Source organism: Lissotriton helveticus, chromosome 5_1, assembly GCF_964261635.1.
Source record: "Lissotriton helveticus chromosome 5_1, aLisHel1.1, whole genome shotgun sequence".
Taxonomy (NCBI): domain Eukaryota; kingdom Metazoa; phylum Chordata; class Amphibia; order Caudata; family Salamandridae; genus Lissotriton; species Lissotriton helveticus.
This window is the reverse complement of record NC_136065.1, coordinates 487,562,018-487,634,106: the sequence shown is the minus strand read 5'-3', so window position 1 is coordinate 487,634,106 and position 72,089 is coordinate 487,562,018.

Sequence of the window (72,089 nt, the reverse complement as noted above, 5' to 3'; positions counted from 1 at the left end):
ATAGACTTAAAGGCATTCACTGATCAGCAGACTGTAATCTGATGCCCTGATATATATCAAGCCTCCGGTAATTGGACCTGCAGGCACGCTTACTAAGATAGTGACAATTGTGGGGTGCAAAAGCGGGATTCTAAAGTCACCATTGCAGGATGTCATATATTCAGTTCCGAACAAGTGCAGCCTGTCCTCACAACTGCTGGTTTCAAACATTGGGTTTGGGTCATCCTTTTTCCTGGACCTTTAATATAAAAGCAAACATTATACCACCAGGCTCGTTAGCTAGGCATCAGCGAGCAAACTGAAGACTGTCCTCCCTGGCCACGTGGCGCTTTAAAATATGTAAAAAGGCTCAATAAACCCCTGCTTCCAAATGCTTCCTAATTTTTCCTGGGAATGTCTTAGCTACATAATTAGGCTTTTCTGCATGCATAATTTAGTCAACCCTGGTACATTATTTCGCCTTGCTGTACTGAGCCCGTCAGCAGCCCCTGATATGATACTGCCCTATCGGCCTTAATGACCCAGGGTTCAGCGCCTCCCACAACTGCAGACTTCATCACATTCAGAGAACCGTGGGAACCCAAAGAGAGACCCTCTTTCCCTGCCATAAGCTATTCACTCTCCTTATCACCATCCAGCGCCGTAATAAATGTCAACACGGATGTGCAAGTGTTAAAACGTAGATGATCCCTGGGCTGAACAAAGCATGATGCTTCCAGCCAACTGGAAGTCCACGAAAGTAACAAAGGTTGCCATAAGTGGATTATTGCCCAGGAGTTTGTCCCTGTGCGGAGAAATTGTGGCTTGTAATTAGCCACAGTCCGTGCAGGTAACAGTGGTGGGGCCGGGTAAGGGGGATTTCAAGGGACGACGCAGAGGGAAAATTAATTATTTATTTATTTTCCCTCAGCATCGTCCCTTAAAATCCCCCTTACCTGGCCCCACTGCCCCACCGCTGTTACCTGCACAGATCGTGGCTGGTTGCAATATTACCCAAATCTTCAGCAGCATTATATGGCTTCAGGTGATGGAGTCAAGTTGTGTCAGAAAGAGAGCTCAGTGCCAATGTAGCTGCACCAAAATCAATTGATATGATGCCATACCGTAATTGACGGCCAATCATGGAAAACATGCAAATTGGTAGAAGGGGTACCCCACAAGATCTCCCATAGACATAGCCAACAAATGGGAAACTGGCCACACCTCCCCTATTAGGAGTGGTTGGGGTGGCGCCTGGCCAATAGAAATGATCGTAGGCTCTGTGTAGACCTCTTAACTCTGTTTCTACCTGCTTGCTTCCAGATCCTGACCACAGGGAACCATTCCCATGAGCACTCCATGTCTGCGCATATCCCCCTGCGATGGCAATTGCGTGTACCAACGCAGCCAGATACAATTTAATAACAATCAACAGTTCAAAAGGCCGCTTAGGCTTCAAAGGTGTGGGGCCCCCATGTTTTTGCATTATGTTGCCGACAAATGTATCCTTGAGTGCGGGGACCTGCTAAATACATTCCTGCTAACATAAGCATTCTGGTTGCCTTACCCAAACCAACCAAAAGATAATGCATGAACCGGTAGCGTTTCATCAACAGCCGCGGACGGTAGTGGGAGTACCGGCCGGGCGGTGACGCGGGGAGGGGGAGGGGCAGGGTGGGGGGTAGTAATGTATGAATTACGGACTTTAAAAGGTAAGTAAGCATAAAAATAAATAAAATGAATTTCGTTGCACACACTGCATCACATTTGGTGATACAGTGTATGCATCGAAATTCGTTTTATTTATTTTTATGTTTACTTACCTTTTAAAGTCCGTAAACCATACATTACTACCCCCCACCCTGCCCCTCCCCATGTCACCGCCCGGCCGGTACTCCCACTACCGGCTGCAGCTGTTCATCAATATATGTTGGCACCTCAGTGTTCTTCCTAGAGCTCTCACCCTAGTTGGCGCTGCCGCCGGCCATACCTCATCTGGATCTTCCGGTCCATCTTTCTGCGACCATGTTACCGTCATCATAGCGCGGCTCACCTCCCAGTTATTGCAGTCATAGATACCACGCAATAAATAAATAAAGGTACTGATGATCAATGCCGTTCCCAATTGCCAAAAAGATCAATCTCACATGCCAGTCTAATGGTTTGCATCAGGAAACTGTTCTCCTGCATATAGCCCGGCACCCACATCAAATCAAGTCCCATCTTACAAAGAAGGCTAACTAACAGTTAAGGAAGGGTACTCTTATCTTGTGATGCAGCACCTAGAGGAGGCAGCAGTGTGTGAAATAGATGTGCAGGTATATAGAAGGTAACTAGACCTTGTGAGTTATTCTGCAGGTCTTGTGCTATGTCATGTCTTCATTATACATGCATTCGATTCGAGTGCTGATTACAGTAGTGAGCCCTGCCCACGTAACTGCCCACCAATTTTGAGAGCCGAGCAGGAAAAGACATGTGACAGGCCCAGTTATCTGTGACCTAACAGAGGCCCAACAGCCCTTTTGGTGATAAATGATCTCACCTCATAATGTAGAGTCCACAGACATTTGTGAGCACTTAGCCTATGCTGCCACCTAAGGGGTTATGTAGGATTTTCAGCACCCTTTAGTGTTAAACCTTAACACACCATACTACAACTGAATTTCTGAATAATAGTTATGGGCGCCATTTACTGGAGCCATTCATCAGTCGTCCCCCATTCGGAATGCGTAACCTGTCTGCATTGCTGTGAGACCTTTACCTTGCAATTGCATGGTATGCCCAACAGGTGCTTTCACTTGGAAATGTGCTCCTCAATATCATCATTGTTAAGCATTCCTGAAATCTACCTTCCTGCTTTCTCCCCATCATCTGGCCCTTCGTCAGCAGCGGCACAGCTCTTCACGTAGCTTTGGAGCAGATAACATTTAATGTAATGGGTAACTCTTTCAAGAAGTATTACAAACCTAGAATGCTCGAGGGTTTTTTGTGACAAAACCAGGACTGGACAGAGGGGTCCTAGTTGACCAGTGGCAATCGCTTTCCTGCACTGTGCCATCATGTGTCAAGAGTGTTGTTGTCAATGTCATCCATGACTGGGGGGCGTAGTATGGCCATACACCCACAGCAGAATAGCAGTGGGTCACCCTGTCAGATGCTGGCCCAAAGAAAACAGAACAAGGGAAAGAGACAGATCTTGAACCTGTGCCCGACAAGCTTAAAACATGATAGCCAACACTAATAAATATTCACAAAGTTGTCTGCTTGGCATGTTCACTTCCACTCTGACAAGTGCAAAGTACCATTTCTTGTCTCTTAGCAGATCTATATAGCACGTGACCTGAAAGTATCGGAGCGCGTTACATGAGCACCCGTTGCGTTATACAAGGACTCACGCAACTTTACAGGCACCGGGAGATTACACAGCAGTGAGCCCATGACGTTGCAAAAAAATCACAGCGTTTCGAGCCGGCGCTGGGACGCGATCCCGGTTCCTCGGCTCCACAGTCTGCAACTTTCACTGTTACACCGATGCTTGCCTCAAGTTTAAAAGGGGCTGCCCTGAGTGGGTCATAGTATTGGTTTTTTGCCAATAAGATCGATGCAATCTACCATAATATTGCTCAATCCATCACTTCGGTTGGCATTAATGATCCCTCTCCCTGCCTTCAGCCTGGAACTGTCGGTCCCTGCCCTTCCTTACTGTCCTCTATTCCTGAGATTAGTCTTGACCAAGTCAACTCCCTGATTGGGACAATTAAATCAGGCAGCCCGGTGGACCCTGTACCCGCCCGTATCATGCACCTTATAGGGAATGCCCTTAGTCCCACCATCCAGACGGTCATCAATCGTTCTCTTTCTGAAGGATCGGTCCCTCTGGAGTGGAAGAAGGCCATGGTCAAGCCCATTAGGAAAAATACCTCCATCCCTTGGTCGGACATGACCAATTTGAGGCCAATTTCCCTTTTGCCGTTTGTCGGCAAATTGATGGAGAAACACGTCAACCACCACCTCTCCAGCTTCATTGAGCAGACCGGCTGTCTTGACCACTCTCAGTCAGGGTTCAGACCTAGGTATAGTACCGAGACTGCTCTTCTTTCTGTCACGGATGCTATACGCATGTCTCTGGACAGGGGTTTGTCTGTGGTGTTGGTGCTGTTGGACTTGTCCGCAGCATTCGACACCATATCCCACACCATTCTCCTAACCAGACTAAAGGAGATTGGCATAGACAAATCCGCCCTAGCTTGGTTCACCAGCTTTCTTGCAGAGCGCACGCAGAAGGTTAATATGGGCTCCTTTAGTTCCACTTCTACCAACATTACCAGAGGAGTCCCGCAGGGCTCTTGTCTCAGCCCTACGCTGTTTAATGTGTATGTCTCCTCTCTGGCCAACATCATGAGGTCCTTTGGGTTTCTGCCAATCTCTTACGCTGACGACACGCAGCTGCTGTTTACCTTTAAAACCTTTACCCCGGAGATAAGGCAAGCTTTCTCCAACGGCATGACTGCGATTGCCAGCTGGATGGCTAGGAACTTTCTCCAGTGTAATGTGGGAAAGTCTGAAGTCATGTTGTTTGGAGAGGCAAAAATCCTGTGGACCCCTGATTGGTGGCCCACAAGTCTGGGGAAGGCCCCGTCCCCCAAACAGGTGGTGAAAAATCTGGGGGTCCGTCTTGACCATGACCTCTCGCTTGCTCATCATGCCAACATCACGGCGGGATCCTGCTACCATGTCATCAGCCTCCTTCGGAAAGTATTTCCTCTTCTCCCTGACTGCACAAGGAAGACTTTGGTCCAGGCCCTCGTTCTGAGCCGCCTGGACTACTGCAATGGCCTACTTTTAGCAGCCAATGAAGGAGTGCTCAACAAATTACAGGTGGTACAGAACACCGCTGCTCGCCTGGTGAGCAATGCCCCCCCCAGAACACCATCCTTGCCCCTTCTTAAAGCGCTCCACTGGCTCCCCATCCGGAAGCGGGTGGAATTTAAGATCTGTTGTGTGATACATAAGAGCCTTCTCAACCTAGGGCCTCACTATCTGGCCGAAAAATTTGTCCACCACCGCCCTTCTCGTAACCTAAGGTCTAGCAATCAGTTGCTACTTCAGATTCCCCGACACAATAAGACCAGACAGGGAGGCCGCGCTCTCTCCGTTATGGGTCCCCGTTTGTGGAATAACCTTCCCCTCTCACTTAGACAGTGTTCGAGCCATCAAGCATTCAGGAAATGTCTCAAGACAACTCTATTTTAGAGCTAGCGCAAGTCTTGACCTGTTCACTCTACAGCACCGCGCGGAGATACACCTTCGGGTGTGATTCAGGCGCGTTACAAGCCCATAAATAAAATAAATAAATAAACCTGGTGATGCGTCAACAGCCCTTTCCTTACAGATTTTGATAAAAGGTTTCTGGTTGGTTTCACAGTCTAGTGAGAACCATACCGAATATTTTAAATCTGGGGGCCTCATTATGATGTCGGGCGGAAAGTTTCAGTCCAACACCGTCTCGGAATCGGGAACCGACTGACTCGCGGTTGGCGGTACAGCCCGACCGATTACGATGCAATCGAACACTGGGCCTCATTACGAAAGCAAAGGGCCCGCCGCCCTTCTACCATCGCGATGCGATTTTCGAAGCATGGCGGTTGGAAAGACCAACCGCCATGGTTCAGACAGGCGGATCAAATCCGACTGCCTATCGGACCAAATGCACTGCCCTGAATTGTGGCAGAGCCTGCCAGGCACCGCCGTAGAGATTATGATATCCCTTTCCTCTGGTCGTACTGCGACGGTCAATTTGCTGCAAAATTGCAGGTGGAAATGGATTTGGGGGAAAGTAGTAGGACCCCCTTAATCCCAGGTGCAGGGACGTGTACCCTGGTGCCCCCCTACATATCCTTGCACCATGTGGCAGGCACCACAGTGTGCCTGCCACGTAGTGCAGGGATGTGTCTGCAGCCTATAGTTTGTATTGTGGTGGGGGCTCCTTACTGCATCCCTGCCACAATGCAAAATATAGGTGATGCGACCGCAGTCGCACGGTAATTCGGATTGTGGAGAGGCCGCCTCATGGGAGACCGGTCCCAAATCCAAAACAATGGCAGATGGACTGAAGACCGTCCACCATCGTAATGAGGCCCACTGTTCGGTCAGAGTCCCATTGTTCTCTATGGGAGTCCATTGTGCTTACCACAGTGTGCAGGGTTTTACAGAGGGGTCTTTAGGTACCCCTTCCGCCCCCAACCGGAGGCTGCAGGATGAAGGGGGGCCCGCTAGGGTTCCCCAAAGTCACTTTCTGACAGCCTTTTCATGTCAGACAGGCCGACTCTGAAAGGCTGTTGGAAATCGACATTGTAATCGGTCGGTTGGAAACCCTGTTCGTAGAGGTGTACAATGCGGTTCCGACCAACACAAATATTCTGAGAGCCATTCCAAAGCGATTGGGAATAACAGCGCGGTTTCCTTTCTGACCGCGAACATTGTAATAGGTCGGGCTGGTTGTAAAATGACAGAGACGGTCGTAAGGGTTCAGACACAGTCAAGGAAATTCCAACTGTCGAGCGGAGGCTTTCTGCCCGACATCGTAATGTAGCCCTGAGTGTGTCGGGCGATATGGAGACTTCATTAAAATACAATAAATATATCCCAACCTTGGTGTGACATTTGTGATCTCACCCCTCTGGATTCGAGCTTGTGCCCATGGGGTTAACCACAGCATGTTGCCTGAATTAAAAGGCCTTTAATACACATTTACCTCCTCTGCTGGGATTTGAAAACACACGAAGTTATAGTTTCAAAAGCAACACACAACCCACTGAGCTTTAGATGTAGCAGCTTGTAACCCATGGCTACAGTCAGCAGCACAATTGTAATGCACCAGATCTGGGTAGATACCTTACCATGTCAAAAACTAGCCCCCTGGATATTTAAGGACGGAAGCGTTGTAAAATGTATGTGTTCCAGAAAGCAGCAGTACATGGAACATGCATTTAAAACTCAGTATGGGTGGAATCACTTCATAAACAAAGAGAAAATGAAGTCCTCATGCTATTATAAAGTGAATATTTTCACTTGCACAATTGCATAACTCAGTAATTTCATATTGAGTCGGTAAGGTTTCCTTCCCATTACTGAGCTATGATCACTTGGCTGTGTGCAATACGGACTTTTAAAAACGTTGTGAGTACCGTTACAATATTTCAGGATTTTGGGTTGTAAGCTGTAATAGCAAAAGATGGCTCTGTCCCCTGAAGAGATTCCCAGATCTTTTTAAATGTTCACAAGAAACCCCAGACAAGGTGCTCCATGAGACAATGGGGAAATCAATACAGAATGTAGAGCAAGGTCTGAGTAAGAGGATGTGTCCTGCCTAATGGGATTCTACCAGGATGGGCCTCCTGCTAAACTACAGCCAATCTACATAACTTATACTAACCATGTCTGCTTGTGCAGTGAGGATAATTTGAAGGTTCTTGACATTATTCTTCCCCCATGCGCATCATGCCGCTGCCGCAGGCTGGTTGACCCTCCCAATGTGCCACTCGACATGCAGACATATAAGGAAGAGAAACACTATGCAATAAAAGTTTGGTACACTTGTATTACTACAAAGTATCTGCAGCTACGTTCCTGGTGGTCCCCTCCCTTGTGCCCCTCCATTACTGCGCTCACCCTGTAGCATCTCCCCCCAAGATAATGTGAGCCAATGCCGGGACTCAAACTTGGTTTCTGGTTCCATAGTAGGCTGCTCTGGCCATTAGCACCTCGTGCCTGGTCCGACACTGGTTGCTGCAGCATGATGGCAGGGTGCGCAGTGGAGAGAAAAGAGGCCGATCCTTAGCCTTGCAATGCATTGTATAGTGCAGCACTGAGGTGCCCCCAGATGATGTGACAAGTGCCGCCCCTCTTCAAGGTTAAACAGATGAAGGACCCCCGCCTTGGCTCCTACCCATAGAGTGACAAAGGGTGCCCCACTACTATTTGTAGCTGGCACCAGGTCAGGATACCGAGGCCCAAATTAAAAACGCTTTGCTTTGGGTTTGAGTTAATTTTTAAATGCAAACTAGAAGGAACGTTTTGTGGTGGGACTTACAAACCAACTCAAATAGGTGGATTGTAACCCAAGTAAAGTAAAGCTGTACAGTGCACTGCCTTGCATTACTTTGTGTCAAGAGGGCATTCCATGGAAGGTGCATAGGCACTCCCATGCAACCAACGATGGGTTGTGACGCAGATCCCCAGCTAAAAAGAATTTTAGGCAGGGATTTGCATAAAAACTCCTTACATATCCCGGTGTGACAAGAAGAAATGTTTTAATTTCTCTTAGTGTTTCCCACTTTGATTGTGTGCTTTATTGTGCTGCCTACTAACAAAGTGGGAAATGCCTTTAAGCAGAGTATTTGACCTGGAACAGTCCCCTTCCAGCTCAAACCCTATGCTTCTTACAATGCAGACACCCTTGCACTATGGCACAGTTATTTGTACAACATTGTTGATTACTCTTTGACAATGTTTTCACCCTGATGAAGCGACATTACGGTCGAGAAACACGTGTTGGGCCATTTAATTTCTTTGACCAAATTATTTCATAATAAATTATTATTATTGGGCTCTTCTATAGTGCGTAGTTACTCGCAGGGGTTTCCTAGCAGCTTTGTCAAGAGAACTAAAATGGCCAAGTTTTCAGTACAAGTCAGTTTTTAAAAAACGTTGTAGCTCAGAAGGTGTAAAAACATGCAGCGATCCTAGCTTTCCCATAATGATCTAAAGCATGCAAAGAGTAAACACATTGCCATAACTATCTTATTTCTTCTGATAACTGTCCAGCTAGAAAAACAGAGGAGAAGAAGGAAAATCCAACTTTTGTTTTTGGTGCATAAATAATAGCTTTCATTATGCTACATGAGCTGTCTTTTACTCAATCTGGCTGCTGTCTCTGGTAGCAGGTATTGTTGGGTCAGAATTCAACTGTGATAACGTATTACAGTAGAGTAGCTATACCATTTCTTTATTACAGGCTACCAGAGACATCACAAGTTACCTGTAACAAGTTACCTGTAAGTCCCATATATTGTACCATAATTATCACATTTACAATAAAGCATTAGTGCCCAGCTAAGGTCTTGTGTGTCATAACACTTTTAATAGGATCTGGATATCAAAATTATTTAGAGTGTAAACAGTAATTAGAAATGTGGGTCACACTCACAAAATTGACGAATATAACATGGCAATGATACACTGAACCTCATAATGACAGTGGTGATTTGATATGGACCCTGTAATCATAGACAATAGTAATAGCATTTATACAGTAATGAGCCAGAGGCGTACCAGCAACAGATACTCCAATACCATATACTCACCTGGGCCCATAAACACTCACAACTTTGTGTAAACCGCTGGAGTCACCTATTATTATTTATTGTTATTTTTCATACCTCAAGATTGATTATTTCTTATTCCTAACCAACCTTTCACTGATCCAAAAAGTTCCTTCCTCTGGTTGATGGACCATTAGTTGAACTCATTGATGGTGAAAATTCTAACTTAATTCTAACCTTTATACTTCAAGCAAAATAACCACGAACTCTGAAAGTTTTAAATCTTTATCTAATTTTTTTGCGTGAGAACCACCCCAAAGTACAGTACATTCACCATCACTCATAGGAGAGAAAATTAAATTAATCAGATCATTAACACTAACTTCAAACTTGCAATGACTTATGCTCAGAAAGGAGAGGACAGAAAAAAAAGAACATCTGCAACCTTGCGAAATTGATAATTACCTAGGATGGTGTGAAGACCAACCCCCTGGCCAAAGGGCTGGTAGGGGTCCCCCAGGACAGATCAGGAGACAAAGACTTTAGGACAGGATTCAGGACAGGATAGATGACCTCTCTAGCACCAATGCTCACGTTGCACCCCTCTCTAACACTCTTTTCCTCCTCGAGATTCTTCCGCAATCTTCTTTCTAAGCCTAATAATTAGGATAGTAGCCTCTGCATTCAGTTCTTCATCAGTATCTCACAGCATCTCTCCGACAGCACCCACGGCTCACAGCATTAACATCTCTCTAATTAACTAAAAACAACCTCACTTATACCTTTTCTTTCCTTATGTACCACCCATTAATGTTTCAATATCGTAAAATACTAACTCTGATTGGTCAGGCAAGGGGGGAAGATCATCACACCATGCTTACATATCACTCTTTTTAGTTACCCTTTATTAAATAACCCACCCCCTTAATTTTTATCCAAACTTTATTTTCCCACCCGCATTCACATTCCATTCGATGCAATTGTTAGTTTTTATATGTGGTTTTATTCATTCAGGTTGTGGACTGCTGGTTTCTCAGGCTTCAGGAAGGCTGTGGCCTTACACTTTTCTTGAACTGCACGTCATCCTTCCGGGCTACCTTCTATTTGTCATGCGCGGAAACCCATGTGACATGCCTCACTTCAGTCATACCCAAGAGGCCCAAATGTGCACCAATAATAAAGTCAGAAAAACAAACGTTACTTTCAAGAATAAATGGTTTCACTGTATACCACCCATCTCTACTCTAATTCCCTTTATTCATTAATACTTTTCCTGCATTAGCATTAGTAAAATAGCTCCAATTAGTTTAATACAAGCAGATGCGGAGCATGTGAGTCTTCAAATAGCCATGTTAGTACCCTTTGCTCATGCGCAGGAGTTTCCCTCCAAGCGACAGCTCGTCATACTGCGTAGATGCAGTTGACGCATGCACAATAAAGATTTCCCTTTAGCAGCCATTTTAGAACTTTGCTTGAGATACTTACGTTAGTAAACACATAGGCAAGCTTCTCTGACCCTTATGTTGATGTGGTGCTAATTAGTTTTCACAAAATACGTAATTTAAAACATGTTAGGAAGTAAAATGAGAGGATTGCTTCCGAGCAAGTCTCTTTTCTACCAGTCCTTGCTCCATCAGTAACAAAAGCAGGGCCCTTGAATATACATTCAATGTAATGTTTTCAGACATTAAGGGGTCGATTCCGATTCGGGAAAAAAACCGTCCGTACTATTTGTATCCGGAGCCCTCTCCGTACAAATCGTACCCGTCCGTCCGAGTCGCGAAGTACGATCCGTATTCCGTTAATCCGTCTGAATCGTCGCGATCCGTACGTATTGCAAGGCTGAAACTGTGAACCGTACGACTCGTACACATACCGTACGACTCGTACACATGCCGTATGACCCGACGAGTACGATCCGGACCGTGGTATGAGGACGCGATTCGTACGGTCCACGTCAGGTAGGGGCGAGTCGTATGGAAAAGCACACAAACACATACACACCGTACGGTTCGTACCCCCCATAATTGCAGGGGTACGCACCGTACCCCTGCGATCATGGGGTGTACGAGCCGTACACCGATCGTACAATGGGGGTACGGCTCGTACACCAACCGTACAATGGGGGTACGGCTCGTACACCGATCGTACAATGGGGGTGTGGCTCGTACACCGACCGTACAATGGGGGTACGGCTCATACACCGATTGTACAATGGGGGTACGGCTCGTACACCGAATGTACAATGGGGGTACGGCTCGTACACCCCATGATCGCAGGGGTACGTTGCGTACCCCTGCGATCATGGGGGGTAAGCACCGTACCCGGGGGGGCCGTTCCGGACCTGTTTGGCGCGAACTCTGCTTTTACGGCTGTTTTCAGCTCCTGTAGAAAAACGGTCATACGGTGCGTACCCAACACGTATCGTACTTGCTGGGTCGTAAAAACCAGCCGCAAACCGTACAGATGTCACGTACAGCGGGTTCCGAGGGAGAATCGTACGGAGATTAGAGTCGTACGGTGTCTTGTACGACTCGTACCGAGTATGGCTCCTGGTACGAATCGTACTTCGTCGTACGTACGGGACGTTTACAGGTACAATTCGTACGGGGAAAAAACGCTCCGTACGACGATTCGGAGCGCTTTTTACCAGATCGGAATCGACCCCCTAATGTTCACAAAGCTCTAATGTTTGTGAAGCTATGTTGTGGATCTTCTGTAATGAAATGCATGTTGAAGTATCTAAGTGAGATTGAGAAACACAAAATATTCTCTTGCACTACAAAAGAACGATGAAATAATAGTCACTATGAACGGTTTCAAGGGTACTACAGTGAGAATACATGAATTTTATGGCATTTCCTGAATTTCACAGATTGGTGTTCTTTCTGTAAGTATAGCTTTGCATGATGCCAACATTTTTGCTAAGGACACAGACATCACTGTGCTGCCTACTCTAGCCAATCTCACTTTAGGAATGGTCAGCTTGGATTGGTTTTCTGATCTAAGGGCACATCCAGACTTGCACCATTTAAAATGTGTGGCAAGAAAGCTCGGTGACGTTTCGTGGATTGTTCTATAAATGGTCACTGTAGCTTCAAATATAATCCCTTTCTTCACTGGCTTCCAATGTAATGCTGTCAGCGTGGACAAGATGAACATTTCCGTAGGCCAGTAATAGAAAGCTTGGTTATAACATTTTGCTGCTAGATAGATATTAATGCTATAATCTAAAATGTGTTTGACTAAAGGCCTTTACCATAATAAGACAAAGGCTGGGGTCCAGGAAAACAATGAATCTCAAAAAGTTAATTAATTTAAGCTTCTGCCTCTAAAAGGTTCTGATGGTGAATGGCTTTGGCCAGAGTGAAGCGTATATTCTTTGAAGTTAGCCATAATCCGAGGTCCCCAATAATCAATTACTGCACTACCACTTCGTTAGTATTCAACTGCCAGAAGTGTCTTAACATTCAGCATATTATTGGGGAAAGACAGAAATGTATTGTTGAAGCAACAGTACAATATTAGATGGTACGTTGTCTGAATTCTTCAGCGTGAAGATGTATCGAATGCCAAACCATTAGATTTGATTTGACTTCTTTTGGTTACGTTCTAAGCCTGATGAAAAAAAATAAAACAAAATGCATCAAGGGCATACCTGATGTGTCTGGGAACACTATGTCTGACTTGGGCTTGATTGGGGCTGGATGGGGAAGCTAGTTATTACCATAACTATCAAAAGATGTAAACTTTTTTTAAAGTATCCCATGCAGTGCTATGTCTAACATTAGTATTAACATCCGTTACTGATCGTGAAGATTAACATTTTCAAACATTTTAATTTTACGTGTGCTCGCCGAGAGTGAAGAAAATGAGCACGCGCCATCTTTTTTGATGGATGGGGCCTTCATCTTGCCCTGCTGCTGTGTTATTAAAGCACCTCTGTAAATGCTTTCTCTCGCCTCCTTCCTGCTGAGGAAAACAGTGAGGGAAAGCTGTGATATTTTTCACAGGCTGACACATTAATCGAGGGGGAAATCATTTTTCCACACTAAATCACTCCTGCGTGTAAATGTTTTATAGTTTGCCTGCTGAGGTGTGAATGAAGTAATGGGCCCTCTCCTGCACTTCATTTGTCTCTGCAGTTGACATCTTTGCTTAGACACATTGTGGTGTGCTGTATAAACCCTGTCAGTCTGCCGTCTAGAAACAGGCAACTTCCTCAGGGAAACTGTAATCAACTCTTCTTGGGCACTCATCATGTATTGTCTGTGGATTTAAGTCAAAGATGCCACCCCTCACACTTATAAGTAGCCCCTAAAAAGTTACATTCCTACAAATCCTTACACCATGAAAACGATAAAGCAAACTCGACAGATTAATACAGTAGGTGGCAATGTTTTGTAAGATATCCCACACTGACCAGCAGTGATTATTTTTTATCGAGTTGCTATGTCCTTTCCGTGGGTAGAGTGAATTTAAACAGATATCAAGGACATGAATTGACAAACTGATTCTTTACTGCGCTGGTGGGGGAGACCGTTTAAGGTCTGTGTTCCCATCTTTAAAAACAATTCAAAAGTAAATATCCTATTGAAACCTTTTTCTATTATTTGAGTCCTTATTTCAAGAAGGTTGCCTCTTTGCACGTTATCACAGATCACATCAGCATTGATCATGGTTTGGTCTCCAAAGAATACACCCTGCGCCACAACGTGCACATTAGGTTTTGTGGAGTCACAACTTTAGGGAATTATGGGGAAACAATTGACATATGCACATGGCAAGAGGCTGTGGGCCAGATGTGGGTAAAATCAAATTTGTGAATCCTTAATGGTGAATTTTACAGATTCGCTATTAAGGACTCGTAAAATTGAATGTAGGGAGGAATCGCTAAAATATTATCGAATCCTTAATATTCCTTAATAACGAATCGTAAATTGAGATTCGCTAATAAGGAATACCTACCCATTCATTCCTATGGGCTTGGAGGCCCATAGGAATTTATGGGAAGATAGTCTCCATTTGCGTTTCGCTATTAGTGAATCGCAAATAGCGTGCGCTATTTCAAGGGTGTCAAAAGGACACCCTGTTGCACCCCTGAAATGTGCATGTGTGCACATATGGCGCACATACATGCCCTAAGGGCATGAATGAGTGCCACATGGCACTTTAAAAAAGCAAAAAAGTGCTTTTTCAAAGGAAATCGCTAATTGCCACCAACTTGAAGTTGGTGGTAATTAGCGATTCCTTAAGGCTAAAGTGCACTTTCTTTTGTGCTACTTACATTGCATTTAAGGAATCGCAATTTGCGATTCCTTAAATGCAAGAGCAAAATAAGGAATCTTAATTTTGTGATTCCTTATTTTGCTAGTAGGTTTAAACTCACCTACATTGCTCGCAGCCAAATTGCGATCGCAAACACTGAAATTCTGTGAATTTCAGCATTAGCGCTTGCTATTTGGCCACCTACACCTGGCCCTATATGTAGTAGGCTATGTACACATGGGAACTAGTCTTGGGGTCTGGCTTACCCCTTGAATGTGCACAATGGTTGTGTCCACATGAGGTTCAGGTCCTGAAGCCTCAAGCACAGTGGTGGTCAGAGTGCCTCGATGAAGGGCACACCATGCACCTAAAACCAAGGGGCCCATGGGGCTTTGTGCAGTGGCTTATGTTCTTACTGGGAACTGGTGCAAAGCATGGGCCAATGTCCTGTCCTTCACTGAAACTCTGCTGTGCACATCCAAAGGCTGTGCTTAATGGGTTATGTGTAACAGATATAAGCAGCAACTATGTAATACGAATGGCCCTGTATTGTAATCAAGGGCGTCTGATGGCATCATAAATGATGAGGCTGCAGGATGAGTAATTTGTAAATGCCTCCAGAACCCTTACAATGCAATATAGACTGTACATGCTACCACGTATGTTTGTTTTTTTAGATGTGTGTGTTGTTTTTTAGGGGGGTGTGACATTTTCATAATTTGCTTTCATGTAACTGTGCAAAATTCCAGAAAAATTTCACAAAATTATGCTAATAATAATCCATTATTTAGCGCTATATTTTAATTCGAAATGTGTCCTCATGTCAATTTGTGATACAAGGACACATTCTGTGTAATTATAGCACAAACAACAAAGTATCGTACCGTTCACTTAACTCCAGCGCTCACACATTCAAATTTGGAAATGACTGGCATGTAATTACAGAACATGGCATAATGGCATAACTTTAGTATCAAGTATAAAGTGACATTCCTACAATTACCTAAATTACGCCTGCATAATGTAAATTTGGCTTAGTCCTAATTTTTTTTACATTACACGCTCAGTTAATCCTGCTTATTATACATTTGGCCTACTCCTAACATTTTTACATTACACGCTCATTTTGGTGCGAATATCGCGAATACAACGTTTGTTCAAAGTGGGAAAGGTTTTTAGAAAACAATAAGTGAAATACTGGGCAATACGTTTTGATTTTCTTAGTAAAAAGAAATGTAAATTATGAAACCTTGTAAATAGAAATGCAGGGTTTTTAGACAAGGCAGGCTTTTCTTTTTCAAAAAGCGCACACTGTCTGTAAAAAGTAAGAGATATTTAAAGAAAGGTAGAGCCAACAATAGGCCCGGGTTGCAAATAAAATTAGCTTTCACGAATCGAATGCTAATTAAACAATAGGCAATTGTTACACTGAAAGATATTTTAACCTACTCCTGCTATGTTTAGTTAGGCTTGGACCCTGGTTACAATTTTGAATGTTAGCTTCTACAAGGACATAACTTATTAAACATGGGCAGTGTTGAATCTCTGTAGAGTGGTTTAAGACTGGCATTATCTAAAAGCATTGCATACTTTGAGAGTACTTAGTTGTGTGGAAAAAAATCAGACTGAGTATATGCCTGTTACTGAATGTAAATATATTGCATATGCACTTTTATGGTCTATTATGATCGAAATAAAGTATATGAATGGAATGGTGGAATCTATCTTTCACATGCATCTGAGAAATAACATCCTTTACTTGTAAAGCCTTCTTTTTATTGCGCTGCATTTTGTGCTACAAAAATAGCCAACTGTGTTCTGAATATATTTGCTTGTTTACTTATAACTGTGGTACATTTTGATAAATCTGTATGGAACTTTAGCGTGACTTCATGCTTCAGCATGTAAAGTTTCATGCCCGTCCACTCCTCAGTATAATGTTAAAGGTTTAGGTAATAACATGTTGTTAAAGGTGTTAACTTGCATAGGCATGTTTGATTTCGGCTACATCAAAAAACGCTGAACATAATTACACCACACTTAGCATGAAACCAGAACTCTACGTAGACTAATACCTTTTTGGATTTGGTGTAGAACTAGTTAATCAGACAGGGACTTCTGTAGGTCATGCCAATCTATACTTGGACTATTCACAAATCTGGAATGTCAAATCCTCTAAGGATAATTAATTTGAAGCATAAACAAGTCCCATTGAAGATGGAGCATGTTTTCCTTGTCCAATAGGAGTATACCATAGGGCCCTAGACGCCATTGTGGTTCAGGGTTGCCCCCAACCTTTCAGACAGGCCCTATTTAGCCCAAGGCTAATGAATATTTGTGCGATATGGGAAACTCAGGGACCCCTAATCACATTCTGCATGTGGGACGCACCATTTTGCGTTACACAGAGGGGATCACTGGATTCTCTGAGGTTTAGAGGGTCCAGGAAATAAATCTGACAGGCTAACACCAACTGAATATTTTTGTTTTGCAACCATTGTGAGATGCCAAGCACTAAACTTTATGGGGCATATTATCAAGGAAGGGCGTTAAAATTATTGCCGCTTTAGCGGCAGGAAACTGCCGCTAAAACTGAGATAATGGGCTGGATAATATGCCATAGAGAATTCCAATAGAAGCCCATGTTAACACCAGAACATAGGCTTCTATTGGAATTCTCTATGGCATATTATCCAACCCATTATCTCTGTTTTAGCGGCAGTTTCCTGATGCTAAATCGGCAATAATTTAACGCCGTTCCTTGATAATATGGCCCTATGTTCTCAGGAAAAGCGAGAGGGAGAAATACGTGGGTGGGGAAATATTTCCCAACTCAATTCAATTCAATTAATATTTATTATGATTTGGAATTCCGAAGAATTCCACATAAAGTACATGGATAAAACATCATTCTGTACATACAAGAATGCAAAATAAAATTACAAGTACAATTTTATACTAAGATACAAAAAATTGAGAGAAAACACTTTTTTACTTCAGTGGACTAAACTCTACACTGGCCAACGTCCCTTCAATGCAGAAATGCTTACAACTCAAACAAACTTCTTTCAGTTAAAACACACTATGGACTGTCAGGGAAACCTGATTAAAAAGAGGTACACAGAAGAATTAATAACAGTTGTAATCCGGATTTAGGGAAAAGAGGAAGGCACTACCTTATCATAGAAAAGTGCAAGTGCTCTGTGCAATTTTTGGAGGAGTTTTTATCAGAACTCCCCTAGCAGCTATGTAGACAATCTAAGCAAAAGATATAAAAAAATAAAATAAAAAAAAGACAATTTACATGTCATACAAAAAGTGCAAGTGCTCTGTGCAATTTTGTAGGGCAAATAATTTGCCACCCTCCCCTAACAGCAGTATAGATAATTTGACATCGAGATATTGCAAGCTCTCAGGTCACTTTAAAAAGTTACAATCCTACTAAACGTTTAGGAACTCTTTGAAGAGATTTACACTGGACAATAACATTTCAATGCAGATAGTTACAACTCGACCAAACTTTTTTCAGTAAAAACACACTATGGGCTGTCCAGAAAACCGGATTAAAAAGAGGTACACAGAGGAATTAAAAACAGTTGTAATCCGGATTAAGGGAAAAGAGGAAGGCACTACCTTATCATACAAAAGTGCAAGTGCTCTGTGCAATTTTTGGAGGAATATTTATCAAAACTCCCCTAGCAGCTTAAAATATTACAATCCTAATAAACATTTAAAAACTCTGAAGAACCGAAAATTTTTAAAACACATCAGTTCGGATGGAGGGGACAGAAGACAATTACGGGCCTGTTCAGCTGTTGAGATATTATACTTTAAAAAAAACAGACCTTAAATATCTACGTCGGATTGAATGGAGTGCAGGGCACACAATCAAAACATGATTCAGATCTTGTATACCGCAGTTACACAGATGACAGTATCTTTCATTTTTGGGTATTCCATCCCAGGAACCTGTTACAACTCTTAGGGGTAATAAATTCATTCTTAACAGAATCACCCTAAGTACTCCGTGTTCCAGGTTCCATAGGACATACGGCTGGGGGTTTTTAACAATAGAGCTCCCAGCAATGCAGTCCATCCTTCCATTCGATAAACATAGTATCAAATCTCTTTAGCGAGAAACCACATAAATTGTCTTCTTAATTATCTGCTTTAACGAGGTTTTACAAGAAGCTGCTGCCCCTTCCTTATCTAGACCAAACATATTTAATGCCTTTATATCAAAGCATTACACCACCTTAAACAGGCGGCCATTGATAACACGTATGTCGAGAGAAGACCAAATTGGAGCCTAAGTGCCGCGATCGGCGCAGCATCATTCAAATTACATATTTGGCGCCAGATCTTTCCTTCCACTTTCTCAAATTTGGCCCATTCACACTCATCAACTGTTTCGCTAGCATAATTCAGTCGGTGGGATTTTTATTTTGTAAACCGAAATAATGTGGGAAAAATGTCTTTTGCCACATTGTATATACAGGCGGTTAATTGCCAAGGCTTGTGAGATTGCTTTCCCTTCGCAATGGTCCATATGTCTGGTAGCAGAACACCTGCTTGAAAATATTTTTCCTAAATATGGATACAATTTCATTAATTCCAGTTTAATCTTTTCAAGATACCAACTCAAATTTGTTCTAACCTTACACCCTTGATAGCTAAAAATCATAACTTTACTCTTTAAAATGTTTATTTTTAAAAAGTACTCTTCTGTGTACCTAACCAACTCTGTCAATCTTCTTTGCAACCCAATTGGTGTTAAGTCCATAATTATTGCATCATCTGCATACAACAGGCAACTTAATTTAAGGTTAGCTATTTTTGGAGGGTCCCCTTTACTCCATCATACCCGACTCGGCAGATCATTAATATAGATAGAAAATAGTAAAGGGCCCAAAGGGCACACCTGCTTCAGCCCGTTGTGTGTACTTATTTTCCTTGATAGGCCTTGAGATCCCACCAACAAAACTTTTGTCCACGTCAAAGAATGGAGTGCAATTACTAATCTTAATAGGTTCCCTGGCATCCCCATTGTGACCAATTTCCTCCACAGCGTCCCCCGATCTACCCTATCGAACGCTGTGGAGAAATCTATAAAGGCTAGGTACAACGGGATCCCTCGGCCCACAGGATATTTTTCAATTAACGTTTGTAAGACGGAAATGTTATCCAGAGTGTCACTATTCCTACGGAATCCTGTTTGTTCCAGAGGTATGTAATTGTTTCCGAATGCCCACAATTGCAAGTGGCCAAGGATACTCTTTGCAAACAGTATTTCCCAACTCAAATTTGGATGTTTGGGGAGCTACCGCCCCCAAACAAAATAAAAAATCCCTGTGTATCATGTGGGATTGCGGGATCCAAATTAAAGTTTACATATATGGAAATTTGACAGTAGATACACAATTTAAAGTTTTTGTATTTTTCGCAAGTAAAAAAATGTATTACATTCAGTACACCTGTGCATTGGGAAGATCATACACATTGATAAATGTGTTCCTGTGGGTTGGTTCAGGGCATTGCCATAGGCCAGGCCATTTGCTTAGAGTCTGCTGTGCTTGGCCAAAAGCTGTGCATAGCTGGTTAAGTGTCATAGGGTGCAGCACAGGGTGTGGCTGCAGGCCAAGCCTTGTGCTCTGAGTCCACGGCTGGTGGGTAAAGGTGTGTTTTGTATGGTTGTCTTGTATATTTATCTGTTTTGCTGTGGAGGTCAATTAATCACAATATACCTCTTGATGGTTAACAGCAGAACAGAAACCAGTTTTTATCAGTTCGATTGGAAGTTAAGAGCTGTGAAAAATCTTTGAAATTGGCCTAAATAAAATAAATCTCTAATTATGTATGTTGAGATGGAATTGCATCTCCTAAAGAGGTCAATAAGCATGCAAAGGTTGTCACGTCCTGAATTGAGATTCTCATATTACCATGACAAGAGAATCTGGATTTCATTAAAGACACGGAGGCTGACATTATGCATTATTCCTTTAATGCAGTCCATGCAGCCGTATACATCACAATATTAAAAGGTTCCAGAATAGAACAATAGCAACACATAAAAGGCATGAGACATCAACAATCTACTTCTTTTAAATGTGGAGGAAAATAAGTTCATGAAACTGAAACTTCAAAACGATCTTCTGATGAACAGGATGAAGGAGAATGAAGAATGAAGTTAAATCCAAGGGACGGATGACACACAGTTAAGGAGCGTTACCTGAAAGAGAAAAAAGTAAATATCTCTCGAGTGTAAAAAATAGTGTAAAGCTTATCAAGCTCATAGAAGAAGTAAGTGATGAAACAAGTACTGTTAAAAAAAGTACATTAATAAACTGTAATAAAAGAGCATTAAATCATTATAAGACCATGAGGGGTGGGATGGGAGGGATAATGTCTGCCTCCGTGACTTTTATGAAATCCAGATTCTCTAGTCATGGTAATATGAGAATTGAAATTTCATTACAAGAACGGAGGCTACATTATGCATGTTGGTGGCTTTGTAAAAGAACATCAGACATATGTTCGATAGGCTTGCAATAATGACGTGCAAAGGTGCTAGCATTTGACCAGTCAGCAGCTTTCAGAATGTCGTCCAACTTACCTCCAGACCGAGAGATTTACTGGCCATAGCACCTCTAAGGGAGAGAGCTTGACATTTCTTCAAATCTATACCTGCTACACTCATATTATTTTCTTAACCCATCTAGCAAAAGAGGTCGAGGTTATGCCTTTATGGGGTTTAACAAAGGATATAAGTAATTGGTTTACACCCTGAGGGTGAAGTGTGAACATTCTGTGATCATACTCTCTAATGCAGTCCACAATGCAAAGTTTTGGAGATAAATCAAAACGTGGGTACAAGATTGAATCAGACATAGTCTTAGTTCTTCTATGAATGCCAAACTTAACTCTGAACATGTTATAAGATCTATTGGTAATCTCCAGGGCTATGACATCAGAGACCCTTCGGCATGAAATTCGGCATAGTAGAGTAGCCAGATTAATGGAAATGTTTTTTCTATTTAGGAGAGTATTAACAGGCCAGTTATTGAAAAGGTCAAGGATTAGTTTCACATCCCAGAGACTTTCATATTTAGGTTTAGGAGGTCTTCTTAAACTAATGCTTTTCATCACTCTACAAACAATAACATTTTTACCTACAGTTTTACCGCTGACGAGGACATGACCAGCAGAAATAGCTGATTTATAGCAATTGATAGTTCTATAGCTGAGACCTTTATCAAATTGTTCAACAAGGAAGTTAACTATGTCAACAATAGCTGCTTCCAAGGAATCCAGGTTCCTTTCCATGCAACAACGTGCCCAGATTCTCCATATGTTGTTATATCTGTAGTGAGTGCCTGGGGCCCAAGACACTCGGAGGAGAGATGTAGCCGTAGCCGAAAGTCCTGAGATTTCATTCGATCTCCTGACACTATCCAGGCAAGAAGGGTTAAACTCCGTTCTGAATTAGGGGGGGTGAACTCCTCCGTCTACGTCTGTAAGAAGATTCTCTAGGGAAGGAATTAGGAAGGGGGGGTTGCAAGCTAGTTCTAGAGTTGTGGGCAACCATGCTTGGGACGGCCAAAAGGGAGTTATTAGGACAAGGAAGCACTGATCCTGTCTCACTTTCTGAAGAACTCTCGGAATCATGGCAAAGGGAGGAAATGCGTACATCTTGGGACCTTTACAATTGTAGGAAAGCGTGGAGCGTTACAATTGTAGGAAAGCGTGGACTACCAGAGCACCAGGGTCGGGCATCCAGCTGAAGTAGAACTCCAGTTGAAAGGTTAGTCTGCTCACAAATAAATCTATCTCTAGAGGGCCCCCGATCGTGTTTAGGGTACAGAACATGGAAACATTCAGTTTCCAATTGTTGTGGTCTAACAGGAATCTTGAGTTCCAGTCTGCAGAGAGGTTCGATTTCCCCGGAAGGTATTCTGCTTTGAGAGTGATCTTGTGTTCTAGACAGAACATCCAAGGTTTTTTTGCTGGTTTAGTGCCTCCCAGATGATTTATATAGGCTACCGCTGACATGTTGTCCATCTTTAGAATGACTGACCTCCCCTGAAGCTCATAAGGATGTAAAGCCCAGCTGTTAGTTCTAAATAATTTATGTGGTGAGATGATTCCTCTTTTGACCAGATACCAACAGCGTTCTGATTGAGAAGGCAAGCTCCCCAGCCATGAAGGCTTGCAACCGATTCTAAAACAAACTCTGGTTTTGAACCAAAGATTGCTTTTCCGTTCCAAGCGTCTAAGTTCTCGAGCCACCAGGCTAGTTCCAATTTGGCTTCTTGATCCAGACCGATCCGATCTCCGTACCAGAGGATAGATCTTAAGGCTCTCGCCTTTACCCTTGGGGGGCCGGATAGTTGAGGGGACCGAGAAAGTTGGCTTAGATGGAGGAGGAGAGGAGACCCAGAAGTCTGGCTAGCTCTCTCAGAGATAAGTCTTGTTGTTGTTTCAACACGTGTCTTATTTCCTTCCTGATTTTGGTAATTTTTTTGGAAGGTAGTAAAAGGAGACATTTCAATGTGTCTACTGAGAAGCCTAGGAACTCCAGAGATCTGGAAGGGGTCAGAATAGACCTTTCTTTGTTTATGATGAATCCTAAACTTTCTAGGAGAACCATCACAGTTTTCAGGTCTTTGGCTAGTTGTGAAGGATCTGGAGACAATATAAGAATGTCGTCTAAGTAAACAATTAAACAAATTAATCTTATCCTTAGAAATAAGGCGACAGCTCTCATGACCTTGGTGAAGCACCAAGGGGCAGAGGAGAGCCAGAAGGGGAGAGCCTGAAATTGGTAAAGATGATTTTTCCAGACAAATTGAACAAAGGGTTGGTGGGATTCGGCCATAGGAGTGGTGAAGTAAGTATCCTTTAGGTCCAGTTTGACTAGCCAGTCTCCCTCGAGAAGTAAGTCCCTCAAGAGATGGATGCCCTCCATCTTGAAGTGTCTGTAAACCAAATATTTGTTTAGTTCTCTTAAGTTTATGACAGGTCTCCAACGTTTGTCTTTCTTTTTTACAAGAAAGAGCGTGCTTATAAATCTAAAAGTTTCTAATGGGACCTCTATTATGGCTCCTTTCTGAAGCATAGAGGAGATCTCCTCCTCTGTTATTTTTTGTTGCTCGGGTGAGAGAGGTATGTCTCTCGGGAAAGAAGTTTGTAAAGATATGTGAGTAAAGTCTATCATAAACCCATTGACAGTGTTTAAGACCCAAGGACCTTGAGTGATCAATCTCCAATTATGAATGAAGAATTTTAGTCTGCCACCCACTTTTTGGGGGAAAGAAGGAGAAGGAAGAGGGGAGAAAATACTCACTTGCAGTGTTGTTTGAGATGGAGTTTCCACGGGATCTAAAACCTCTGTTGCATGCATTGTCCTCTACCTCTCTGGGGGTAGAATTGAGGCACGTTGTACTGCTGTTACCCTCTTCCGAAACCATGTGATCTTGGAAATGGCCTTTGATTGAAGCGGCCGGAAGAGAGGCCCTGTCTTCCGGCCCGTCCAAAAAGGTTATGATTGAATACCATGCGCAGATTTTGTTGTGCCTTGTCCAGGGCAGTGAAAGTGGAGACCTATTTCCCCAAGGATTCAATGAGGTCTTCTCCAAAGAGTAAACCTTTTATGTTTTGCGAGGGTTCATTATCCACCATGTCACTTAGTTTGGGTCCATTTTAGTCAAAACGACTCTACGTCTTTCTGCATTAATGCTAGCGTTGGCATTACCCAGTACAATTAATGCTCGCTGGCTCTATCCCCTGGTGAGATTGGTGTTGAGAGGGGTGCCATTGATGTGGTTGTCTTCTGCTGAACCTAGGATTCTGGCTAATGGTCCCAGAATATCAAGAACACAGTCTTAGCACCCTTTCAGGGATCTTTCCATCCCTTTTCTTTGATCACATCCAAGTTTGACAAGAAATTTATTGAGTTCAGGGTCCAAATTGGGGATATTGCAGGTTTTATCCTTAACAGAAGGTCTATAGCATTCAGTTCCAAGGATGTTACGAGTATCCCTTTGTAAGAGGTTTCTTAGCCATTTTTTAATGAATTGTGGTCCTGGGAAAACCAGTCAGAACTTCCTGGGTGTTTGAGATTTAAAGGAGAAAACATTTCTCCCCCTAAGGGGTCAAGGATAATGTCCTTAGAGGATGATGGGTGTTTCTCTTCTGGGTTGCAAAATTCTTGATCATCTTCATCAAGATCAAGGATACACTCATTAGGTGTGTCGGATTCTACATCATTAGATTCGTTATCTCCCATATTGTAAAGAGCGTTATGATATTTTTTGCCACGAGGGACACCCAGATGTTTTGTGCTGCTAATGACACCCAGATAAGTTGTTCTGCTAGGGACTCCTTGGGAGTTCGAGGTGCGAGGACCTCCATTAGAAGTTGAGGTGCTAAGACCTCCCTGAATTGATGAGGTGCTAGGACCTCCTATATTGCTCTTGTCTGTGCAGTAATTGCTAGGAGCAGCTTGTATACAAAAATAGATGAGTTAAGGAAAAAGCACTGTACTACATTAATTGATATGTAACCTGTATCACTTGTTCTAATTTGTGCTCGTGAAGAAATGAACGGCACAAAGTGACAAGTGAAACCAGCAAGAGTCGGTGCAAGCGAACAGTTATAATAATATTTACAAGAAAACATTAATAGTGGTCCAACTGCATTTCAGAACAGCTTAGGAATGGATACATTGATTATTAAAACAGAACAAAAATGCACAAAATATTTGCACAATTACCTTACTTAGATGAATACCTAGAAAATAGATTAATCCAACACTCCAAGTCTACTGTTTCTTCCCCCCTCTTTTCGTAACTGAAAAGGAGGGAAATCTCCGTCTGTGTATAGACTACCATGCAGTGATCGAGATCACAATCAAGAATCATTACCCTCAACCATTGATCCCTAGCCTTCTTGACCAAGTAAAGTCTGCAAACATCTATACAAAATTGGATTTGTGCCGGGCATACCGTCTTGTAAGAGTCCGAGAGGGTGATGAATGGGAAACATCATTCTGGACCAAAATTTTGCCTCTTTGAATACCAAGTAATGCCTTTCAGACTCTGCAATGCCCCCGCTGCTTTTCAATTCATCATTAATGAAGTTTTATGGGAGTACATTGATATCTGTTGTATTGTTTATATCGATTACATATTGATTTATTCGTCTACCATGTCGTAACACATACAACATGTCTGAGCTATCCTATTACAATTGTAAAACCATAGCTTACATGTTAAGCTAGAAAAAAACATTTTTTACACCACCCAAGTGGAATTCATTCCTTGGTTACATCTTAATCCCAAATGGAGATAGAATGGACAAGAAAAAAGTACAAGCCATCATACAATGGCCATCACCCACCACAGTCAAACAAATCCAGAGTTTTTGGGGATTTGCCAATTTTTTATAGGTGTTTTATAGACAATTTTCAAAGACTACAACTCCCATCACTCGTTTACTGTGAACAAACACACAGTTCCTGTGGGATGCAGAAGCAGAACAAGGTTTTCAGGCATTAAAAGATAAGTTCACCTCAGCTCCTATCCTAGCCCACCCCAATCCGGATCAACGATACATCGTTGAAGTCGATCCATCCCAAAATACCATTGGAGGCATTCTATCCAAGTGTAACACAAATGCCCATCAGTTAAATCCCGTAGCCTACTTTTCACATAAATTACTCCCAGCCGAATTCAATGACACTGTGGCAGATCGAGAACTATTGGCCATATATTAGGATGGACAGTTGGTCTCAGGATGGCAGACCGGGAAGTGGGTGGAGGGAGGGGGGAGGAGTTGGTTCACTTTGCAAAATTAGCACGTGTTTATATATCAAAAGGCCGAACAGACCCTATTGATTTGCTTGCTGCGCAGCAACTACAAGGGACACATAGAGGCAATAGTCACAATAACATATTGTATACCCTCAAACATTGTGAAATTAAACATATCAGAAATGTGCGCTTTTATTTATTTCACAAAATACCTAAAACATGGTTGCCTCAGATGTGCATGCATCTGCGGTGGCCACCTTTGTATTTTATGTGTATTTTGTGAAAGCATTATCATAATACAATAATTATTCACTGATTAACACACACTCTGCACTCCCACAGAAGCAGGGAAAACATGCAAACATCTAACCAGATGTCAGACCAGTTAACCATCTCCCCTCTTACCACTGTAACACAACTGCTATGCATTATTATGACATTCCATCATCCACCATACCAGTCACCCATTCATGACCACAAATTAAAGAACTTGCTTGAAATTTCCTTTTGCATTTTTTACACCTAGAGCCTGATTCACCAAGGGCCTCCACACTCGTGGTGGAAGCCCCGCAGTCGTGGGGGAGTCTCCGCACTCAGGATGGATTCTCCACAAGGTGATTTTCATTGCTGAAATTACGCCCTGAGTGCGGAGACTCCCCCATGACTATGGTGCCTCCACCATGAGTCTGGAGGCCCTTTGTGAATAAGGTCTCAAGACTACAAACTCCTTGCACAATATCACACCTGCTGCCCCTCATAGATCGCACATTTACTCAGGTGCTCTTTCAGAATTCAATAAACAATAAAGTCCACTGTTCCGTGCAATAGTGTTGGATAGTATATGAGGTGTCTTCACCCAAATTGATCAATAAAAGCACTGACGTTTTGGAGTACCAGCCCTCACACACTCAAGAGTGCCATGCTTCATCATTGGGCTTTGCTCTTCATTGGCCCGGAGCTGCAATACCCAACGTGCCCATCAAGAGGGTGCTTTGCTGAAGATCTTTTATGGATTATGGCCTTAGGATTTGCAGTAGAGCAACCCGGTTGCTTCCACTGTGAAAGTCAGAGGTTGAGTAATCAAAGTGAAGGAAGATTAGTGAAGGATGTGATGTTAAAAATTAACTACATTTGCTACCTTTATTTTTAGAGGCATTGTTAAAGGATAAATATCAAAGGAAAATAACTAGAACAACAATGATCAACATGTTTCTTGCCCAGCCAGTCCCTAAGGATCTATTGCAATTAGTTAAAACCTTGTATGATAGCTAATCTTCTCCCATGTGGGTATTCATTGAGTAATTCTTATCAATATCTTCTCAATACCCATAATCTTATGGCCCAGTGATCACACAACCACAACACTAAATGTCACACGTGACTTACATCCCTATATTAAGAAGTGAAGTCACATCAAACTCTAATGACCTAGAAATAAAGAAAAGAACGAAAATAACAAGTGGAATATACCAATAAAATAGAGACATTATTATGTAAATCATAATTCCATTCTTTTTGTCTATATATGATTGGCTGACTATTCATCACACCTTTGACAGAAAGACACATGCGTAATATCCTTGCCAAAAGAGTCTTGGTGAATCATGCAGGCACCATCTTTGTGATCAGCATCTCACCCATACACCTATGTGGCAAGTATCACTTTTCTATTGCACCCAAGTCCCTTGATAAACGGGCCACTTGGGAAACATTGGAACCGGACTAGTGTGGGGGGGGGGGGGTTCATCTAAAGAGAATAAAAAAGATAAATGCCACATCAGTAGCTGCTGTTGTCCAACCTGATGTCAGGGATTCCCTGTCAGGAAACTATACTCACTGTCCCCCGTAGTATGGCCTGTGCATCTCCACCTACACTATTTCCACAATTGCAAAAATCGGGAGCATAAGCTACAGCTTCCCCATTTGAAGCCATATGGTGAGGGCTGGCTTCTGTCATGTGTTGCTTGATGACATCATGTCATCTCCTAGTTCTCAGGAAGCCATAATGTGGCTCTAGTAGAATTGTCTTCTTCAGTGTTACGTTGTAGTGCTAAGAAATGTGCGGTCATTTTCTTGGTGACCCAATGACACCTCAAGTGGTCCTGTGTTCATTAGTCTGTGTTTTGACAGGTCTGGTTCTCATCCAAGTGTATTTTAGGTTGCAAGGGCAGCAAATTAGGTATTTGCAATTCTTTGTGTTGCTGTTAATATGTTTTAATAAGCTCCATTTCCAATCTGGTCCCACATTCAATTCTTTCATTAGGGTAGTAAATTGGCAGAAATTGCATCTGCCACAGGGGTAGTGTCCTACTACAGGAGGGAAATGCCAACTTGTTGTTCTACTCTACAGTGGTACAGATCCTTTCGGTCTTCTATGTACTTAAAGATCTTTCAATTTGCTGGTGCGTTTGAATGCAACACTGATTTCTGTAGCCTCAGACCACTGCTGGTGAGTATCTTACACTGTTTATTAATTACCTTTGTCATGTCATTACAAGTTAATTTAGCTTGATCTTGGGCTCGAGTAGGCCTACTCTGTTGTTATTTTTCACTCACTTCCAGGCCAACCGAACCCTATGTTCAGGATAATCTTGACTCCTCAGTTTTTTTGCCAGGTCCTCAGATTGCACCTCATAGTCTGAGGTCTCCATACAATTGCTTCTAATTTTTAGGAATTGTCCGAAAGGCAGATATTTTGTTAGTCCGCTTGGGTAGTGGCTCCGGAAAAGCAGTATATTGTTGTGATCTGGAGTCTTATAAAAAAGTTCTTGACTGTAGTCGGCCTCTTTCAATCGATATCAGTAGACACGGGAAAGAAAGATTCTTGTCTGCTATAAATGCATACATTCCACATCAGCTCTAGCTTTGATAAATGTAACAGCCTACCCAACTCTCCCAGATTTATTCCTGGCCGGAGCCCCAGCAGCTGCCTTGTGTCAGGTGCTGGTTCCATCAATCCCTCTCTCTACCCCACATAGCTTGGCACCACTTCACTCCTAGATTGTCCCTGCTACCTGGTTGGCACCTGTTGGTATTCCATGGGAAGAAGCAACCTGTTTCCACCCTTTCATCCATCACTGGTGGCCTGCCAAGGGTTATTTTCTGGAGCACGAAGTATTGTCCCACCTCTCCAGTCACCATTCCCTGCTCCAGGATTGCTGTGCTCAAAGATAAAGATTGGGCAACCCTGCATTTGATGAGGGAACTTAAGTGTATACCATCAACTAATAACATGTTCCCTTCAAAATGATTTAAGAGTAAGCAATTGTCACAACTGATGATCCATTCAAATCAGCAGGTTTACCGCCAGATTAGGAATTGAGCAGTGTATTACATTTAGCAGAGTCAAAGTAATGGAATAAAGGCCTGAAATGAAAATGAGAGTTCCGTTATAATATTCCAATAATTATATTACAAATGTATTGTAATTTCAATAGTTTCAGTGGCACAGTGTCCAGTGGAAATAGTGTAGGGTATCAAAAACAACAAAAATAAAGTGTCAAAACACCTTTTTAAAAAAAGGGAGGCCTGTTCCTGAAGAAAGCCACCTTTGGAACACACAGCTGAAACTTATTGACTGTGTTTGATGCTGAAGTAATGACAACTCCCTGGCATTACCACATATATAGGTTTTAATCAGTCCGCCTCCCTTAGCACTTAAATAAAGACAGATCTTTGAAAAGGGTATCTGGGACTTTGAACTTAATGTGCCTTTTATGTGGATCCCATGCTTCATCCATCAGGAGAAGCTCCCACACATTGTTTTGGAGTAGCTGACCCACCACTAAAGAATGCAGTGGTGGGTGAGGATGGCTGATGATGGAGCATTACACTGGGGGGTGTGAGGCCATGCATTTCAAATTTTTGAGATTCTTGAATTTGGTTTGATCATGTGTAATTGAAAACTGTAAGGTGGTTCAGTTGTGACACAATGCAATGTCATTTGCTAGGTTTATGGGATTCCCAGAAGTTTAGATAAGAATCCTAGGGTAACCTAATTGTTCCTTATTAGCTTGTATGTGTTTTGTGTTACTGCAGGGAGGGTGCAAATATAGGCCAGCCCAATTGTTACTCTCAGTCCCTTAACCCTGATTGGGTTCAGGTGTTCATGTGAAGTTGGTCAAGGCAATCTGAAGCGAGGCAAGACCGCTTAAAATATCTTGGCCAGTAGTATTTTTGGAAGGTGGATTATTAGTAGGGGTAAGTGTGCACCTACCACTAGCTAAAAAGCCACCAACACAACATAAGGCCCAGTCAAGGTCTCAGTAAATGATATCCTTGCTAAACCCTTGGTAGCTGGCTGCGAGCAGGCAGCCTTAACTTAGAAGACAGGTGTGCAAAGCACTTAAAAACATCAATACATTAAATAAGTAAGACATAACATGCAATACAAATCCATAACCAATTTATAAAAATAGGAAATCTGTTTAGGATTAAAATGACACCAATATAACAAATATCCAATGTATGGAACTTGAGATATGACTTTGTAAATAATAAACACTTTTGGGTGCTTAAAAAGCAATAGCGCCAATTTCGGACATCTGGTTGCGCTTGACTGGGACTTAGAGCCATATGTAGGTAATTTGTGTTTTGCGGTTCTAAAATTGCGATGTTTTGGGAATCGCAATTAGAGAATCGCAAAAACGAAATGTAGGTCGGATTAGCACATTTTTTTGCGAATCCCAATTATTCCTTATTTGCGAATCGCAAATTGAGATTCGCAAATAAGGAATACCTTCTCATTCATTCCTATGGGCCATAAGGCCCATAGTAATGAATTGGAAGACATTCTCAGTTTGCGATTCTCAAGTGAATCGCAAATTGAGAATGCAATTTCAGGGTTGCAAAGGTGTCAATAGGAGACCCTTTTGCAACCCTGAAATTAACATGTGTGCACATGTGGCCCACATACATTCCCTAAGGGCATGTATGCGACCCACATGGCACTTTTAAAAATGCCCAAAAGTGCACGTTTCATAGAAATCGCAAATTACCACCAACCTGAAGCTGGTGGTATTTTGCGATTCCTTAAGCCAAAATTTACACAACTTTGGCCCACATGCATCAAGCATTTTTGCAGTCGCAGATGGTGCGATTCCTTAAAATCGGCCGTTTGCGAATGCAAAAGTGCTTGTTGGGATGCATCATGCCATTTTAGAAGTCGCATCTTTTTTACGATTTCTAAAATTGCGTTAGCATTTAAGAAATCGCAATTGTGCGATTTCTTAAATGCTATGCATCATTATAGAAAAATATGCGTTTTTTAAAATTGGAAGTGCAAATTACCACGAAGTTCAACTTCGTGGTAAATTGCGAAATTGATTAAAAATGCACAAAAATGCATTTTTTAAACTGTAAAGTTACACACACACATGTCCTTAGGACATGTGTGTATGTAACTTATGCTGAAAAGTACATTTCAGGGGTGCATGGGGGGGTCCTTTGGACCCCCCCCCGCACCCATGAAATTTTCTAAGTGCCACTCGCAATTTCCATTGACTCCTATGGGCCTTTTGGCCCATAGGAATCAATGGGAATTGCGAAAATTAAGTTAAGAAATCGGTATTTCTTTGGGATTCGGTAAAAAATGCGATTTTTACCGAATCCCACAAGAATACCGAAAATATTGATGCATATCATTTTGCATTTCTTAATTTGCGATTCCTTATTTTTCGCAAATTAAGAAATGCAAAAAGACACAATGATGCATGTGGGCCTAGGTTTCTTCCTACATTGCATTTAAGGAATTGCAATTTGCGATTCCTTAAATGCAATTGCAAAATAAGGAATCGCAAATTTTGCGAATCCTTATTTTGCATGTGGGTTTTTGTGTGCCACATAGCACACTGCCCTAATTGCGACGCAAATGCTGAAATTCTACGAATATCAGCATTTGCAAGCGCAAGTAGGCTTCCTACATATGGCCCAAAGTCAAAATTTAAACTCTGGTCAGGTACACCAAGCAGAAGGCCTTGGTCAAAATGTTACCTTCTTACTTAGAAACATTTCTGGAGGAGTTTCTCTCAACATCAAGCGGCCCTCTCCAGCAGGCCAGATTCGCAGCGGCTTTGTCAGCTTAGTTCAGTGGGAGATCTCAGTCAATTCCTGAATGTCTTGAGCTCTGGAGCTTTCAGCGGGACAAATATGGAATCCAGGCCAGGTTGCGGTTCGACGTAGTTGGCTTGACTCTCAATGTCAAGTCGGTCACCTTATGAAGCTTTTTCCTGAAGTTCCTCTTGAGGATTCAAACTGTCCCAAACACAAATCCAAGGTTCCAGAGTCTCTGAGTTGCTCCTTGGAAGTATAGTTCCCATAATGCTCCTCGCCAAATCTTTTAATGTGCAGCTGAAGGTGGTCAGTTGGGTTCTTCTTGCTTGAGATGATGCATGCGAAGCTCTTTTACCCTTGCACTTTCAGGGAGTCCACTTCTTTTCTTTTTGAAGCAAGGCAAAGTCCTTGGGCTGTAGCTCCTTAGTGTGCAGCAGATGCAGTCATTCAGAGTGCAGTCCTGTTGATGCTGGCCAGGGTTCCAGTAGGGCAGTCCTGCTTCTTCCTGTAGTTTCAGGCAGGGGATCTGATTTGCTTTGCAGCTCTCCCTATTTCTCCAATGTGCTGGGGCGACAAAAAGTATGACAGCTTCCTCCAAAGTGTGGCATATTCCTGTGCCACAAACCACTGAAAGTATGACAGCTTCCTCCAAAGTGTGGCATATTCCTGTGCCACAAACCACTGTACTTTAAATTTCAAGATGGAGACATTTTCTCTATGGGGTTAAGCTCTGGCTAAGCCAAACTATTGGTATGGCTTTTTTACCTTAACTCTCTCCTTTCTAGACCTCTTGAAAAGGCCATTTCTGGGGCTCCCATCAGGCAGCGGGGGGGGGGGGGGGGAGGGGGGGGTTGAGAAAGCGGGGGTAGGCCTGGCTTGCATACTTCCTGTCATGCTCTCTATAAAGACCAGTTTGTTCACACATCCCATGTTAGCCTATGGAGCTAAACTTCTACAATGGGGAAATATTAAATTGGTTATTGTTCCCTCTCCAGGGCATTTAAAACATCTTTAAAAATGTCCCTGCTTATTTTTACATGGCACCTTAACCTGGGGGTACCTAGGGTAGACCTTAGGGTTGACTTATATGTATAAAAATAAGGTCATACAATACTTTGGATGTACCTATAAATTCCAAGTCGCATTTGCATATATGTTCAATATAAAAGTAGTTTCCAAAGCAGCGATGACAGCAAGCAACACTGCAATGCACACTTAAGTGCCTTAAAGCTGCAGGGCCTCTAAACCTACAAGCCCTACCATATTCTCAGGTCTTGCAAGTAGGTTTGTCAGTGCAAATTTTAATTACACCTAATTACCATATACCTTTTAATCAGAGCACTGGCTCTGGGCCTAGTTAGCAGAGCCCAGGCTGCAGTCAGGGTCAGGTACTATAAATACTAGTCAAAAATGGGGGTGAGCAGGGCCAAAAAGTATGGCTTGCTTACAGTATTAAAATCCTTTTGCAGTATGCAGGACTGAAATAGCTGAAAGTTAGTGAAGCTGCGGACCATCTGGCATTTCTCCTGCAATTGTGGAAATTGGAAGACGAAGGATACTCAAGAGGATGTGATGTACAGTCACTACAAAACTCCACTATAAAGTAGAAGGAACGAAAACGTTTTGCTCTTTGGTTTAGGGCTGCTATCCAAAAATATTCTAGTTCCTCCTTTTTTAACCCTCGCTTGATTTACTGTCACTTCAGAAATACCTTGGAATATGTCAAAATAAGACAAAGAACTCTCCATACTGCCTCGAGAAGACCTTCTGCAGGTTGCCCTGAAACATTGGAGGGTTTTTGCTCCTAGCTTAGTACATAGATTTTCATTGGCCTAGCTATCAAGGATGAATCAAGGAACCACATATGGGTCCTCTTTAGCTCTGCAGACTGAACTGTAGGAAAGAAGGATCTGCTTCCATGGTCACCCCTACTTTTTGCTGGTGTCATTCTGTTTTCTTTGACTAGTTTGACTTGGATCCTGCTAATCAGGACCTCGGTCATTGTGCTCTCTCACTAAATTGGACTGTGGTGTGTACTTTTTTCCTATTTGGCAACTGGTGTACCCTTCTAAGTCCCTAGTATATGGTACTAAGTTACTTGGGGAAGAGGTACAACAGGGTCCTCCTATGGGCTACAGCATTATGCCACCCATGAGAGACCACTCAACCTGTGACTGCAAGCCTGCCATTGCAGCCTGTGTGAGCTGGTACTAGCACCATTCACAACAGATATATGTTTCCTTATATCTGAGGTCCCTGCACTTAAAACCTATAAGTCATCCCTAAGGTGAGCCTTTCAATCCTGAAAGCAGGGTGCTTGGTTATCAGTGTGAGGGTGCCCTGCATGAGCAAGACACCCCGCATACAAACCTAGGAATTGACTCTCCCGGCTTTGGAAGTGCGGTCAGCCATTTTATACATATAGTGGATATCAAGTCAACTACTAGATGTCTAACTATATATTAGCAGCACTGAAACCGGTCATGTTTGGTATCAAACATGTTGGACTCCTACCCCAACACAGATTCCAGTGTTAGATGTAGGATCCCATATACTGTATTCCCAGTACCAGCCTTTCAGGGTCTAACAGTAAGCTAGTGCCGCTGCCGACCATGGACACAATTCTGCCCTCCTGCTGCTGATCCAGGCTCGAGCAGGGGAAGGTAGAACAATATGTTTCCTGTCACAGGGAGGTGTGACCTCCCCTCCCAGACAGGACTTATTGTATTGGGCTGGGGTGAGAGCACTTGCCAGCGCCACCAGACTTCTTTGAAGGGCACATTTGGTGCCCCCCTTGCATACTATAGTTTGAACCAGTTCACAGAGACCTTGTCTTCCGCTCTTGCATGAAACTGGACAAAGGACATGGGAGTATCCTCCCCTCTGTTCCGCCCCTCCTTTGGGAGTGACCCCTGAATCGTCCCAACCCTTTCCCTAGGCAACTTAAGGGATTACCTGTGGGTAGCTCGTAGGATTCATTGTGGGATAAGATTCAGGTCCAAAACCACCTCATCTTCAACCATCTGGGATCGTTGGACTTTGTTGGACTACACTTTGGAGAACCGAGACTATATCTGGAAAACCCCTGCTGCTCCTGGTCTTATCATCCTGCCAGTCTTGTGCATTATCTGTACCTGTCCTCCAACCAGGTTCTTCTCCAGGCCTATCAGCATCAAAGACACCAAAAGGAATCTCCCTTGGAATGAAGGAGTCACTCCTCTGCATCTGCAGGCACCCCAACTAAGCTGACCGGTCTGTTGCTCCTGATGTCCTACGGATTCCGAAGGGCCCAGCAACAAAGGCAGTGGTTCTGCAACTCCTGTGAGGCCTGCACTGTCTTCCCGGCAAGTTTGAAGGCAGTGTCCCGGATCGGAATCGCTGGAGCATTACCCCTGTGCACCTCATGAACTTGCTGTTGCCATGGCTTGTTAACTTTCTTCTCCAGAGATCTCCAGGCTCCAAGAAGCTCCAGCCTCCAGCATCTCTTGCTACCAAGATCTTCATCCTCACTCCATCCTCTGCACCGTGGGCCAACATCATTGGTGAGCTGGTCGAGGTCCTCTTGCGACTCCTGTGCCTTTTGCCTGCGGGTCCTCTTGAGGGTCTTCTTTGACCCCAGTGGGCTCTCCTGCTTGCTTGGGGCCTGCTCTGACTCTCCTCCACTTGTTGAGTCCCTTGGACCTAGCTGGTCCCGACAGTGCAACTTCTTCACTTTCCTCGTCTGTTGATGCTGCAGGGGCTTGTTGGTGCTCCCAACAGACACTGACCTCCTGGCCCTCGACATCTGATGTGGTACACATCCTGAACAGCTCCTGGTCTTCCAAAACATTGCCTGGTCCTCACAGCTGCAGCAACAAGGTCACCGTAAACTCTCCTGAATCTTCTTTCAAGGGTTTTCATTGGTCTTCCATGCTGGTCACTATCGAGTGGCATAGACTCTGTCCCCTCTGCTTGCAGGGACTCTACTTCAAGAATCCTCCCTTGGATTCCACTGTACTCCTACGCCTTATTCGCCAGTGGCATCTTTACTGAAGTCTTCCATTGTGGTCTACTGAGGTTTCCTACACCACTTAACACCTATGCACCCGGCTTACCAGGTATAGGTATCGTGGTTCCTGGGGTATCCGTGGGTGAGGTGACTTTCCAGTCTTCCATGGGGTTTCTTCAGGGTCCTCTGGGAAGGGTCCTTCTTCTTGATAACTGCAACCACAACTTCCCCATTAACTTGTATTGAGTACGCGGTTGTGCTTCCACTCTGCACATGGCCTCCGTGGGGTTTCACTACCCTCTAGACACATACTAGTCTCACTACATGCAGATTACGTCACCTCTATTTGAGAGCACCTCTGATCAGTCTGAATGGGTGCTCTGACAATTTTGTCTGGATTAGAGGGCTATCCTGTATCCAAATCAATTGGGAGTAATCCAATTTGTTTTCCTTTACTCCAGCCACTCAGCAGTTCATCCCAGATTATTCATTGAAATGGTGCATCTCTGAGCTCCGATATCTGGGGGTGGTAGTGCTGAGGGACAAGCAGGACACTATTACAGCAAATTATGGTACTGTGCTATCCACCATCAATGATAGCAACATACGCTGGATCTCGCTACCCCTGTCCTTGGCCAGATGCACTGCGCTCATGAAAATGGCCATTCTGCCCACATTTTTATACTTATTCCTCAATGCACCCCTGTTGCCGGGCAGTCACTTGTTTAAATCACTCAAAATGCAGATGATCAGATGATATGACTGGCATGGGATGGTAAACAGCCCCGTAGCCAAAGGGACACCCTTACACCGCGATTCTCTAGAGGTAGAGTTGAAGCATCAGATATGGAGCTGTACCACCTATGCGCCCAAGAGCACTAAGCCATATACTAGTACAAACCCACCCTCTTTCTACCACACCTGGCAATAGTGGAAAGCTATATGGCCTCCATCCCCGCAACTTCATTTCTGGGTTCATTAGTGACTTCTGCCACCCTGGCGGACTCCACTGTTGCCTGCACATCTATGGCATGTTGCAAACTGGCCCGTAAGCTCAACAAGCCCTCCTGTTCTCCCTGCTGCATCCCATTGCACTACCACCCACAGTTACCTGTCACACATTAAATAGCTTGGAGACAACCACTTCAAAAATGCTGAACCATTACTATTGTGAAGGCTCCTTTGTGTCCCGAGACACATTCTTTGCGGGGGAAGCGCAGGCCCCATTGCCATCTGCTTATGATACAACATCAAACCTGCAACTTCAGACTTTCAACAAGCGCCCTCAATGCTAGATATTCCACACACATTGCTGAAAGCTGAAACTCCAAGGCACCTTGTCTCCCTCCTGTATCAGCTCAGCTAGAGGCACCTTGCACAGGAGAAAGGTGGGCAGCAGGTGGGAAATAGATATAGGAACCATTCTCACAGATGAACAATAGTGTTTTTGCTGTATCCAGGCAGGACAGTTTGCATCATGCAGTAGACTTTGCATAGTCCATTATAAATTCTTTCATAGAATGTATTATACCCTTGTCAGACTACACTAAAATTGTCTTTGTCCGGACGATAACCGCACCCGATACGGAATGGCGGGAGCAGATTTTCTTAGTCATGTGGCCAATGCAAGCATACTGGAGAGAAGTTTCTGCAGCGCTCACTGTCATGATAGGCCAGGACATTAAACTCACCCAGCTCATTGCCCTCTTGGGACATACAGGAGAGGTCAAGGCAGGCTTTAGGAAATATGTAACACAGAGCCTCCTCCTGGCAAAACATAGGATTGCCTGCAGATGGGGTTGTGGATGGGGAAGAGCACCAAAATTCAAGGGATGGTTAACAGACTTAACTTATTGTAAAGACCAATTGATCATGTATGATAAATTATTACCCCCCCCCCCCCTGGTCCAGACCTAAAGACATATGGGATCCATTAAATAATTACCTGTTAACCCAGAAACAGGAGGCAGTGGATGAGAACTAAACTGCCACCCTGAACTGATGTGTCATCTAAGCCCATTAGCACCTCTATGTACATGTCTGTAGAGTTAAGATGTGGCACACCATATCATATGATAAATCCACGGTGAAACCTAAATCCGTAATTGCCAACTTATACATATCACATAATATTCGAGCATTGTCCAGCAGTGAAATGGGATATACAACATGGCGAGGTATTATGATTGAACTAGACTATCTTATGCATGCTCTCAAGCTACAGGTTGATGGCAAACGATGTGGGAAAAGGTAATGGCAATGTATATAAGATATTACAGGCATCAACGATGATGCACACTGATTAACTTTTGTTTCTATTGTTCTTGTTACCAGATGGAAAAAATTAATAAAGAAATCGTATTAATAACAAAAAAGAAAAAAAGAAATCTCTTAACCTGACAGCATGTCCACCAATGGAAAGCTAGGTCACAGTGATGATGGCCCCGGTAATCAAAGATCAATGGATTTCAATGTTCCAGCCAGAGAAATCACTTTATGGCTCTGATGCGGAAGGAGAAGATCCCCTGTCCATCGGGGAAATAGATTTTTGTTTTTCTTAAACAATCTCTTGGTTTAGAAGTTTATTTACAAAACCAAACCGGTTTGCAAGTAGGGTGAAAAAACATGGCACCACTTGGCAAACTGATCTGTTAACAATGCATCCTTTTCATCTGTGGTGCATTGCAGAAATTGAGGTCCCTGCCAGCAGACAGGAATATCAAAATATTGCAGGCAAAGCCTGACATGGTGGGGTTATGAACCATCCATTAAAGTTTATGGGCAAGATTTAATATAGGATGTGTAGACCTTGTGTCAGGCAGGTTGACGCAAATGCACTGCCATCCTCAGTAAATATGGAGTAACACAAGGCAGAGCAAGTTGGTGTCTTGTGTGCACTGGGAACGTGTTACACAGGTGGAGAGCGTGGGTTTCCAGTGTGTGTACACCTATTCATGTGCAACCAATCTAATACCTCTTATGATAGCTGGACCACAGCAGCCTTGTCTTTAAAAGTGGACACTGTCTGTAAACATGCCATGTCAAATCAGTTCAACTACTATTAATTTCTGTAAGTGAGACTCAGGTAATGAGCAGTGGTGGCTGCTACATGGAAGCAGCAGTGGGGCAAGGTGGGGGGGTTGGTTAAAAATAAAATCACTTACCTCCTGGCAGGCCAGCTGACTGGCCACCGCCTCTCCTATGTCCTCTTCCTGGCTTCTTGGGGGAGACAGGAAGCAGGGAGCACCAGGGCTCCCGGGTTCCCTGCAGCCAATCACAAAGCTGCAATGCACCATTGTGATTTGTCTGAGCATCGCCAGGGGCTGGAGGGGTGGGCATGTTCTCCACACAGACTAATGCAGCGTGCATGGAGAACACAGTATGTGTGCATGACTGTATTGGGTGGCCCGGGAGGACCAGCTAAGCACTCATGCTCACATAGGGACTGCAAACCACTCCTCCCCCTGCTCTGAGAGCAGACTCTCCCCAAAAAGGCGCCGCAAAGGGGAACACTAAAATGATAATAACCTTGAGCTATAATTGTATTTTTCCTTTTTTTACCCTGAAAAAATCAGTGGGGTGACGCTCTTCCGCCTTAGTGGAGGAGCCGCCACAGGTAATGAGACTTACCTACAGTAAAGGCCCAAAAACCAGATAATCAAAAGCGAAACATTCGGAAGAACATGAATGTGTTGAACCCATTTACAACAGTGTCTTAGACCCATCACCATACGCCCTCCTGTGCAACTTTTCCTCTCTATCACACTCGACAAGTACATGTCACATATTGGAGATTTCAATGAGGGCCCTCTTAGGGGTAAGCTTAAACGTATCTACAGAAGTCAGCAATAAATAACTCACACCCTACTCCTGACAAGGACCAGTTTGTGTAGAACTAAATACATCCAACACTCACTTTTACTCTCATGAAAAGCCAAAACATCAAAGAAGTTTCACCTTATCCAATAATGTATAGCTTATTTAAAATGAATCATACTCCCCCTTAGAAGAGGTCACATTCTGGTTTACACTGGCAGTACATGTGCTAAGAGTTGCATCTCCTCCATTGGTTATCAGTTATGTACAGTATTGCATTGTGTGCCAAAGCAGAGTACCTCTTCTGACACAAAAGCGCTGAATGGGTATTGAACATCTATTGTTACTGTTGAATGACTTGCGGAGGTCTGAGACCCTAACCCCACACTACCTCCCTGAGTAATCGATCCTTGGACTATTGGGGGCTTGCCTAGGCGAGTACAATGGCAGCCTGATCCTCTCGCTCCTCCAGCGGATAAACCCATAATCCGACGCAACCCACCCGGCTAAAGATTTATAGCTGGAGAATGCCTGCAGGGAGATGCTCGCTACCCCACTGGGACCCACTCGGGCTCCCCCTGGTACCAACGGACATGCTGGTGGCTGTACTGGGTGGTTCTGTCATGTCGCAGGGAGCACATTATGCTCGAGCGAAGACACTGCTAAGCGCCAGAGATCAGAACAGCAGACCGCTGGTCGCAACATACAGCAAAGGGTGGCCTGTTTTAAATGAAGGCTCCTTTGGTTCCCCTCTCCCTGAGGACACACAGTGGGGGGTGGACTGCCAGGCCCCCTATTTGTTAACACCAGAGTTCTCCATGGGGATTGTGAGGGGAAAGCAGTGGCATGGTCCCTGGGGCCTGCTTGCTCCTGTGCAGTGGCAAGGGCCCCCCAAGTATATCCTGGACAGGAGGCCCATAGACACAAAGGGCACTGGCCTACAAGCAAATGCATTGCTGTGGGGGAGACCCAGTCAGTTGCATAATATGAGCTTGTCGCGAGGATTAGTGCAGTAGCAACCTCCAGGAACTGCAACTCTGTTACAGACACATCACAACCACCTGATGACTTACAGCCCCTCGAGGCAGCATCCTTGCAAATTAAGAGGCTTGCTGGGGTATGCTTTGGTACTCTCAAATCACTTAGAAAGTTTTTTCCCTTGCTACCTAGGCCAACCAAAGAAAAGGTGGCCCGTGCTCTTATCTTGTCAGGCATCGAGTATGCCAATGCTCTGTACATTGGCATCCCATGCTACCTGCTAAAAAAATTGCAAGCAATACAGAATGCGGCTGCCAGACTTCTGTGAGCATCTCAGGAAGGTCAAGCGTTAAACAGACTCTGCGGGATCTCCATTGGATCCCAGTGGCCCACAGAGTGCAATGCAAAGCCCTTACTCTAGTTCACAGAGCCTTGAATAGATTAGGGCCGACGTATCTCAGGAAGCGCTTCGCCTTCTATGTCCCTTGCAGATCTCTGCATTCGGCCGCACAGTGGTTGGCTGTGGTCCCCCGTTTCCCAGGACACGTTTGGGGGGCTGCTCCTTCTCCGTCAAAGCAGCTGTAGCCTGGAACTCCCTCCCCACGGAACTGCGGAATACTCAGGATCCCAGGCTATTCAAGAAACAATTAAAAACCCTACTCTTTAATATGCCCATTTAATCTCAGAACCTTCCCTTTCACGGTCACCGCCTGCGCTGGGACACTCTTGCGTATCTGTGCACGTTATAAGTGTATTTTAACATAACATCAGAGTTGAAGGACACTCCATATCAAATTCTCCAGGCAATCCAGGACATGAGAGCTACTATGGAAACCCAGATGATGGGGGTGAGCCAGGAGGTGGGGCTACTGTGACAGTATGTGTGGAAGATTGCTGAAGAAGTCACAGAGACAACACTGAAGACAGGGTTCAGACACTGACAGCAGACGTGGACGCCTGCAGGTCAAAGTGGGCCTACTAGAGTGAAGAGTGAAGGATGCAGAAGGCTGCTCATGCCACAACAACCTGCGCTTCATCGGGTTGCCCAAGGGTGGGGAGGGATCCAACACAGATATCTTCCTTCCTGGCTCAAAACTTGGCTAACGGACGATGTGCTCACTCCCTGCTTTGTGACAGAGAGAGATAACCGCTCAAGTGCGGTAAATAAAAGGACAAAAAGAAACAGATCAATTAATTACAGAAGAATCAATCAATAAGGGGGAAAAAAAGCAAGGGAGATCAGACACTTTGCAAAAACAAATTGTTTTGGTAAATTCACATATTTTACATATTCAATTCCATATGATAAAACAATTAAAGAAATAAAGAGTTGTGCTGCGTTACATTATATGCCATGTAACCTGTTGGATACTGTGCACAAGTGCTCGTGAAGGATTGTGACGGCGCAAGTGGCACGTGAGGTAGTATATACAGCAACGGTAAAGGGTGCGATGGCGTACAAGTGAGCTTTAAAATTGTACAAAGTCGTGATAACCAAACAATCAATGGTAATGTGATACACAAGTAATTAAGTATGGTATCCTTGAGGGGAGCGCCAAAAGTTTTGCTGTGAAGTCAACGGCGTTTCAGGCTTCGGGATGTTAGGCCATCATCAGCACCTGGTTACACTGATTTATATTGCAGTGCTGGGGATAAACGGATATTCACATGGATGTGTATACAATTGAGCACTCTGGTGTGGACCAAGGTGAAGGAATAAGGAAATAGGGGTAAGGTCAAATGAGCCAAAAGGAAAAGAAGAGGAAGGGCGCCGCAGAAAATTACGCATGTTTAGACTCAAGAAGGGAAAGTGAGAAAAGCGCTAGTGATCAGGAACAGTGGACCACTTACATCTGGGGCCACACCGTCCAGGATCCGGAGTGGATGGGTGTAGGGTCTAAATAGAGCCTAAGCGTGCCAGGGATGGTTCAAAGGAGAAGAAGGGAGGCAAGAGTAAGAGAGGAAGGGATGGGGCGGGGTTGTGCGGGTGTTTGGGTGAGGGGGTGTGGGTGTGGGAGAAGAAGAAGGAGGGGGAAATAGAAAAAAGGAGGGGTTGGGGGTGTGTGAAGAGGACGGGAAGGGAGAGGTTAGAAGGGGAAGGGGTGGGAGGGGAAGGGGTGGGAAGAAGGGTGGGAATGACTTACTGTCAAGGTAGGAGTGAGGTCCCAGTAGGGGACCAAACCACGCACAGTGGCGTGTGTTGTGGGAGTCCAAAGCTGTAGGTCAGAAGGCCTGAAAAGGAACAAAGATACCAATGAGAAGCAGCAACTAGTCAGGGTAGGGGGATGGTGGAGTAGGTAGGTGGGGTGGATGTGGGGAATGAGTAGGGCCACTGGGGCGGTGCAGTGGCCAACCGCTGGGACCAGTGGACAAGAAGAACTGTGTACATACTGTGGGGGGTGAGGTCAAGGGATCAAGGATCACTGGCCGGGGATGGGTATGACAAGCATGGGGAAATGGGCCTGGGGGGCAAAAGGGAGGTGAGGGCCGGCACAGGTAGGCACGTATTACGGAAGGTATGCTGGCAGGCGATCGGTTCAAATCCGGTGTGAAATGATAGGTAACAGCTCATGCGGTGTAAGATACCCCATTGCATGTAAACGGGCCCGTGTGGGTGGGAGTCGGGCTCTGTCACTTGGAGCGCGGGGGCCGTGCGTGCGGCGGGGGTAGCAAAGGGCAGAGATGGCCATGAGGAACGATTACTGAAGGGTGCGGGGGCAGAGGATGTATCCAAGTGGCCTGAAGCCAGGAACTGTACATTTGATTGATTCTAAGAAATGGTTCTATCTGGACACTGAGACTAACACCCCAGCAGAAGATGCTGGACTCTGCATCCACAGCATACAAGCAATACAATACAAACTATATGAAATAGGCAACAAGGCAAGGAAGCTGCTATACTGGTGAGTGAGTAGGGAGCAGGGCATAAGTCTGGTTCTACAACTAGTTACCTCTACAGGTCAGACCCTACCAGCCTTCACCCACATAGCTCTGGAATCTGCGACCTATTACACTCATCTCTGTGCTGAGTGACCCACGCCCTCGGCGAGAGAGAAAACAGGTCTTAGAGGAACCTTTCACAGTGAACAAAATCCTAGAAGCTATCCAATCACTCAACACCTTACCACTCAAATGTACAAAATATATGCGTCAAGACTGGTCCCACTACTACATATAAAATGAGGAATTCCCCCTGACCTCAGCAGGGCGACCATATCAGCAATACCCGAACTACAAAACCACCAGATAAATGCAACTTGTTTAGACTCTTTTCTATATTAGACATGGAGACCAAAACCTTTGCAACGGTGCTTGAGAACAGACTAGAAAAGACGATTGCCACCCTGGTTCACCCTTACCAAACTGGCTTCATGCCTGGACATAGCATTAGTCACTCCATTCGATGCCTGAATAACATATTAGCACTCTCCAACACAGTGACTGAACACAGAGCCCTGGTTTTTGTAGACTTCGCAAAGGCCTTCAAATGCGCTGGCAGTTCATGTTCCACCTCTTGGAATGTATGGATTCTGGTTCTCTTTTCCGTAGATGTGTCTCAATACTTTACTGTACACCATCAGCCATACTCAGGGTAAATGGAAAGGCATCCTCTATCATTAATATTGAACAGGGCACCAAACAGGTATGCCCCTGTGGATCCTCCTCTTCACCCTGGTCATTGAAAGACTGGCAGTTTGGATAAGGAGAGACGCACAGTTCAACGCGTTCCGCTGGCCAGGGGCCTGGAAGACAGGGTCTCACTTTATGCCGATCACTTTCTGGTTTACATCAAAAACCTAGAAACTTTATTGCCCAGGCTGATGTCCATGCTTCATATATACGCAGACGCACCAGGACTAATGGTAAACTGGTCCACATCTACTTACATCTCCCTGACAAGCACACAAAAAGATATAAAGGCCAACACCCCCCTGCATTGGCCAACTCATCAGTTCAAATACTTGGGGATGCACATGACACTCACTAAACAGCAGACATGAAACCTCAACATTGCATCCTTGATAGTTAGAAAAAGGATAGATATAGACATATGAGAGAGACTTCCACTGACTATAGCGGCAAGGGGAGCTATGTTTAAGATGATATCTTTCCCAAGACTCCTCCACATACTGCAGAATTGCCCTCATAACGTACTGTTCAAGTGGCAATCGTTAAATTCTTATCGGCGGGGGGGACATCCCCATTTCTTATATTGGAATGGGTCTAGACACTGTATGGAGGAATAGTGGAAATCTGCCAATGAAACGGGGTCAGAGCGATACCAATTAAGGATTTGTTCTACACTAATCGGGACAACCCCACAGTAGCACTAGAGCTGTGGTTCCTGGAACGCTAGATTTACTCTATGGCCCCTACACCCATGCAGCCCTCCTTTCAGTATCCTGAACATCACTGATATGCTGGTACCAAGCACTATGATGGATTAAGGTCCATGGAGTGCTGTCAGCTGTAACACCATTATGGCCAGGAGCCTGTTTAAAACATACAGTTAAGCTGGAGACCTTCAAACCGTGGAACACCATAGAGATATCCAAACTCGGCCATGTCTGAGAGGGTAGCTCTATAGGCCCATTCCAACATCTGGCTGACACATACCCGGAGTAAAAAACACAATTTTACTGATACTTACATCTCTGCCATGCCCTATGAGGTCCCCTTACCCCACAGCTAGCTCTTCCGTGTTACAATTCTTTGGCGGTCCCCATACCATAATTCCGAATGAGGGACAAACGGATCTCTACATTATACTGTGCACTTGAAACAATACACCAAATCCTATGGGAGTGCTTTGGAACCGCTGGTAAAGAGATGTAGGCACACTTGAAGATGAAGACTGGCGTAAGGCTAAAATGGCTCCCAGGGTGTTGGCAATCTCCATGAGATTGTGATTAATCCAAATAAAATATCTCCAATAGCCCCGTAAGATTGAGCAACATAAATAAAGGTCTGGACCCGCACTGCCTGAGATGCAAAACAACCCTGGGAACCTTTTTCCATACAATCTGGGATGCCCGATCTACAATGCTATTAGCACAATATTTGCAACATCTTCACCGAAGTAGTGGGCAGCCTAGTGCAACTCAAACTGAAACCAGTGCTGCTGGGGCTTATGGGCGAATGCGGGGTAGACGCAACACACAGCTCCTAGTGGTAATGGGTCTCCTCATTGCTAAAAAGATGTGGTGTGCCACTGGAGATCAGGGTCTGCACTACCAAAATCTGAGTGGACATACAGAGTGCACTACTGCACTGTAGTAGAGGAGCAAGTTGTGTATACATCAAGGGGCTCCCCAGAGAAATACTGTAAGGTTTGGGGGTAAGGGTGGCCCATTCTGAGACTTTTGACGACCATGATAAATGTTTATGCAGCAAAGATAAATTAGAGATTTTTCCCAAAGGGGCATTCAACAGATGTCACAAAGTATTTCTGACTATACATTTGAGCTGCACTAATCAAGTTCAAAGCTCAGTAAATAAAGAATTATTGAACAAATTGCTTCCCAGAATGTCAAGAGCTGAAAGGGTTTAGTTGGTACTCAGATTTGATTTCAACAGTAAGAAGGTAAGAAACTCCTGTATGTCCTGGGACTCTATGAGAAAGTTCCAACTGAGCAGAGCAGACTAATCAGTTGACCACAAACAAATTAGTTCTTACACACTACCTGGAAAAAACAACCATATTTGGTTCGAGCTATTTATCAATCTTTTAGCAGTGCCCCTATATTACATTTTACTAGATGAAGATCATGGCACAATGTGCTGCAAGAGCCTTTTAAAATCTTTCTTTAATTATTAAATGCAATTGGAAGAAGTGTAGTTTGTAGTTGCTTCCTGCTCCATAACACTTTTTTATGAGTGAGTCTAAAAGGAAGATACCGAATTGCTGGAGAACCACTAACCAGCCTATCCAGTGCTCTTCATCAAATGTGAGAGAACCAGATTATTACTAAGAGGATTCCAACAATTATGGTGCTTTTCCATGCTATGAGGACAAAACCACTGAGCATCAGGGCCCCTCTTGATTTCTTATTTGATTGGGATTGCCTTAAATGATGGAAATACTGACACTGCACAGAGGTAACATCAAGGAGAGAATTTAAAATTCTGTCCCTTTCAGCTGAACTGAGATGGGCCTTTCCTAGGGCTTTTTCCATTTAGAGAGCATATGCAGTAATTTTTCATATTTTCAGTTGTCTATAACAACATAGGCTACTCCTTTGTGACTGAAAGTACTTTCTAGGAATACCAGTGGCCTTGAACAAGGTATGTGGCATTTCTCTTTCTTCTGACGTGTGAAAAATAATAGCATTAAAATGTCAAAGGACCAATGCCCCCTTGGTAGGTATTTATAAGGCCAAATACAAAGGTGAAGAGGCAAGATAAAGGTTAAATCAGTTAAGTATATTCTTTTATTCATTCCACTCCAAAGCTCAGTGGTTAGTGTCCATATTGTTATTAGTATCTAAAGGATGAGAAAATCATGTAAATTTCTTCACAGAGCAGCCAATGTGTTTCGTTCCTCTGTGAGTGGAACTTCTTCAGGGCTGTCAAATAAAAGCACATGAACAAACTATTAAACAGTTGTATAGTTAAAACATATATCTGTAAAACATTTATTCAAAACCTAGAGTTCTAATCATCATTAACCCCTTAAATGCTGAGGCTTTCCCACCGCAGACCTTTTTTGGGTATTTGGGGTACTTCGTGTTTAGGCCGTCATAACTTGCTTTCCACATACACTATACACGCCAAATTTGCATCCATTTTCAGGACGAGCATTCGAGACCTCTTGTATATATTTTAGTATATACTTTAGTGTATATACTTTAGTAAATACTTTAGCATATATTTATATGTGTATGTACTTTGTGGGCTCTGGAGATCAGCCCTAGGACTTGTCTGCTTCCGCTAAGGTATTTTTCTTTCTGTTCAACTGCCTCTATTTAACTGTCTTTATAGAAAACGATCAGCAGAGGTCAGTAAAATTCCAGAATCACTTTTGCATTTTCTAGATTCCAGTCCATAGAAATTGTCTTCCACAAGCACCCGTAGACAATAATATTTTTTTCAAATCTTGTATTTTCAGTGACCACCGAAGGCCCTGCTTTTATATTAACCCCTTAAGTGCTGCTGTCGGCCATTGGACATCGCAAGTACTACCTCTGTACTGCTGCGCACGTCTAACAGCCGACGCGGCTCTGCCCGTTTTTGAGGAAGTGCCACACTGCCGCGAAATCGCGGCCGTGGCCAACGGGTTAAAAACAGAGCTTTGGACTATACCATTTCCAGCTGAAAGGCAATATTTCTCTCCATGTATTCCCATACCTGGCGTGTCACTCAGTTTGGTGCTTACTTTCCCTCCATGTTAAAGAACAGTAGATGTTTCAGCACCCAGGCTAATGGGTGAACAACCTTTACAACGCAACTTTTACCACGCAGTGCCTTTACGACGCAACTTTTACAACGCAAACCATTACAACGCATTGCGCTGGGGGGCGCTCTAGGATAGGGAATAGGTTTAATGTACTATCCAACACCTTCCCTACTATCCACGGGGACTGGAGTTGGAATAGTAAATTAAACTATTCACTATCCAGCGCCCAAAAGTATTATGCGTTGTAAAGTTATTCGTTGTAAATACCGCGTTGTAAAGGCATGCGATGTAAAAGCATGCGTTGTAGTGTCATACATCCAGGCTAATGTGCTGCATAGCTAAATACTTATAAGATCCCAAAGGTGAGACCGATTGCATTGCAAATGTTTGTTTCCATTATCATTGGGATTCTAAAGATACCCAGGGTTTGTGGATTCTCCTTCAGCGTAAAGAAAGTATCCAAAATATAGCACATTTGACAAAAGTTCTGCACAATAAAGTGTCTGCTTGTTTTCTGAAAAATGGCATCAGCAGTTGTTTTGTATTTCTAAAATCACTGTTTCCCCAACTTTCTGAAACAAGCAGAGCTGAATCAGATAAAACATTGTTTACCACCGTTTTCACATTTTTTAACAGGTAGCCCATTTGTCCTAATTTTTGTGCTATCAACCTTCTTCCATTTTGTGGTGAAAACAGGTTGTGAAATCTGTGGGTGATCTTGCAAAGCTATACATTTCTAAAAATTAGAGAACATTCTGATTTCAACAAGGGGGTGTGCGTGCAGATCCCTCTAGGGTTTCCCAAACAAACTTATTGTTAAATTAAAAGAATATATATTGAAAATGAATAGAATTAGTTTACCATCAGTATGGGAAGGGCCCAAAACAACTTGGTCATTTCAGAGGAGTCTATTACTCGATGAGGAATGTATACAATACATGACCAAAGTCATACAGGAATTTTTTGATATCAACAATGACAGTGCGCCTATCCCAGTTGTGTGGGACACATTCAAGTCTATAGTAAGGGGAGAAACCCTAAAGTAAACGGGACAAATTCATAAAAGACTGCGATATGGTTCTGCAGGCAGAAAGAAAACTAGCCGAAAGTATCAAATCTAACACCCATATCAAAGAATCCCAAACTGATCTTTCTATCAAACGTAGTATAGTATATTCCCATATTGTGGAGCGAGTGATTTCTCAATATAGACAACATAGAACTGAAAGCTACGAGCTAAGTGAGCAAACAGGCAAAATATTGGCTCAGAGACTACGTCAAAAAACAACTGCAAACAAAATTCTTAAAATTCGAGATCTCAGAGGGACTGTTAGAGTATCCAAGAAAGATATATTAGCTGCCTTCAGCGAATTTTATCAGGCTTTATATTGTCAACCTAATAATATAGCAGACATAGAAGTTAGAACATCTCAATAGTTGGAGGGTATAGATGTAACTTGGTTAACGGAAGATCAGAGGGAACCTCTCAGCGCTATAATTACATGGGAAGAAATCGAAGTAGCAATAATGGGGTTGGCTCCTGGTAAAGCAGCAGGGCCGGACAATATTCCACTAGAATTCTATCGAATATTTAGAAGAGTTTTAAAACTAGAACTCATAAAACTGTTTCAATTGGCATTCTCCGGCACTCCTCCAGAGTGATGGTCGTTAGCCACTATTGTTATCTTTAAAAAGAAAGGGAAGCCCTGCGAAGAACTCGGATCTTATAGGCCCATATCCCTTATATCAGCCGATAGTAAAAAAAATTCTAAAATTTTAGCTAATAGACTAAATAATCTGATGCCGCATCTGGTATCTAGAAGGCAGCACAGATTTATGGCTAAAAGAGATACTACGGATCATATTAAAAAAATAATAATACTGCTGGATTGGGCGCAGGCATCAGGATCCCCTGTAGCTGTGGCCCTGTTGGACGCCGAAAAAGCGTTCAACAGGGTCACATGGGTGTTTCTGTGGGCTGTTATGACCTGGATGGGACTCCCTGAGGAATTTTTGAATGCTATCAGAGCACTTTATCATCAACCTAAAGCCGCTATCAGGATTACCGATACAGTCTCTGAATCTTTTGGGATAACAAGGGGAACAAGGCAGGGCTGTCCCTGCTCCCCCTTGTTGTTCGCTATGTATTTGGAGCCCTATCTCCGTAAATTAGTAATCGAGGAAGGAATTGTTCTGTTAGCGATTAGAGGAAACAAATTCAAAATATTCGCATATGCTGATGATGTCGCTATCACCACATCAGACATTAAATGTGCATTACCGAAGATAATCCTTTTAGCGGAAGAATTCGGGGAGTTATCAGGTTATAAATTAAATATAGCAAAAACGCAGATAATTCATTCCAAAAATGACCGTCCTAAAGATATGGCGTTCGTATCTGAGGCACAATATTTAGGGATTACAATATCCCTCAAGGTTGAGGATATTGTACGTCTAAATATAGAACCTATATTAAAATCTTCGAATGCCACACTGGAAAGGCTCAATAATTTACACTTCTCCCTTTATGGTCGGGCTAATATTCTGAAGATGTTGATCTTCTCAAAATTGTTATATTTATTTCGCACAATTCCTCTATTGTTCCCGACATCTTATTTCTCTCAAATTGATAGAATGGCATCTAGATTTCTATGGAGCTACCATCGGACTAAACGTGCTATGAAATGGTGTTCTCTTCCGAGAATGAAAGGTGGTTGCGGGGTCCCTAACGTTCAGTTATATTATTGGCTCATCTCATTAAAGTTTAAAACGTAACTCATTAACTGCAAAAACATTAATTATTATACTCCAGTTTTGAAGAATCGGTTACTTCCCGAGATCTTCAATGACCAAGTCATGAAAAGGTGGTACGCTGCAGGGATTTGTATACTAGGAGATCTATGATGGTACCCAACTCTGTTCTTTTTCCAATCTACAAGCAACATATAATTTGTCTAGATCTGATTTTTCTAAATACCTTCAGCTGCGCAACTTTCTGGAATCAAAGGGGTTACTCGACCATATTTGCATGAGTAAAAATGATATTCTAGAAGCAAGCAGAAGGGGGGGAATTGGATTAATATATCAGTTAGTAATGAATCAAATGGATGATGATCTGAATTTTATTGAAAACAAATGGCAACGAAAATTGGGAATCGCTAATGTTGATATAGCAAGATCCATTAAATTATCAACCAGAGTGCTGTTTAATGGCTCATTGCAGAGCCAACACTTTATGGCCATTTTTGATTTGTATTATTCGCCGGCGAGACTGGCAAAATGGAAAGGGAGTAATGGTGACAAATGCAAAAGATGCGATGAAATAGCTGCCGACTCTAGTCACATGTTTTTTAAATGTCCTAAACTTTCTCAGTTTATTGCGGATATTGAATTTTTTATCAATAATAGTTTGGGCATTCCCTTAAAACTAAATACGGAAATGGTTATTATTTGTTTGGAAACTAATCAAATAGGAATCAGGACAATAGCTGAAGAAGTTTTTCTATTTATCTGTATGGCAGCTTTTCGTTTTTTTTTGTATTACCTCTCATTGGCTTGATTGTGAATCTCCTGTTTTCAGCCAGTGGCAAGCTAAAATCTTATCTATATACCAACTTCAAATGCCCATTTACAGATCTAAGAGTGCTATAAAGAAAAGACCTGGGCTAAAAATCTGGGCACCAATTCAGAACTGGATTTAATTTATTAGTTTATATAAGCTACCTATTGTCAAATGAATTTATCTATTGTACATTGTTATCATTATTCTCTTCTCCCTTTCAATCATGTACAAAGATAAGTTTGTCGCTTTTTCTGAACAATATCTGACTGTTTGCTGAAATAAAACTAATTTAAAAAAAAAAATGAATAGGAAAAAAAGAATCGTTTGTGACAAGATTTTCATATATAACTTCTCACATTGGCTGATTTACAAAAGCAATACACTATTATGCTTGACAAATCCTTTCTAGTCATGGCAATATATAGGGTTGGTAGGTTTTCCAAGAACACAGGATACGTAGCGCCAACAACTGAGCTGCACCTTACAATGAATTTTCATCATGTACAGACTATTCAGCAATTCATATGGTAAAACATAAAGAATGAAAAATAAGTGTGAAGGAAACCTGCGTATTCTCAAATGTGCACAAGATACTGAGTTTAGGAACAGTGGATATTTATACACCTCTGAATTTGGGATTTCATAGACTATCATGTTTCAGAGGGCATGTTACTAAATGTCTTCTTTCTTGCACCGTTGCTTATATTTGGAAGCCAAAAATGCAATTGTTAATAACTAATGTTCTACTATTCTGAGTTCTCGCATCTCTCCTCATAAAACCTGTACCTCACTTGTATGGCTGGGCCCAACAATAGCGACAGGAAATGCCCATAAACTCAACCTAGCGAGATCATTTTTCACCCAGCAGAATCCACCTTTTTTTTACAATGTGGGTAGCCGCAGATTTTGTGACCTATTTCAGCTCCCACCCAGGTAAACCTATCATACACAGACCTTTCTGCAAACTAGACACCCAGGTATTGCACTCACCAGGTTTCCTTACCCTGACCCTCGTGCAAATCTTATACTTTGGCTAAAAAACACACATTTTCCTCACATTCCTGTGAGGAACAGTTCTGGAATATGCAGGGGCAACAAACTTCCTACCAACCGTCCCCCTATAAAAAGCATACCGCACTTAAGTGAATGAACCTAGTGTCTGTGGGAGGAAAAGGCCCAAAATGCATGGTAGAGTCATCAACATTTCCGGTCAAACCAATGACCCTATTTTGAAATAGTGGTAGCTGCATTAACTGTCCTGGGCTCAGCCCCAACTTAGACAGACATTCCTGAAAACTAGACACCTGGGGGAGTCCAAGGTGGTGTACCTTGCGTGGATCCCACAATGTGTCCTAATGGACAATGCTCTGCAAAGTTGAAACTTTACCTACATTCACAAATGTTCCATGCATTTCTGGGACACAACCTTCCGGAATCCGCAGGGATGCAGAAAATTCCTACCACCCTGCATTCCCCACTTGTCCCAATATAAATGTTAACCCACATGTGTGGCTGGGCTCAGTGCCCATGACAGGAACTGATCAACCAGGGTCAATGAGAGCCCCACTGCAGGAACTCTTTCTCAATTTATATGTGTCTTGGTTATTAGAGTGATATAAAATACCCACCAAAAACAATGCTAAGGTTGTAATTTTGCCTTAGCATATATAAAGCATAATCACATCTACGCATGAAAAATGCACTGAGAATTCACGTCATAGTCCCAATGACAAATTGAGTTTGTCTTCAATTCAATTTGTTATGCTCTATTTCAAGCAACTTTACTAAGTATTCTTTGATTAAATCCTTGGCCTGGGATTCTTTGCCATAGTCCTCGACAACCACACAGCTGCAGTCAACTAGTTTTCAGGGTTTACCTTCTCAGTCAATTTTGAATAGGCCAACCCACTCATCCAGCTTCTTCTTGTCATCAATTTTAGTCATCTAGTGTTTAACACACAGTGCCTCAACTAAATTGACATACATGGGATTGTGGCAGTTGGAAAACAAGTGCCCAAAGGGTAGCCTGGCACGTGTCAATGGACTTGGCAGCTTCATGATTGCCACTGGCTAATCCATCGTGGATGAGTGTAGACTTCAGCACCTTCTGCAGAGCAGTGTTGACATCCTTTACACCTCCTCGGCCATTATTGGACAGCTGTTGGTTGGACTTCACCCGTCGAATCTTATCAGCAGCAGGGAAAGAGCTTGTCTTCAGTTTTGAGGTGGATGTTTCTCCTTATGTACCAGTGCACTTCAGTTCAGATAGATGCCTGCCTGCTAATTCTAAGATGGCAGATATCCTGCTCGCTTGATACCTCGCCTTTTGTAATGGAGGTGGCTAACCTTCAATTGCTAGATACCGTTCTAATTACATGTTACATCCTGTTCCCTTTGTTAGATCTTTAAGTCCATGTCGAAGTCTTAATGACAATTTGAGCTCATTATGCGTTTTTGAAGTGGGTGATTCTCATGTGGTACTAGTGCACTGCTGTTTAGGAAGGTCTAATATGAAAGCTCTAGCCAAGCGGTTCTCTTCCAAATTGTAACTAGTATATGAGTTTGTCATTGTAATTATGTATATTTGCTGCCACCTAGATAACGCATAAGAATTTATATTTGACATCAAGCAAAGTCATCAGACATTTTTGGGCATATTTTAAAGCTCCTTTTGCCCCCATAATGTCACTTTTAGTGACATTGTGGTGGCGATAGGGGCTTTGCATTATTTACAAGGCTTAACGCTGCCTTGTATATAAGGCACCCTTTCACGCTGTACTTAGCTTGAATGGGGAGGGCAATGGGTTTTACGGTGGACGTTCCACCGCAACACCCATTGATTTTGACACTGCTTCCTATATACAAGAGTGGCGTAAATAGGAAGCAGTGCCAAATTAAGACCAGGGGAAACCCAGTCTTAAACAGGCAAAGCCAGGAGAAATGATTTATTTCTCCTTGTTTTTACAGTTTCCATGTGTGCTGTTTTGTGCAGCACACATAGAAACAGCAAACTGCCATTGTTTATGTGAAGGAAAGTGACCCAAGCTGCACATAAACAAAAATAAAATTATGTTTTGCAACATCTATGTGTGCTGCAATAAGCAGCACACATATGGTGCAGCCCTGTATTTCTGAAGTGTTGGAGTGCAGCGTTAAGCCAAGAATGCTGCAATCCGTCAATTCATTGTAAATATGTTCCTTTGTCTCTTAAATTATTGCTAGTCATAATTTATTATGCCACATATACCTTCAAATATGTGTTTGTTCTCTTTGGCCTGAGCAGCCGACAGGCCTCATTGTTATCCAGTAGATTTAACCGGAAAGGACTGCGCATACATACGAATCAGTCTGTTCAATCATTTAAAATAAGTACTGCCTAGATACGGGACACAATTGGCAAGTGCTTATGAACATTAACAATTCTGTGCTCCACAGTAGTTGAATAGTGAATTCATATACCTTTTGGGTCTTCTATGAACCTATACCTATTTCTTAGTATCTTCTGTTTCAGCTAATAGGATGTTTGAGCTGCTACAAAACAATGTGATTTTTTTTTAATTACCTATGTGTGATACGCTTGGTAAGCCCTCCTGTAAGTACACATATCTGTTGCAACTTGAAATGGGCAGAGCAATTAGCAATTACTGACTACATCAATACTGTTCAAAATTAATTAAGTATATACAAGGGGTTGGGAATTTCCATTGCTCAAACTTGACTAGGATACATTTTTCGTGCATAGATGCCATTACGGTTTAAGTATGGTGACGCAAAGTTACACCATTAGAGTTATGTTTTTTCTGAAGGGCTTCATATAAGGCCGTTGTTGGTGGGTATTTTCTAGCACTGTAATAACCAAGTCAAACATGTATTGAGAAAGACTGTGTGGTTTTATGGCCTAATCCATATTTTAAAGATGATTACAGCTCTAGATTTCTAATGCATGTGTTACATATATATGTTTTAACCTCATCACTGCGGCGCGAATTCCGCCGCAGTGCTGACATTTCCATCACGGGTGTGGTCATGACGTCTCCCGGCCATCATCAGCACAAGCCCACCATGACTCATGATGGCCGGGAGCCGTCATGAGCATCGAAGAGGTTAAGTGTGTAGCTGTGGAATAGTTTGTTTATCTAGTGTGTTTTGTTCGACAGCCCTGGTGAAGTTCAACCCATAGAGGTACAAAACTCATTAACTGCTCTGTGAAGAAACTAAGATGTCAAACTAATAAAGAACTGTTTTCTCGTGGAGCAAGACTTCTGGAGTTTCTCATCATTCAGATAGTAATAACAAGGGACACTAGTTGCTGTACAAACAATATACTTAATTGACTGAACCTTTATGTTGCCTCCCCTCCTTTGTATTTTGATATTCTATGTTAGTGCTCTGGACAGTGGGCTCATGGATGTTGGCAACCGTCATATGGAGGACTCAAATACTCTACTCAATAAGAGGTGCAGATTACTACTACAGCTGTCCTTTGTTGTGATGCAGACGTTAAGAAGGCGTTGCTTCTGAAAACATGCATTTGCAATGCAACAGATCTATTATTTGCTAGAGTTTAAGCTATTGGCATTGTAAATGACAATGCATTTTATTTATCTGTTTTGATAACTAAGACATAAATAAAAGGCATTGTCATTTGCGATGCCAATAGCTCAAACTCTTGTAAATGCAAGACCTTTTTTATTTCAAAGAAGTGGCCGCCATTGTCCCAGGCTGCTTGAAAGTTAAAGTGTGCATGGCGTGTCTAATGTTGCAGCAAAGCATGTCGTGCCTACAGTAGGAGAAACTCATTAAAGAAAATAGTGCTTGCAGATTAAGTAAGACATACCGTGTAACAAATGAAGTAAAAGATCCAGTCCTAATGGGAGGTTACAAATTAACTGCAAGGAACAAAAGAGAGAGCGAGGAAGGAGAAAGGATGGGTATGTCAGCTTCTCTTAGTCAGTACTTTATAGAACAACTTGGACGGACACATAGTTTAGGACTGGGATTTTCTGACTTAGAGTATAGTGCCTGAGAGCACAAAAATCCACTAGATTTGATAAAATAACCCTCACCCACCAACCTAGTTGGTGGAATGCTTCATCACTGTGTTCCCAGCTGGGCCGCCGAGTGCAACCCAGCTGTGCTTCAATGCCTGGACTACAGAGGAGCGGGTGTTTTTTGGATTGTGAGTGTGAATGTGCTAAAAAAAAGTGGTGCCGTTTCAAAGTGTCTCTAGGATGCTGAACCTGGTACTGATTTATTCAAAGAGTCCTAGGACACGTTAATAAATAAAGTGAGATATTGTGAAGATAAAAATGCTCTTCTATATCTCTTCAATCATGGTCAACATGTTTCAGCCTTGCTAGTGTTAATGAGGCTTTCTTCAGGACCATAGGTGGTGATGTGGCTACGAAAATTGGAAGTAGGCACGTGTGTATGAGTGATATATAGCACACACGCTAAGATGTGCTGTGTGTGTAGTGGATAAACCTTACTTACAAACCCACAATAGGTGAAACCTTAGTTAAATATTAAATGATCAGACGATCCAAGAAGCAGGGGTCACCTGTAGTCACACATTCGTCAAGGATGACCTCCCGTCTACCAAGCTATTCTGGTCTTCAATGGATCCCACCGAGGTTACAAATTAAGACAAGGCAGTACTAAGGAGAGGCTAGCAAGCCTATTAACGAATCAGAAGCCAGGATTTACAAAAGGACATTGACACAAGCCAATGACAAATATAGGTAGAGAGTGGGCAGGGCTTCAAGTCTATACTCTAAAACAGCATGCTTCCCAGAGTAGCACATGCCCTGCGCAGGCTCGACCTAATGAGGCCCCCAACAGGTTTGTGCTGTGTTATCAAACCGCAGAAAATAATGCACATGATGCATTATATTTGCCCTAATTAATGGGCCATGAAAACCCTAATAAGCTATGCAGTAGAGTGAATAAGAGTTTGCAATGCCATTCTTGCTCATTCCCACCTTCTTACTGGAGTGTAGGAGTACCTCACTTCCCCCATAAATAATTTAAAGCCAGTCCTCTGTTAAGACCCTGCTCAATGGCCCCACAAAAGGGTCCAACATGCATTGATGTTTGGCCGTAGCTTGATTCATAACCAACCTCTATCTCCTGAGACCACAACCCAAGATGGAGCTCTTCTTTTGCTCAATGTATCAAAGAGTTTGGCCTTCCACTTTAATGGGCTGCTTTAAGCCATTTCTTTGCTTTAGTATTTTAGGAAGTGAAGTCTTCTAAGAAGGCATATCTCACTTAATAAGTAGTTGGTCCTTCACAGTGTGCTCTTTTTTTGCTATTGGTTAAGACAATGTTAGCCGTACCTGGATTACTTTCACTGCCAGCCGAAGTATTATTAGTCAAGGTATTGTTGTGACGTGAGTCATTTGAGTATCCCACAATCTTAGAAGGATGTCCTTATTGACTAGGTATACGTTTTATTGTAGCTTGATTTCTTTTAGCAATCCCACTAACTTTGCTAATTGAATTGGAACGTTGTTTTTTATTAAATAATGGTTAATTATGTAGGGTACTCCCTAGCACAGAGTCGCTTGTAAGTATATCTATGATGTTATTAAAAGAAATGGTTGATTTTTTTGTAACTCTGTGTGTCTGTGGTATTTGTAAAGCTTCTGTAACTTTCTTTCATTGTCGACTATTTGAAAAGAGTTCACATAAACGAATTAGTTAAATTGATTGGTCACGACATTATTGCCATTACCTTTGTCTTAAATCTCGGGTTAAGACTACGAAACACTCCTCACCTTCTTGGATTGACTGTCGGAGCAGAACGAGACGAAGTCCATCAGAAAATCAGTCTGATAACAATCACTCTTCCTAGAACAGCTCTGTGGGAAATCTGCCTTTTCTGCATGGTCACCCTAGACTTTTCATCTTTTTCTAAACCATTTTTTTTCTGGTGTTGGACTCTTTCTCTCCAATGTGACAATGCTATTAACTGCAACATTGTGAGTGTCAGTAGCAGCTCCTGGAGGGAGTGCTGCGGGGTGGGGGAGGGACAGAGTGGGGGGTAGTAAACTCCGGCATACGGCCGATCGGAGTTAGGTTAAGAAATAAATACATAAAACGAATTAAATCGAGCGTGCTGCAACGCCATATGCATTGCAGCGCGCACAATTTAATGTGTTTTATTTCTTTATTTCTCTACCTAACTCGGATCGGCCCTATGCCGGAGTTTACTACCCCCCACCCTGCCCATCCCCCGCCCTACCCCACCACTGGCAGCACTCCCTCCAGGAGCCCCTACTGTGTGCTGTAGCCCTTAAATGGTATAGTGTCTGGATTGTCCCATTTGGCTCATATATCTTTAATGTAAGGCCACAGTATGTTGGGCAGAAAGTGCACCAGTGCCATGGAAGGTAAATGCCAAATGTGGGCTCCAGTGTGTATTTACACTCTCCAGATAAATGGCAAACATGTTTGCTACCAGGGGCGCCAGTGTTCTCAGGCTTGGATGGTATATAAGATCACAGCAGTGAGACATGGAAAGGAAAAATATCATTGACATGTCAGAAAACTAGTTTACATATAAAGACTTCATCTCTAAAGTGTGTAACCGCTGAGCCCACTTGGCATGTGCCTCATAAAAAAGTAGCACACCACATATTTGAAATGTGTTCCTCTCAGAGTGACAATGCGCAAAAGCGGTTTTCAATGTGCAGGCTTTAGGCTGTAGTCTTTTATAATTAGGCTTAGGTGTGACTAAAAGCCTTTTTTTAATTATTCCAAATTCGACATCATATCTGCAGCCTCTTTGCTTGTCATTAATAATCCCCTTTCAGTCACAGTGGGGGGCATTGGGGGCAACGCCTTTCCTTCCCTTGTCTCACCATTATGTGAGGCAGTTTTGTGCACAATGGGGGGGTTTCTTGATGCACAGGGCTGTCCTGCACACTTGGAAAACGTCTGCTAAGTAACTGGGACTGGTAGTATGCATTTAAATATCTTCATTTCTAAAATATTTCTAGCCACTGGCAGCATATTTTGCATCTTCTACGAAGGCTCAGGTGAGAGACGCTGGAGCTGCACTCAAATTAAGTCCAGTCCCCTGACAAATATTAGTTGTCTTGGAGAAGGCCCAGCGCACAGCACTGTTAGAAAAACAAAGCAAATGTGCAAAGTCGTTCAAATCATGCATAAAAGCTTCACCACTGTGATAATAACGGACTGCATACTTTATTTCTATAAAGTGTCAAGGGTTATGCAGTCGGCGCTCAAGCGCAGCACCATTAGACAACACACACCCAATCTACACCAACCCTCAAGCAGCACAAATCAACAGCAGTAGAGTGAAACTATTCTCCGTGCAACAGGGGCATAGTGGACACATGGCACCATAAAGCAAACAGGCAAGGTAGAAGGTTACTTAGTTTATGCACAACAGCACCAGCCTTGGGACAAGTTACAGATAAATAGCCTTTTCTGCAGGTCGCCAGGGGCAGTCAGCTGTTAATCACACTTAATAAAATGAATGCTAAAAGAGAGCTACATTTTATAACCGAGCATTAACAAAGGAAATAGGTTTGACTTTCCCAGGGACTCTGGGGGGTGCACATGGGTGACACCTATGGTACCTCCCTGCATTTCAATGTACAACATGGCAGGCACCGCGCGGTGCCTGTCACGTTGTGCATTGAAAAGCACAACATGCATTTTTGGCATTGCGGCTGGCGGTGCTTTCCGCACCACCCGCCGCAATGTCAGAAATGTGGGATGCGCCCCCAAGTGTCGCGGGCGCATTGTAATGGGATGTGCGGGACCGCCGCACCCTTAGCGGGTGGTCCCATTTACCACTGGTATGTCCGCCCACCATACTAATGTGCCCCTTAGTTTGTCATATGGTAGTATTTGGGCTGCGAGATAATGATTTCATCAGGAATGCATAGCGCACACAGCAGGGCAGCTCAGCAGCAGTGCATCCTGCAGTTTGATGTCACTTGGCACTCAACCAATCTCTTATAGTTGCCCAATGTAGCTCATGCATGCCACTGCTGGTGAGCATCCTACCTGGTCCTCTCATTGCAATATGCTTCAGAACCTACAATATACAGAACACATGCACATTCCTCCCTCGCACTGTTCTATATCAGAAGGTTTCCAAATTATGAACTGTGGTAAAATAATCTGAGTGTCAAAAACAGTAGGTCACTTACCTATCTACTTAAAAAACAAACCTGTGAACTGCTTGTTACCCAATGTGCTTTGCAGCATGCAAATAAACCCTCTATTTTACGTTGTGAGTCAAAACTGTGACTGGACAAAACACAGAATTCTCCGAACTGCATTAACCACCAGAGTTATCTTACTGTTATTATTATCCCCTCAAACTTGCTGGGTACACAATGATCTCTGCAGCAGGTGTCTCAACTCTGTAAGATATTTTAAAATGCAGCCTCTTTGTGACCTATTAAGCACTCTAGAACAGATTTACAGTCACATTTGTCCTTGTTGCCAATTTATTTATTTATTTATTTATTTATTAATAAATGCATAAGTTCAGACAGTGCTTTTCAAGATCCTCCACCTGATTCACCACACCCTTTCCTCAGTCACACCCAGGTCAAAACATTTTTCTCTTCTTTTTAAATCCAAGATTTGAGATAAAAAATGACTTAGAAATCTTACAAATCGAATAGAGGATCAATGATATTCCAATATCAGGACTTCCACTCGAAAGACACCCCTTTGAGATAGTTATTGGTATATTATTCCCGAAATAATTCCGTCAGGGGCAACATTTTCATATGAAGTCTATTACCACATATGGCAAATACGGTTTTTGTCTAGGATTATGTTGACAAAATAGAGCTGTTGGGTAGTGCTTCCAAAAGCAAAGCAGTTACCCGTTCTAAGACCCTCCATAAATAAAACATGCTGTCACTCTCCTCAATCATGTCTCTCCTATCGGTTATCCGGTTCCCAGACGGGTCCAGTCATCGTGCTGCCTTGAACCGGCAGTGCTACTACGCACGTGCCCAGACACTGTTCCACTCCTATGAGGAAGAATTCAACTGTGGCAAATTGCTGCCTTAAAAACACAAACATGAACAAGTCAGCAAAAATGCGAGCCAAAAATGTTGTACGAGATCCTAAAACCAGGGAATGCGGTATGAATTGTGGTCCAGCCCTCGTGAAGCCGCGCCAGAAGTGATGTGTTTAGCAGGTCATCACTTTCACAGGGTCAGCAAACATAAAACACACTCTGCTTCTACTGACAGCACTGACAACACAGAGGACGGGTCAACACACACAAAGCACACACATGAGTGAAACAGGCTTCCAGGATTCATTATCTCAGAAAAAGCACCTGAACAAAACAGACCACACTGCCTGACAACAAAGGCCCTAGAAAAACAGATAGCTTCTAGAATCAAATGTCCTTGCAATTTTTGAGGGAAAGTTTCTCTATATAAACACCCAGGGCTTGATTGACTAAGGTAAATTACAGTTTTGAGTAAGTTTACTATTTTTTTTCTTTGGCCACCCTGGTGCTAGCTCTTTTTAGGACAGGATGACACATTTAGGATATGTATCCCGGACCGCCATCCAAGACAGGGCGGTCCCAGTGGGAGAAAGTGCATTTTTCTGATTAGGTAAAGTAATTTTGTTTCCAAAAACAAATTTCTGCTCTGGGAGATTGTTTTTAGATAACAGAACATTTATGAATGGGAACAGGGGAAAACCAAACAGACAGCACAACAAAAACAAGTATTGGCATAGCCAATAGGTCTCGCTTTTGGGACCTTATAAGTATTTAGTTTATCAGCACAATATCCTTGGTGCAACAACATTAACTGTTGCATGGTTAAACACTCATAAGGTCCCAAAGTCGAGACCTATTGGCTTTAACTCTATAACTGGTGCATGGACTTCTTTGTCTGCATTGTTGACTCTGTTTCAGGTTTCTCTTGGGATTATTTGTCTCTGTTGGACGGTTTCCTATAACTGCCATCTGTGAGTATTTTCCAAGCAGTCATTGTTCAATGCGTTATCCAATTAACATTGAATCTAATCTACATACTCCTCTAATGAGCAGAGCAGGATGGCATTAGTGCGCCATTGATAAAATTGTGAACACTTCCGTACACTGTGCAAACCCCATGAATCAGTGAAACAGCTCCTGCTTTCTCAGCAGTCCACAAACCTAACCTGTGCTCTCATCAAAATAATAGTTTTACCCAGCTTCTGCGAGAAAAGATAACCTTGATAGGACTATTGCACCACACCTAGAGAGCTGTATTAAAAACCCTTTGCCGAGCTGGAGCATGGCAACAGTGTTGGACGCTTGCAAGAGAAATCCCTGGAGTGTTACGGATTAACTTCATTTTCAAAAGTGTGTTCGCTCACAACTTCACGGGGCTGGCTTCGTTTTGACGATGTCTAAAATTACCCTGGATGTAGCATCGTCCCGCCTGACCATCGTTTGGTACAGGACAGGCAAGTAGGAAGAGGAAGTGAGGTCACAGGAAGCTACTAGTTTGTAAGTCAGTGTGAGGCTGGCAGGGAATAAAGAAGGAAGCAGAAAGCATACTCCTGTGTCGGTGTGTTATTCCCAAGAGCGCTGCGACAATGGCGACGAGGGTGGGATGTTTATAAACACCCACAAGCAGCTCATCGCTCAGCCACCCAACGTGGCCGACCACCGAACCCTGCAGCGGAAACCAAAGTCCGCCAAAGCCACGAGACACCAGACTGCTGCCCAAATGAAGCGCTCACCGCCGCTGCCCAGGAGAGTGAAGCGCGAAGAAGCAAGAGCGCGTGTGACAGGACAGCGCCCCAAGCAACCCCGACCGCTGCCTGAGGAGAGAGAGGCGCGTGTGTCAGAGCGCACCCACCGCGTGATCCCAGAAGTGTGCAGTCGGGCTCGCGCGGCACCAGAGAGCAGTGCCCGATCCCCAGAGCGGCCAAGAGGTGAGGAGCCAGAGCCAGACACGGCGCGTGGAGCGAGGGTGAGTTCGGGCCCCGCCGCTTCCCTCGCGCGCACCGCCTGCACAGCCCAAGACCGAGACACGAGGCATACTGTCCCGCGCGGCGGCCATTTTGAAGTCAGGCGCCCGCTACAGGCAGAACCACGCACCCTCCATGGCGGCCATCTTGAAGTCAGGCGCCACTCGGCTCTGGGGGAAATATCAACAGTAAGCAGCAGCCAAGTCAGAGAGAAGCTCAAGGAGCTACAAAGAATATATAAAATACAGCGTGAAGCCAGAAACACGCAAATACAGCCTGGACAGCGCCTCACAAAGCCAGTCAGAGCCACTGAGAGCAAATCATTCGCAGATGTCCAATCAGGGCCCTGATAGCTCCTCAGACACTGCTAGCACAGCTCCTAATACATCAGGCGCGGCAAGGTCAGGAAGCCCAGCTCCCAGTACAGGAGGTCCAGCTTCTCCAACCAACGTGCCCACAATGGCGAATAACCCCATTGGAGCCTCATTCATGCGCCAACCACAGCCACTACCACTGACCCCGGGCAACAGTATGGGCCCATCGTGGAAAACTTGGAGTGAAGATTTTGAAGATTATATGGTTGGCTCCCTAGTGCAAGACAATAAGCAAAAACTTGTGGCCCTGAGAAACCTGATTGGTCCAGACATTGCACAAATCATCAAAGAACTACCCAACGCTGCAACAGCTACCTATGATGAAACAAAAGCTGCCCTTGACAGACGCTTTCTCCACAAACGCAACGTAGACTATGAGCGTCACACGTTCAACCTTGCCACGCAGGAGAAGGATGAATGCATGAGCGACTTCATCATGCGCATACGAAGACTTGCACGATACTGCGACTTCGACAATTTCAAAACGGAAGATGCCTTGAGACTCCGCATCATAGACGGCTGCTCATCTGAAACCTTGCGCCGGAGACTCCTAAAAAAACCGTATACGCTAGAAGAAATTGAGGAACTGACAAGAATTAATGACCAGGCGGAGGATTACGCAAAGCGGATGGGGACACAGAAATCATCGGATCACAAAAATCACGCTCTGCGCATTCAGGCACATAGGTCCTCCAAGAATACCAAGTCCACATCAAAATCTCACAGGTCTCAACCCTCACGTCGAAGCTCGCGACACACGAGGTCCGCAAAAGCCACGCCCACCTGCTATAGATGCGGACAGGACTACCCGCACTCAGGACAATGCCCAGCAATCGGGCAACGATGCCACCGTTGTGGCAGGGACAATCACTTTGAGATTGCATGTCAAGCCAAACAACCAAGTCACAGATCATCGACCAAAGGACATGAGCCACGTCATCACGCCCGAGCCATAAAAGAGAGGGGAAGAAGGTCCTCTAGCTCATCCGACTCCAGCACTCAATCAGCCTACTCGCACCACTCAAGGGGTCGCTCCGGAAGTGGTCACCGCACCAGGCGTCAAGTGACAGACTCCTATCAGTCACGCAGAGACACCTCCAGTGAATCGCCATCGCGCACTCCCACATCACAAGACAGTGATGAATACATATGTATGGTAACAGCCCCAGATCGTGATGAGTACATATGCATGGTTGCAGACCCGGACCGACTGAAGCGATATCCAAAACTCGACATCCTGATAGGAGACCATCCAGCAAAATTTGTTCTGGACTCTGGAGCCTCTTTGAATTATATCTGTGCTTTAGAACATCAAAATATGAAACACAAGCCCAAATTGGAACCAGCAGCTGTCCGCGTATTTACGTGGATGTCACGCAAGCCACTGCCTTGTCTAGGCCGCTTCCGCACCACTCTCACGTTCAAGGACCGGACAATTGACGCCTACATCCATGTAGTGGAAGGACCAGATCTGGCAGACTGTCTACTCAGTCTACCCACGGCAGAAAGACTCAAACTCGTAGAGCTCCTCTACATGACGGAGGACACTCCTGACATCGTTGCGAAATTCCCCAACTTATTCAAAGGACTCGGGAAGCTCAACCACTTCAAAGTAAAACTCCACATAAATGAAAATGTGACACCCATTGCTCAACATCATAGGAAGGTGCCATTTCATCTACAAAAAGCCGTTGATGACGAACTCCAAGATCTCCTTCGAACAGACATCATAGAACGCACGACGGGACCCACCCCTTGGGTATTGCCAGTCGTGGTAGTCCCTAAAAAGGGGCAAGACAACAAAGTCAGGCTATGTGTCGACATGCGCGCACCCAACACCGCCATCGAGCGAGAACGCCATCCTGGGCCGCATATCAGTGACATGATTACCAAACTAAATGGCGCCACAGTATTCTCCAAACTCGACCTTAATAAAGGTTACCACCAGCTGGAGCTCCACGACAAGTCGAGATATATTACGACTTTTACCACGCATCAAGGCCTATTCCGCTACAAACGCCTGAACTTTGGCATTTCCTCGGCCGCCGAGATCTTCCAGGAGGCCATCAGGCGAGTCATCCAAGGCATCCCAAATGCCTTCAATTACAGTGACGATCTGCTGGTATTTGGGAAGGACCAAACAGAACATGACACGGCCCTGGACAGAGTCTGTCATGCACTGATGACTTCAAACCTAACACTTAATGCCAGCAAGTGTGAATTCCACAAAGACACCTTAAAATTTTATGGACACATCTTCTCGAAGGAGGGCATGAGACCAGACCCCGAGAAGGTAGCGGCCCTGGCCGACACTCAGAAGCCCCGAGATGTCACAGACCTACGCTCCTTCCTTGGCATGGCAAGCTATTGCGCGCGTTACATCCGCGATTACGCCACGATCAGCTACCCGTTGCGGGAACTCACTCGCCAAGGTCAGCCATTCGAATGGACGGACGCGTGCCAGCACGCATTCTCCGTGATCAAACAAGCTGTGGGGTCAGCCATCAACTTAGCGTACTTCGACACGAAAAAGAAAACTGAAATCACGGTAGACGCCAGTCCAGTGGTTCTGGGTGCCATTCTAGCCCAATACCGCGAAGACTCAGACCAGCGACACATCATCGCTTACGCAAGCCGCAGTCTCACGGATACTGAAAAAGCGTACTCCCAGCCGGAGAAAGAAAGCCTAGCTGTGGTGTGGGCGTGCGAACACTTTCACCTCTTCGTTTATGGAAAGCATTTTACGATCATCACGGATCATCAGGCACTCATTACAATTTTTGGTAACCCCAATGCAAAAATGCCACCACGCATTGAGCGGTGGGGTCTGCGCCTCCAAGACTACGTCTTCTCCATCATCCACAAATCTGGGAAAGCTGAAAACCCAGCTGATTTCATGTCGAGGCATCCGTTGGCAGGGGCCCGTTCTGCACTTTCTGTGGCTGACGAATATCTCCATTTTGTTGTCGACGCAGCATGTCCTCCCACTGTTCCTGTGGAGGCCATCCAGGAGGCATCCGCACTTGACCCTCTCGTCCAAGCCGTGATGACCCGCATTCGCACAAACTCATGGAGGGACATGAAACAGTCCTCCTCTGACTCAGCTCAACTTCGACAGGATTTGGCCGCTTTCCAACGGGTACGCGAGGAACTCTCCATCAGTGACAACGGTCTCCTTTTAAGAGGGGGGAGAATCGTAATTCCACTTAAACTGCGCCAAGGGGTCATCAACCTGGCACATGAAGGACACAGAGGCATCAATGCAACCAAGAAAGCCCTGAGAGAACGAGTCTGGTTCCCCACCCTTGATTACATGGTAGAGACAACCCTGAAAGACTGCCTCAGATGCCAAGTAGTCAGCCGGGAAGAACCGCCAGCACCGTTACAAATGTCAGAGCTGCCGGACGGAGTATGGCAACAAATTGCGGTCGACTTCTTCGGCCCACTACAATCAGGACAGTACATCATTGTTGCCATGGATGAATACTCCCGTTTCCCATTCGCACAACTAATATCATCTACTCGAGCAACGACAGTGATCCCAGTGCTTGATGAGATATTTGCAGCCTGGGGCATCCCATTGCGAGTAAAGACAGACAATGGACCTCCCTTCAACGGCCATGAGTTCACAAACTTTGCAACCCATCTCAACTTCAAACACCAGAAAATCACTCCGCTGTGGCCACAGGCAAATGGCATGGTGGAGCGATTTATGGGGACACTAAAGAGGGCAATCCAGCAAGCAGAACTGACTCACCGAGACATCCAACAGACATTAAATGAAGTACTAAGAGCGTATCGAAACACGCCGCACAACACCACTGATCAGTGCCCAGCCACTGTAATGCTAGGAAGAACACCTCGAACAAGACTGCCCATGCTGAACGAAACTCCTCAACAACGAAATGTCACGGTTGATCACAACACCCTCGTGGACATCGATCACACCAAGAAACACAGAATGAAGACATATGCTGATCAACGCAGACATGCCAAAGACTCTAACATACAAGAAGGAGACTGGGTGATAGTGCGAAGTGATCGGCGAGCCAAAGCAGACAGTCGATATCTCGACTCTCCCATGCAAGTCACCAAGAGGAAAGGAACCATGGTCACAGCCAAAGCTGACCACAAGCAAATAACGAGAAACATCTCACACTTTAGAAAATGCAACCGGCGCGGCTGCCATGAGACCGTGTCAAATCTACCCTCAAGTGACTCCTCCAATCAGAGTGACAACAGTGACCAAAGCCACCACAGTCCCATGCGAATGGTGGAAATCACAAATCACCACAGTCCATCACTAAGACACAGAGAACGGCCGCACCGTCTGATAAGGAAACCTCGACGTCTGGTCGAAGAGATATAGAAGAAGTGATACTTTGTAAAACAGGGGAGATGTAGCATCGTCCCGCCTGACCGTCGTTTGGTACAGGACAGGCAAGTAGGAAGAGGAAGTGAGGTCACAGGAAGCTACTAGTTTGTAAGTCAGTGTGAGGCTGGCAGGGAATAAAGAAGGAAGCAGAAAGCATACTCCTGTGTCGGTGTGTTATTCCCAAGAGCGCTGCGACACTGTTTATAACCCACACTGCAGTTTTTAGCAATTTTTTTAAATTAAAAAATCATTCTTATCAAACATTTGTACGTTTTATAACATTGCCCTTTTGCTTTCAGTTTTTGTAGCAGAAGCAATACCTGTTTCCTTAAGGTAACGGATTGCAAATGTAAAAGTAACACTTGTGATTTATAGCTCTTAGAAACGTTTCAACAATGGTATAAAGCGCCTTCAGAAAAAAAGTTATATCCAAAGCACAAGCTGATGTATGCATGGCTGAGCTTTAAGGACAGCACATTGTGTGCATATTTTAATGCAGATTGCAACTGCTTAATGGTGCATCATGGGTTGGTGTATGTTGTGTACCCTTAGTGCACGTATTTGAGATACTGTAGGCATGCCAAAGCAGCTCCTTGGGGACCGATACCTTTCGTATATATCACATCACAGAGTGAATGCGTCTGAAGTGACATTAAGTGGTGCCTAGCATCATTTGCATCAAATAATCACATTCCACTTCTCAGGATTAGTTAGGTAAAAGAAAAACTCATCTCTAGCTATGGAATTGCCCAGTTTTAATGCCCAACTTTGGAATGTAGGTATTTACCAGTTCACTTAATTTGCTGCTTTTTGATTCTGTGATTTAAAAACCCTGCAGGCCAGCAAAGGAGATCTGTTTATTTAAAGCACATCTATATTTAATAAGCCCTGTCCATCTTTATTTTCGGAGCTTTCACCATTTATTTTTTCGCCTGCTATTTTAATTCAATTTCACTCTGAGAAACTCCTGAGGCGGAAAGCCGGGAGCAGCAATTTGAGAAACCTCATATACTTTTAAATACTGTAATACTGTGTTTTTAAATTACCATTTTGCACATTATCGCCTGGCATTACCTGAACTAGCACTGAGCCACAGATTGCTTGTTGTTCGCCCTGGTTTCGCGTCTTGCCGCCATTTCCTGGTCGAGGGACACGCCAGACACGCCCACTCGGTTGGCCACGCCCCCCCTCACAGGTACTATAAATGTGCGCTGATCGCTAGCACTGCAATTTCACTCTGAGAAACTCCTGAGGCGGAAAGCCGGGAGCAGCAATTTGAGAAACCTGATATACTTTTAAATACTGTAATACTGTGTTTTTAAATTACCATTTTGCACATTATCGCCTGGCATTACCTGAACTAGCGCTGAGCCACAGATTGCTTGTTGTTCGCCCTGGTTTCGCGTCTTGCCGCCATTTCCTGGTCGAGGGACACGCCAGACACGCCCACCCGGTTGGCCAAGCCCCCCCCTCACAGGTACTATAAATGCGCGCTGATCGCTAGCGCTGCAATTTCACTCTGAGAAACTCCTGAGGCGGAAAGCCGGGAGCAGCAATTTGAGAAACCTGATATACTTTTAAATACTGTAATACTGTGTTTTTAAATTACCATTTTGCACATTATCGCCTGGCATTACCTGAACTAGCGCTGAGCCACAGATTGCTTGTTGTTCGCCCTGGTTTCGCGTCTTGCCGCCATTTCCTGGTCGAGGGACACGCCAGACACGCCCACCCGGTTGGCCACGCCCCCCCCCTCACAGGTACTATAAATGCGCGCTGATCACTAGCGCTGCAATTTCACTCTGAGAAACTCCTGAGGCGGAAAGCCGGGAGCAGCAATTTGAGAAACCTGATATACTTTTAAATACTGTAATACTGTGTTTTTAAATTACCATTTTGCACATTATCGCCTGGCATTACCTGAACTAGCGCTGAGCCACAGATTGCTTGTTGTTCGCCCTGGTTTCGCGTCTTGCCGCCATTTCCTGGTCGAGGGACACGCCAGACACGCCCACCCGGTTGGCCACGCCCCCCTCCCACAGGTACTATAAATGCGCGCTGATCGCTAGCGCTGCAATTTCACTCTGAGAAACTCCTGAGGCGGAAAGCCGGGAGCAGCAATTTGAGAAACCTGATATACTTTTAAATACTGTAATACTGTGTTTTTAAATTACCATTTTGCACATTATCGCCTGGCATTACCTGAACTAGCGCTGAGCCACAGATTGCTTGTTGTTCGCCCTGGTTTCGCATCTTGCCGCCATTTCCTGGTCGAGGGACACGCCAGACACGCCCACCCGGTTGGCCACGCCCCCCTCCTACGCACAGAGTTCCACTATAAAATATGAGTCTCTGCCGGAAGCGCAGCGGACGAGCGCAGCGGGCGCGACGATTGCGCGCCGAAGGCGCGCATAAGGCAAGCTCGTCTGCGCTCGTCCACGCCTCGGACGCGACTGGCGCAGCCCTCTATGCCCAGGCCCCGTCGCTGCCCACCACCCCCCTCCCGCATCTAACTCGTGAGTCCCTGCTCTATCTCAGAGAATTCGCACATGAAGGTCACCTTTTATTTTCCGACACTGCCTATCCTCTGCACGATTTCACCAGTAAGCGTCTGCTAATGGGAGGCCTGCTTAACGTCAGGTCATTGCCAAAGCACGCTAACGAAATCCAACTGCTTATTGATACTCATCACCTAGACGCACTATTCCTTACTGAGACGTGGACTCACGTCGACTGTAACATTGAACTCGATTGGGCCTGCCCCCCTGATTTCAAAATATTGCATCTTCCTAGACCCAAGGGCCACGGTGGTGGAGTAGGCATTATCTATAGAGCCTCATGGTCTATAAACATCCTAGACATGGACCCAGTTGCCGGAACGGAACTCCTCGGCCTTTCCATAAACTGCCACCCCGGAGTTATCTTCACGGCAATTATTTGCTATCGCCCCCCGGGAGCCTTTAATTCCCAACAACAACAATCGCTACTCACCATCCTCACTAATATGGCTACCTCCCACAACAAGTTGATCGTTCTAGGTGACTTCAATCTCTGGCCAAATGGCAGCCTGGACACTGCATTGAACAATCTTGTACTCTCCTGTGAAAGCGTGGGACTTTTGCAACTGGTTAACAAACCCACCCACACAGCAGGGCACCAACTTGACTTAATTTTTTCCTCCCCTCAG